At 42.6% G+C, this 66296-nt stretch overlaps 1 protein-coding gene and 1 long non-coding RNA gene across 4 annotated transcripts; one reads left to right on the top strand and one right to left on the bottom strand.

The window, feature by feature from the left end:
- Window positions 1-14047: 14047 nt before the first annotated feature.
- On the bottom strand, window positions 14048-17727 carry LOC121333350. Its single transcript, XR_005952273.1, has 3 exons — window positions 17592-17727; window positions 14320-15000; window positions 14048-14227 (listed from the first exon to the last, which is right to left on the bottom strand). It is a non-coding gene; the product is annotated as an uncharacterized LOC121333350 (long non-coding RNA).
- On the top strand, window positions 17085-65545 carry FAM120A (family with sequence similarity 120A). Of its 3 annotated transcripts, none has more exons than XM_041399614.1 (18): window positions 17085-18066; window positions 23498-23744; window positions 28430-28512; window positions 36084-36212; window positions 36686-36782; window positions 37841-37938; window positions 38225-38508; window positions 39200-39287; window positions 42572-42796; window positions 45093-45267; window positions 50881-51130; window positions 51847-51961; window positions 53483-53692; window positions 54539-54722; window positions 55584-55721; window positions 57146-57287; window positions 61038-61134; window positions 63639-65545. In XM_041399614.1, the coding sequence occupies exons 1-18, from the start codon at window positions 17593-17595 to the stop codon at window positions 63948-63950; spliced, it is 3348 nt and encodes a 1115-aa protein (XP_041255548.1). In that variant the 5' UTR covers window positions 17085-17592; the 3' UTR covers window positions 63951-65545. The 3 variants fall into 3 exon arrangements, with proteins under 3 accessions (XP_041255548.1, XP_041255547.1, XP_041255549.1); XM_041399613.1 differs by having other exon boundaries at window positions 37838-37938; XM_041399615.1 differs by lacking the exon at window positions 55584-55721 and having other exon boundaries at window positions 37838-37938.
- The last annotated feature ends 751 nt before the right edge of the window (window positions 65546-66296 follow it).

Below are 66296 nucleotides of genomic sequence, written 5' to 3'. Positions count from 1 at the left end.
GCAGGCTTTGGGTTTTTTTCCCCTGGCAAGAGAGATCTTTTCTAATAAATAACTGCTCTTTCTTATGAGCTAGCTGTTGTCAGTGTCTAGAGGGCATAAAATAGATCCTATCTGCCCAAAACAGCTCACAGAAATCAACTATCATTTTGTTTTCTTTACTGGGTAAAAGAAGGAAGATAGCTTTTAAATTAGAAATTTAAGCCCTTCCAGAATTGCAATATAAGATACCAAACCAATCATTCTTCACACAGTTACCTCCTACTCCATGAGCTCCTACTACCGCAAAAATTGCTTGTTGCCAACTGAGCTGAGTGAATAATTTGCAGTTTCCTATTTGTTAGAGGATTTTTTCCTTCTTCTCTTTTCATTATTTGTCCACAAGCAGATTGATTTGCTTGAATATCTTTTTTCCAAACACATGTTCAGTAACCATTCTGGAAGTAACTCTTGCTGTAGATCATTTGTGAGCAACTTGTTGCAATAGGTATTCAAACATTTGTCCCAAGTCTATTCATTGTATATATACACTTGTATCACATGTCTATTTCTGTGAACAAAACATCAAAAGAGCTGGTCTTGAGTATTCTCCCTGAGAACAACTGAAATTATGCACAATTTCGCCATCTAAAAATTACTTAATTCCTAGAAATAATGGCAGGATTCTCCTGGTTGTTGTAATGCTTGAATGAAAAACAAGGCTGCTTTGGAATCCTGAGGAGTCTGATCAGGACCATGCTGGGCTCAGTGCAAAGTTCTTCTTTCTCCATTTTTTAGATGGAGGAAAGTGCTCTTCTCAGACAATAAAACACTGTCTTTTAAGAGAAATTTCAAAGGAATGATTGCACTTTTCAGTGGAAGCTGGGTTGGGTATCTTGCATCCTCTCACAAAGTAAAGCATTGGAGTGACTCTGACAATACGGAAAAGGAGGTAAAAGTCAAAGTCTGAGTGCTGTGGTACGCCAGAGCCAAGGAGCTTTAGAATTTCAAATCCAAGTCTCACAGTTGGCCTGAAATGTTTCTTTTAAGGAGCCTGTAAAATACAGGCTTGGCTCTGGTTGGTGTGCCAGGGAAATGCTTTGCTGGTATTCCAGCTAGAGTAAACAGCTGCTGCAGCTGCCACCCCAGCACTCTGCGACGTTAAGTAGGAAAAATGGAAATTAAAAAGTCATGGAATTCATGGATGACGATGTTTGTGATTGTAAATGGGACACGGATGGGCATCTCTTCTGTTGTTCCTTACTGTCCACTATGAAAACAGGAAGATTATGTTTAAAAATAAAATATTTTTATTTAACATATATTTTTAAATTTAAAACCAGTAAAAAAGTCCACATAGAAAAACTGCTAGTGAGAAACCAATTACCATTTTTTCAAATATGAATTTTGGAAAAGAAGTTTTATTTTATTTTTGCTCTCTAACTTCTTCTGAAATTATTTTTAAATCTGTCAGTGCAGAAAAGATTTAGTGCACTGTGTTCATGTCCTTAAGCAGCACCATCTGAGATGGACTGAAATGTTAACTCTCGCTGCTCATTAACAACTCCTCAGATAATGTGGCTTGTGACAGAAATAAGTTATTGATGTTAAGCATCAAAGTTCCCTGAACCCAAGGTTCAAATAGTCAGTTTTAGGTTTGCACCAAGCTGGGTGCCAGATGCAGCCCAGCCAGGTGGGGATGGGGGAGCCCCTCCTGCCTTGCCAAGGTCAGCGGAACCCAAAAAAACCATGAGAGCCCTGGCTGTGGCACAGAGTGAAATCACAGTCAGACATTCAAATGAACTAATTATATTGTGGTAATTTGTATCTCATTTTGGTGATGTAGCTGAACACTGCCAACACAGTGCTGGAAATCAATACAGCACACTCGTGCCCTGTCAGGTCACACTGCTGGCCCTTCAGAGTGAGAATCTGTTAACTCTGTACTCAGAAATCAAGTCCCTTAAGACAGGAAAATTATTATGAAGCTGAACAACAATAATTTACACTTAGAAAAGCTACCTACTTTTCCTTCCACCTGGAGCAGAACGGGGAACTCTTAGATGGTTTTATTGTCTGCTGAAGTGAAATTTTACTCTTTGGCAACAGCAAATAAACCCATGTTCCTTCTGCTGAGTTGCTTAACTAGTGTGGTGCTGTATCCATGCTCTAGAAAGGCCTGTGCATTCTCCTCAGAGAAGGCAATACTGCATTCAGGAGTGGAAAGTCTGCTTTGGAGCAGTGGCACAGCAATTTCTGCACTAAGTGATGTGTACAGTATTCCCCTTCCTGTTAGATGCAGACCTCAAACATAACAGAAACTTTAAATTTTATAAGTTTTACTTATAGTTTATGCTGAATCACATAGAACGCGATCAACTCAAGAGGCACAGCATTATTTCTTTGCACTTTTCACCACTTGCTTGTATTTTTTTCCCAGCACCTAAGTGCTGCAACTTCACCTTTGGTATTGTGACACCAATGGAGTTTCAGGACAAAGCAGTGAGGATGTGCTAGCATCAAATAAACTTAAAAAAATTTAAACTTTGTAAGAAGGTAGATTCTTTCCACGCATTTCCCGTAATTAGTACAGAAACCTACTATAGTATACATCAGAGGGGAAAGTCACTGTACTGAAACCCCTGAACTCTGCCGGCCTGACTCTGAATGTGCGTGTTCGAGCCGACCACCTGGCAGCAGTCCCCCCTGGCAGCAGTCCCCCCGAGGTGCCCCCCGAGCGCTCCCCGCCACCCGCTGCAGGACGGAACTGCGGGGTCTGCTTTGCCGCGTGAGACGGCACAAAGTGAGGCACACGGTGTACTGCTGCTCCAGAGAGCAGGTATGATCCCCGTAATCACACCACAACTGCACAGCAAATACCCGGTAAAGACAAAGCAACTGCATGTTCCTGCAGCTTACTTGTTAATTATGCACCGCTGCTAAGGAGTTCAAAGATAAATTATGGTTGCAGGATTTAGGTGCCTGCTAAGGTGGGTCATGATGGAATTCATGCTGTTGAAGGCTTGCTTTTGTTGATTTTCCAGTGGAATGGGGAAGGGAAACAACTCACCTCATATGCCTGAAGGCTTAAGTGTTTATCGTGTCCTGGTACAGCTGAGGCACACTACCATACAAAATAACATGGCACAGTTAGGAAAACTGGGTGAATAAACACATAAAAATGATTTCCAATAATAAATCACTTTTCAAATTCCGTTCAGTAATTGTCCTAAGCAAATGTGTTTAAAATCACTGGTATTACATGCAGTAGAATTGCTATGGGTTTCCTAGCTCAGAATTTAAACTTGTATGGGCTAAAATCAAAATGAGGAAAACATCAATTCACCAACATCACTAGCAAAACTATCATTGCAGCAAGGATAGGGCTCCACCTATACAGCTTGCCTGGGCTCTTGAAATAGTGTATTTCTTATGGTATCAGACATAGATCACCATGTGAAGCCACTTCATAGTCTGTGCTAGCTCTCCTCTGAGCTGCACTGCAGTATTTTGGACTACAACTTGTCACTTTTAATAGCTATTTTAATAGTATTCAAAAAGAAAAAAATTAGCTTTTCTATAAACATTGTTCTTCTCCAAAGTGAAGCTTCCCTTTAAATTATAACTCCATGATGGTTGTTTGGTCAGCATTTATTATGACTTTTACAACCTTTGTTGGATCACTTTGCATTTTATTTGTAATTTTTTATTTAATTTCTTTAATCTCATATTGATTTTCTTCCTGAAAGGTGTTGTTGATGTTTCTAAGCCTTTTTTCTATTGAAGTTCTTGATCTATTTCTTCCCAAAAATGTCCAGTGTCTACTGCAAAGGAAGATGTTGGTCTTTAGGGATTGTAAAATCAGGGCGAGCAGAGACAAAATAGCCAACTGTTATTTTCTGGTGCTTATAGAAACCTGAGGTACAGAATAAGACCTCACTGAAAGTGGCTGCGCATAACTGCAGATGAAAACAGCAAATAGCTTCAGACACAGAATGACTGTTGGTTTGAATGGGTTTATGTTTATGTAATGTACATTGACTTCAAATAAAAGGGAACTTTTTGTCTCCAGCACTGTGAACAGGGCAATCTAATGGAGGCTCCGTAGCACAGCTGCTGCAGCTGATGGAATCCTCTGAAGATGGAAACCTGCACCATAAGGAGGATGAAAAAAGAGAAGGCAACATACCTTGTTTTCTTTCAGTCATTTTACTCCCTCCTCAGTCTACCCTGGAGCATCAAGAACAGTTTGTAGGTTCTCCTAGAGCACAGCCATCTACCAAAGTGAATGCAAATGATGTCTCTGCACTGCCGGGGTCTGCTCCTGCTCTCCCTGAAATCTTCAGCGAGATGCTTGCTGTCTTCAGTAGCAGCAGGCACAGGTTCACCAGGCCTTGAAAGTCCCCTCATGAAAAAGAGCTAAGAGTATTGCATGGGAGAGATATTAATAACTATTTAGGAGAACATGGTTTCCTTGAAAGGCTAATTATCTTGAGAGCTACCCATTCAAAAAAAAAAAAAAAAAGGCTGATCAATGGGAGAGCAAATTAAAAATGGAGAATCTCTCATAAAACCAGACAGTGGAATACTGCATCCAAGAGGACAGTCACAAATTGAAATAAATGTCAAGATATCAAGTGGCAGGAACTTCAAAAGGCAATTTTTTCCCTCATTTCCATAGGCATTCTTCATGAGCAACATCAAGAAGTGTAACATGCTAATAGCTAATAACAGGATAAGATTCACTAATTTACTAACTGAATAATTTAATGTGTATCAAAGGAATAGTTTTCCCATTTCATTTTTTTTGTTAGATACAACACTAAGCTGAGTATTATCAAGTAGATAAAACTGCATAGATTACAAGTCATCACTAAAATAGCCATTTTAGAATTAAGATTGCTTTTTTATGTTGGATGTCTCCTTTAGGTTTAAGGAATTGCATATCTTTTATCCTCATTATAACACAGATTTCAAACAAGAAATCAGGAAGGTATCTTTGTGGACATGTGATGTTTTGCTAAAAACAGTGTTTTGCAGAGACAGACCTGTCATGATCTTAAAATCTAAAAATTTTGAGGACTACCGAGGGAGGAAGTTTCCCAGTGGGAGATACCAAACATTTGGCCAGGCAAAATCACACAGACCTAATCCAGTGTTGGTTCAGTCCTGCTTTGAGCAGAAGGCAGGAGCTGATCTAAAGGCCCATCCAACCAGTATTTCTATGATATAACTCAGATTTAAGCCTGTGGTGTTATCAAAACCTTAATACAGATGATGTCAAACAACTAACTTAATATTCACACAGCAGAACAGAGGAAGGAGCACACACCTGCCCAGCTGGCTTGTTTTCTCAGAGCCAGCTCCTCGCCACCAGGGCACACCACTGCAGGGTGTCACACGTTGGTGTCACCTTCCTCTCCTCACACCTCTGCCACAAACAGGATGTGTTGTGATGCCCCTTTAATGGGGAAGGTCAGGTTGCTGGAACTAATGGTTTTGTGGCAGATGGAGCAACATTTGCAATTGGGAAAAAAACAATCTCACACTGCCAAAACATTAATAATTCCACTTTTTGGAAATATTCTGTCACTGTCACTGCTACATGTAAATTTGTCATGTAAATATGACTTCTTCCAAGGAAAAAGGCAGGCTTTCTGAGGACAAGGACCTCACTGCACCTGGTTTTTTCTCTCCTTCAAAACCATTTGCTTCCAGTCACAATTTTCAGAGCTGCAGCACATGGGGGTGATACTCGTGGTGATTTCAGGGAGAGACAGGCGCGAGCAGGGCTACTTTGGGCAGGCTGACCCATGGTTCCCACTCAGCTGAACCAGGCAGTCAGGACACAGTGAAGTCCAGCAGAGAATGGCTTTTTTTGGTTTGTTTGAATATTTGTGCACACTGTATCTCCTTTATGTGAATGCCTGTGTTCCTTACACTGTAAGAAAAACAAGAATTTCCTGATCTTCCTTTATACCACACAGTATTTTTCATAGCCTTACAATGTATTTTATTAATTTACTTTTAAAAATAGACACTCATAATCCTTCCAAATTCTGCATCTATACAGTATCAAAGCATTTCAATTAATTTTTCAGTCTGTTTGTATACCAGCTGCCTGGTGCTGGAGTCAGACGTGCGGTGGTAGTACTGCAGGCAGTAAAGATGTCCAATCTCTCCTTGCTGTAATTATTCATCTCTGGGGAAACTGAGCCTCAAACACCAAAAAAACTTTATGTGATGCTCGACTGTTTAGCAGAAGGCAATGGGACCAGTGAGCTTTTAGTTTAAAAAGACAGCCATTGACCCTCCACTGAGGAGGAGCTGAGATTTATTTTTAACTTCACACTTTTCTATACATCATGACAAAAAGCTTAATAATTCTTTTTTTATTTAGGAGGAAATTATAAGACAAATTACAAGACAAAGAAATAGTCTGATAGATTTTAGATTAGAGCTGCTTCCCTGAGAACAGGGGCTGTTGCAGTCTGGTTCCATGTCAGAGATAATCTTCTTTTCCCCAATACTGTCAGCTGGGCCAATATATTTTCAAGAATTGCTGCACTAAACTGAGAGTTCTCCAACATGATGCTTCTGCAAATTTAGATTATTCTCTTTCTGTCAGTGCTGAGATTAAGAAGTCATTAAGGTAATCTGCATCATAGTGATATTATAATGATTACTCTGAAATGGAAAAATATCACACTTCTGTTTGTATTCTGCAACTTGAGACATTCCTTTAGGAACTCAGTTTCTGATGACATGTTTGGGCAAATGATGCTTTATCTGCATGCTTTTTCCATGCATCATCCTGATCTGGGAACCTGAATGCCATAAGCAGAAAGCTATGTTAATTGTACAGTTTTGGAAGTCAGTGTAGTCCAAAATATATTCCTCAAGACCATCAGCCTCACAAAGTCTGCTCGAGAAGCTGGAGATGTTCTATATCTGTTGGAGGAATCACAGAAAGCCTTTGTGACAAGAATCTCCAACAAAGAGCATCTTGGCCTTATGGACATGACATATTTCTGTTTCCTAAAACTAAAACCCACTACGTGAATGAACTGCTACCTTAAACACAAGTGCAAGTAAAAGACTTCTACTGTTGCTGGATTCCTCCTCCTCCTCCTCAGTTCAGGCAGCCAGCAAAGTTACTTTCTCAGTATTGAGTTACAGTTAAGAATTGTTAATGGTGGTGTCACTGAGAGCAAAGACAAAGTGAAGTCAACAGGGTTTCCTTCAGCTTGTGATACTTCGAATAAAGCCTCTAAATTTGTTTAGATCATAACATTGAAAGTATGAAGTATAGAGAAAATCATCATAAAAGTATAGAGAAAATATGTGTTACAAAAATAGAAGTTTCTTACTAAAGCAGTTTTTATGGAAATGCTCACAGTTAAATTAGTGTTATTTGCTTCCAATTTGGGCTTTATTCTCCATACTGTATGTTAACAAACTTAAGCCCACTTAATGCCAAGTGCCTTACACATTTTTCTTTAATTAAATTTCTCCAAAGACTCACATTACACAAGCATTTGCCAATACAAAAGCACACTGAGGGAATCTGGGTAAAATCCAGGCACCCCTACAGTCACCAGTAAAATTCCCCTTGAAGACATTATTCTACTGTACAGACCTTTACTATATATGGGTAATAAAAATTATCTTGTCACTTAGGAATTAAGTTCTTCAGTACACTTCTAAGAACCTCAGCTCTGAATGAGCTCCACACTAGCACTTACCACCTCCCTTACTAGATGAAAACAATGTTACGTCAGAGTCCAATCATGTCCATTTTCAGGTATGTTCATAATTGCTAGAATATGCAGCAGATGCCAGTTTAGACAAGCTTCCTGCCTGTGGACAGAGGTAGGTACTCAGTCTAATAATCTGCAGTTTTACTACAGAGTTTGAGCACAAGATTATCTGCACCGAGCTCTGGGAGAAAACTGAACCATTAGAATTAAGGGATTCTCTTAACTGTTCACTAATAAGTTATAGGTGATTAGTACATGAAAATAGTGCAAAAATTAATTAGATTTAGGATGATCTTTATGATCATTAACAGAAGACTAAATGTAACAATTTACCTGTATTTCACTTAGACCTATTTTTTATCTGTGTGAGGTACTGAAGTGGGTAGTTCTGTGATTCTTCCTCTGACACAGGTTTTTAGCATCATTTTTTCTTCTATAGCTCAGCCATACCTTGCTGTGGGATTTGATGTTTGGGGGTAAAAAAAAATCAATCAAGTCTGCTCTAGGCCAGCACTGGTCAGCAAGAGCATGAGCAGGAGGGTCTGAGCTGGTGCCTCCTCCTTCCATGGTTCTTGGGGCATCACCATCCTGCAGCTGCAAGAAGGACAAAGGGCTGAGGGCTGCTTGTCTGCTTCAGTGCAAAGTTACTTTCCTAACTGATATATTTTTGCAGCTCTAAGATGTTACCTAGTTACCAGTGAATCACAGCCTGGTAACCACTCAGAGAATTCTGGGGTTTATTTACAACAAGGTAAGTGACCCTGAACAAGTTAGGCTGGGGACACTTAGGCTGTCCAATTGTACAACGGGATGAGACTCACACAAAATTTATTTGAAGTGTTAAGATTAAACCTGCAGTATGAAATTCATTCCACAACACTAACTCTATTTAAAATCTATTGAACTGGTTTAAAATTAAACTTCAGGTTCCCTTCACCTGCAACCCAGCCCTGAAGCTGTCAAACTCTGCATTGTCCATGCCATGCCAGATTTTCCCATTTGGTTGGAAGATTGCTATTAATAGACCATAAGTGGATATAAAAAAAAAAAGGAAAAAGTGAGATTACCCAATTACCCAATTCTGCAAACAGCCATGTTTGCTTGCTTCGGTTTGAGAAAGATTGTCCGAAATTTAGATTCCTGAAGGAGCTTAATCCTCCCCTTTTGTGGCTCTGGACCATCCATCCCTCCTGCCTCCCCCAGTGCAGGCTAAGCGGGGTTGCTAAGCGACATGTTCTTCTCTTCTGTACGTTAGCAGAGAGGAGCAGATCAAAGACACCCACAGCCCTGAATTATTTTATAAATGAATTTAAAGAGACACTCTCCTGTGCTGTATTATGTGGGGGGAGATCAAAAGTTGCTGGGTATAGTGGGAGTAACTGGAGAATTAAACTGATGTCTTCTGGAAGAAAAGAATGCTCTCATAAATGAAAGCTGTGTAATATTTGCTTTTTTTCTTCGTTTTTTTCTTTTCTTTTTCAGAACTAGATTACAAGTTTTTTATGCTCATTAATGTTTCTATTTTCATGGCAATCAAGACATTGAGCGCAGGCCAAGCTGCCTGTATGTACAACTTCCAGAAGTCAGGGTTTCTGTCATCGAGTGACAAGCTTGCAGGGTTTAACTCTTTTCATCTCTTGCAAAAGAGATTATCTATTATACAAAAATATTTAATTCTTTATTTTTTAAACATTTTCCTGACTGATCTTAGGCAAGAAAGCTACAGGACAAAGTTCAAGTGATGTATCTTTAAAAGAATAAATGAAGATATGGAAGTAACCTGTGTAGATCAGACAGAAAACCTATGACACCAACATCTCAGATCTTGTTGAAAAGAATGAAAACTGAATGACTAACCTGTAATTACAAAAGCTGGGAATACACAAGTTTGAACATTGTCTTACAAGACCTTCACTTTCCTGGCATCAGCTCAGCTCGGCTGCTCTGTGCAAGCTGTGGGGTTTGTAGGAGCAGGCTGGCAGCTGAGGCAGGTGCTTGCTGAAACAGAAAAGAGAGGAATTATTTGCCCTTGTTCCTACTAGTTTCTACTCAGTTTCTACCATCAACAATGTAAAAGGAAAAATAAAACAGCACTTGGTAACAAAATGCAAGAACTTTTAATGACTTTTCATTTCCAAAGCTGCCATGGCTTCACAGCCCTCAGAAAACAGAGAGACACACAAAACACACAGTTAAAACCTTCCTCAGACAAGCAAGACAGACAATTTATATAGAAAGTAAAACTCTTAGGTAAGTTTGGTGCAAAAAATCACATGTACAGTTTTTCCCACGTGCCATTCTGGTTGTTCTGTACCAGCCACCCGAGCTGCACAAGCAAATGTCTCCTTTAAGGCTGTTTCAGGGGCTTGCTCAGGCAGAGGTGCCCCTGCAGCTGCAGGCACAGCATCGCTGGCGAAGGAGTGCACAGAGGATCCCACTCTCTTCACTGTGCACCTGCTCAGAGAGCGGAGCAAGCTCCTCACTCTTGTCCTAGGCCAGCGGTCTCACATCAAACTGAGGGTAGATTAGTGAAACTAATACAGTCTAGGATTATAAAGTGATTAATCTCACATAAATCTTCACCAAAAAAAAAAAAAAAAAAGCGCCAAACAGCGTTAGGAATTGTTTACACGCATTTCATTTTCCAATGAGAAAACAAGCCTCCCTTTTGTTCCTGCATCATTAAAAGTCTCTTCCAAATTCTGACTGCTTAGGTTTGGCATGTAAAATCCACTGTACTACAGTTAACCTACATTCTCGTAAAAGCACGTATTTTAGAACAGGGCTCAGCCAGCTTCCCCATTTGTAGATATCAGTTACACAGGCAAGATATGTGCTTTCCTCTCACTGACAGAGTGTTTTATGTATAAACATCTTGACCAGCACTACACTGCCCATGGATAGCACATTTGGTGTGTTTTGGCTGAATTTCTGAAGGGGAAAACTATGACTTGCACTCTAAATATTTTTTCTGGAGAATAGATTCCTCCACACACTATGAGCGTCTTGTACAGAATACAAGTAAACATTTGGGAAGGAATTTCATGCTTATGGCAGGTATTGATTTGCCAGCCTTGGAAACTCTAATCCCTTGGACTCACTGGACAGCACAGCTCTGGCTGCGTGAGCTCTGCAGGCCAGCCGCATTCCCACCACATCACTGCTCCTGCTGCAATGGCAAGGAGACAGTAAGAGAACCTGGGAGTTGAATGGCTTGGAAGGGACCTTAAAGATCATCCAGTGCCACCTCTGTCATGAGCAGGGACACCTTCCCCTATCCCAGGATGTTCCAAGCCCTGTCCAAACTGGCCTTGGACACTTCAAGGGATGGGGCTGCCACAGCTTCTCTGGGTAGCCTGTGCCAGGGTCTCATGACCCTCACAGACAAGAATTTCTTTCTAATATCTAACCTAAACCTGTCCTCTGTCAGTCTGAAGCCATTCTACCTTGTTCTATCACTCTGGGTCCTTGTAAATAGCCTCTTTCCATTTCTCTTGCAAGCTCCCTTCAGGTACTGGAAGGCTGCAGCTGGGTCACCCTGAAGCTTCTCTTCTCCAGGCTGGACAACCTCCATGCTCTCAGCCCTTCCTTGTAGCAGAGGTGCTCCGTCCTTCTGACCATCTTGGCGGCCTCCTCTGGACTTGCTCCAACAGATTGATGTTCTTCCTGGCTGTGCAGGTGGCTTGTTAGCATTTGCATTTCTGACGAGTTTATTCAAATATTCTGACCACATTGTGTTCAGGGATGCAGTTCAGTTGAGCTAGTATTTGTGATAAATAGGTGTGATTCGTGCTGATAAAATTGAAACAGTAATCAATATGGATATAGTAATTAATATTTGGAGATAACAAAATGGTTAAAAAGGTAAAAAGCTAGGAAAGCGGAGGGGAAGGGTTTACCCCTTTTATTATTTTTTGCAGATGTTCAAAGCAGGAAAAGGAGACCGCGGTAATTTTGCTTATACGTCATTACCCGAACCAGACTATATTTTATTATAACCAAATTATACTGCCAATTTATTGAATGTATTCAATTTTATATATTTTAAACTATTTTATTTAAATTTCATTAAAATTATTGTTACATTTAATTTTGTTTGACTTTTTATTTGTGGTTAGATAATTGGGCAAACATGACATATTTTACCTTAAAAGTAAAATTATCTGAAGTGGCGTTGTTGTAAGAATTTACGCTATTTTTTATTAATATTGGTAGAATTTAGTTTAATCAATGTAAGTAATTTTGATTCGCTGCTTCTCTTTCCTTATTTCCAAAATGCTGCAAGAACCTGTGGTGCAGCTGGGCTGCTGGATCCCAGATGCCAGCAGCCAGGGCTGGGCTTGGGCCTGGGAACAGGAGATGATGCTTTTGACATGTGGGAGGGCAGTGAAGGCCTTTGAGAACATTAATAACATTACTTGATGCTTTTACAGTGCTGTGCCTGCGCCTGCTTAAAGCTCAACATAGACTATGAGTAATTAGTGATCTGGATGTCTCTGAAATTATCAGCAGCAGCATTTAAATCATCATTAAAATACAATTAGCAGCCCTTTGAACAGAATGCTGTCGTTCAGAGCAGTCTAATTGGTGGCTCGTGGGCCAGTTCTGGACAACAGGAGGATTGTCTGCTTCTCCAACTGCACCAGCTCAAGCAGCACCCTGTCCCAGGAGTGGTGGCTATGCCTCTGGGATGGACATGGGAGAGCCATTATGCGACAGGAAAGGCAACAGCACAAAGTATCCCTTGTGTCCAGGCCACTACTTTGAAAACTCTGGATTTATGGACCTCATTTCACCCTGTGTGCTGATTCAAGCAGGCACAGCACCAGAACTTTATACTTTGCAATTCAAATACATTTAGGGGTTTTTTCATACTTTCATTTTAGAGTCTGCATCAAGAAGTGTAGGGATGAAATACGGGCAGACCACGGTAAGACAAATAACTGAGTGATCCACATCTACGGCTAGCGTGCTGGCAGACCGTGCTGCCGTGCGTTTAGGCAAGATGAAGAATTCAGCTGCTGTAGCAGACTGAAAGTGAAGGTCTGGCAAGGATGGTATTCCCAAACCTGGCAGCTCTACCCCACATTTAGGTAGCTAAATCTGTTACTTCCATGCCTGAGATACTTGTGTTAATTTCATAAATGCCAACAAAAATGACACATTTTTAAAGTGTTAGGAGTGTAAATACCTGATCTTCTGAAATGGCCACAGCAGATGTATTTTAGCTCGGATGTGCTCTTGCGATACCACTGGCAAGTGCATCTTATCTGTTATAATATCAACCTGTAGCATTCTACTAGTATCTTTTTGTAATATTATTGATGGCAAAAATTGCAGTAGAATAGGCTTTAAATACTGGCTTTTTGTATGTCTCACACAACTGCACACTACTGTTCACACAGGAACAGCACACTACTGTTCCAGGTTTTTGAAGCAGTGCTACTGCTCCCCACCAGCTCCCACTGCGTGCTCCATAATGCCCTTATTATTATGCTTTTTCTCTTGAAAATTCAAGTTTAGAACTTAAAATTTTCATACTTTTGTTTCTTAAAACTAATCAAAGGCAGCGCATGGCCCTGATGTAATCTGTGTAGTGTGTGCTGTGGCTGAACATCCACTGCTGTGAAAGCACTGCTTGTTCTCTGAAAGGAGGAATTCTTTCAGCCAGAGTCATTGCCCCCTCCTCCTCCAGCCTGCTTCTCCCAGGCGCTCAGAGGACTCACTGCCAGTCATTTTCTTGCCCTAAAAGTTTGCTGGAGCAACACCATCATTTACCCCACATATGCCCAGGGCCAAACTCCTCAAGGGTTGGCCTCTACGGACAATCAGAAATTTTGAGTTTGAGCATAGAAGTGGCTCTAGTAAAGTATGCTACCTACCTTTTAAATCATCTTTTCTTTGGATTGCTGGTCCCTAGAGAGCTGATGCAGATACCAGTAAGTGTTTTAAATCACTCAGTGATGTGCCTTCTACATGCACATCTTTGTCCTAAGAGAAAAATGTTCTATCTGAAGTATGATAGATATTTGAAAAAAATTACTGTATGCTTAAGCAAGATGGTGTTTGTTGATATTTTGTGGAGATATATGAACATGAAAAACCTCCTTCTAGAAATGTTGTGTGATGGTGTGTAGTTCAATTGCAGCAATGTAAGAGACAAGAAAGGGATGTCGCACTTGGTAGCAAATATGATGATACAAAATCAGAGCAAGATTGCAACAAGTGACAAATTTTATCCCCAATTCTCTTTTAAACCCGAACATTTTTTCTTCAATTTCTTTTATTTTTGTAACTTTTTTCAACTAAGTGACATGCATGCCTAGAACTGTGAGTGCTGAAGTAGCAATACAGAAAAGCACCTGCCCACAAGGTGGGCAGAGCCCACAGCCACTTGTAGACCTGGCAGTGAGGTGAAGGCTGGGAGCTCTTCTACAGCAGCAAGAATAGGTGAGTTCTGGAGCAGCAGGTCCACAGCAAGATGCACCAGGCTGAGAAAAGAGAAGAAATATTAAGGGAAATTACACTGAACAAGCGTTTCTCATGGATAACATAAGTATCTATTCCTCCCAGGCAGACGTACCTTTCAGGTCCTAGTGGCTAGTCTGTTCCACAGTCTGTGTCCATGTTCATCTTGCTGTGGGACTGACTTTCCTTAACAGAGGAACCAAGACTAAACTGATAACATTCATCTCTGTTCTTGCTCTGACACGGTTATTCGTTAGTTCTTCCTCATGACTGTTCAGTTCCTTCCTTTGAGGGAGCCACTCCTAATTTGCCTCTGTTCAGGTTGGATAATGAGTCATTGACTTTAATACCAACTGCTATTAACCCTTCCTTTACACAACCAACATCTGGGAACTGTGGAACACATTGTATCTCAGTACTGAAGTAGAAGATGGATTAATCTTGCAGGCTTTCTGCTGTTGGTTGATGAAAAAAACACATTGTTTGCCTCATGTCTTTGACTAATTGCTCTTTAAGTCTAGCTTAATCTACCTGCTTTCCAGAGTAATATTGTTTTCCATAAATTTAACTTATTTTCCATTGTCTTCTTGTCTGGCCAAACTTTTAGTTTATATTAGATAAGTTCTGGAAGCACCTTGTTTCCCCTTATGCTTTTCCTCTTTCTTCTCATTGGGAGGGAGGGTTGTGTTTGTGGCTGGGCATGAGCTGGCAGTGCTCAGTTCTGCTGCGCCTCCCTGACTCCAAGGATGCCAACAACCAGGCTCCTGGTGGCACATGCTCTGGACTAGTTTCCTTCCTAAACAACAAAACAGAAAAAAACACAAGCAATTTTATAATATTTTATTTATAGATCATTTGCCATTCCTAAGACTATTGAACTTAAAGACCCTGTAAGACAATTAACGACAAGAAGTTAATTCTTCTTGACTCAGTTATTGCTCACAAGGCTACTCAGAGAATGTCTTGTTTGTGATCAAGCTTTGCACTGTTGGAGCACTGGATACATGCAGGGCTGCTTGAAAGTCTGATTTTTAGGCATCTCATGCATGGCAGTAGTTATTTTGACCAAATTTTGGTGAATTTTAGGATATTTGAAATTCTGAGGTTCTTTCTCCTTGATCCCCTTTCCTTCTATTAGCACTATTGGCCTGCTACCATATTTTGTGTGTTCCTCAAAGCTCCTTCCAAACTGTTTTATTAGCCCAATGTTACTATAACATATATATTCTTATAGGGTAATCTAAGGATTCTAAGGGGAAAGTAGTTCAGAAAGAGATCAGAATATTTACTTGGGAAACCACACTCTCAGATTACTGCAAAAACAGATTTCCGAGAAGTAACATGCACCTGTCATTGATTACTTCCATAGCTTTTCCAGGATTCTTTATCATCCTGATGCCGCACCAGTTGGGCTCAGACACACACCCATGGCACTCACTGCCTGGGAGTGAGCCGGCCCACTCCTGCTGCAACAGCTATTCCCTGCTGGGAATATTTACTGTGGGTGTCAATCCAGCCTGGCTGAAATCTCATTACCAATACGCTTTTCCTCATTAATAAAATATTAATGTGAATATACAGCATCAGCAGCTTGATACTTCCTGTAGTTTTCCAACACCTAAACAGCAGAGAACTGCTCAGGTGCTGTGGTATTATTGCAATGATAAACTTGTAGGCAACCTCTGGAGCTTGGGCACCTTGGCCTTTTAAAAAATAATTTCTTCTGGTAAAACCGAAGACAGTTAATTCCTCAGTGTCTGTGCAGTGAAGAGCAGGTTTCTTGCAGTAGTTGATACTAATGCTCATTTATGGGGTTCTTCCTGGTAGTTGATACTTATGCTCATTTACCAGTTATGGCAACAGTTTGGCAGCCCTGTGGATGGCAGATCTCAAGACGCAAGCAGTTGCCACTTCAACCATGTCTAAGATGAAAAGGCTGCCAAAATCCTTGAGGGAGGGGATTGTGTATCCCTGTGCTTCACTGGTGCGGCCTCACCTCAAGTCTTGTGTGCCGTTTCAGGTGCCATGATACAAGAAAGATCTTAAGCAATTAGAGAATGTCCAAAGGAAGTCTATAAAGATGATGAAGGGAGGGGCCCTACGAAGAGTGGCTGAGGGCACTTGGTTTGCTCAGCTGGAGAAGGGAAGATTGAAGTCAGACCTCACCAGGGGCTGCAGCTCCAATCTCTGCTGCCCGGGACAGGGACAGCACCCAGGGAACGGCTGGAGCTGGGCCAGGGGAGGCTTAGGGTGGATATCAGGGAAAGGTTCTTCCCCCAGAGGGTGCTGGGGCACTGAACAGACTCCCCAGGGTTTGGTCATGTCCCCAAGGCTGCCAGAGCTCCAGGAGCATTTGGAGAACACTCTCAGGGATACCCGGGGTGGATTGTTGGGGTGTCCTGTGCAGGGCTGGGAGTTGGACTCGATGATCCTTGCAGGTCCCTTCCAGCTCGGGGTATTCTACGCTCTGGAAGCTTTACCAGGAGTAGCAAACGCTCAGCCAGGAGAGGCCAGGCCAGCCGGGCACCTTTACCGGAGGCGCTCTGGCCAGGTCGGGCGCGGCACCAGGCCGGGAGTCCCGCGGCTCCCCGGCCGGAACCGAACCGCTGTGGGACCACTTCTGCTGCCCTGTCACGGCCGAACACCCCCGAGCAACAGGTGCCCGGGGCGCCGCTCTGCCGAGCGGGGCCCGCCACAGCGGCCGCAGGGCTGATGGAGCGTCGCTGGACGGCAGAGCGGGACCAGGCCCGGAGCAGGCCGAGCCGGGACACCCCTGCCCTGGTTCCCGCCGCCGCTCCCCGCCCCCGGCCCCCTCCCCTTCCCCGCCACTCGCTTCCGCCGCGCTCCCGCGCATGCCCGGGTTATGCAACGGCCGCGGCGGGCGGGCCGGGCCGGGCCAGAGCCGCAGGGAAGGGCAGGGCAGGGGGCCGTGAGGGGCTCCGGGCTCCGAGCACGGGCGGCGCCGAGGGCGCTCCGCTCTCCCCGCGCTCCCGCCGCGGCCCCGCGCGGTGTGTGAGTGGCAGCGGCGCCGCCGCCAAGTCCCGCCCGTTCCGCTCTCGCTGCCGCAGGCGGCGGCGGCGGCGGGTTGGCTTCCTGCGCGCCCGGCCGCTCCCCCGCCCCCCGGCAGTCGGAGCCGCAGCCGCCCGGATCCCCGAGCCATGGCTCTGTGAGCGCAGCACATGGCGGCCGCGGCAGCCATGAGCCCCCCACTAATCCATACAACTCCCCCCTGATCAGCCACCGACGGCAGCCAGCGCTCCCACCCGGCTCCACCGCTCCCACCGCCCGCCCGCCGCCGCCGCGCCGCCCGGCCCGAGCCCAGACCCCGCTGCTGCCGCCGCCGCCGGGCCCCCGCTCGCCCGCTCGCCGCCGCCGCCCGGTCCTCACCATGGGAGTGCAGGGATTCCAGGACTACATCGAGAAGCACTGCCCCAGCGCCGTGGTGCCCGTCGAGCTGCAGAAGCTGGCGCGGGGCAGCCTCGTGGGTGGGGGCCGCCAGCGGCCCCCCCAGACCCCGCTGCGCCTCCTCATTGACGCCGACAACTGCCTGCACCGGCTCTACGGCGGCTTCTACACGGACTGGGTGAGCGGCGGGCAGTGGAACCACATGCTGGGCTACCTGGCGGCCCTGGCCAAGGCCTGCTTCAACGGGAACATCGAGCTCTTCGTCTTCTTCAACGGCGCCCTGGAGAAGGCCCGGCTGCACGAGTGGGTGAAGCGCCAGGGCAACGAGCGCCAGACGGCGCAGCAGATCGTCAGCCACGTCCAGAACAAGGGCACCCCGCCGCCCAAGGTCTGGTTCCTGCCGCCCGTCTGCATGGCGCACTGCATCCGCCTGGCCCTCATCCGCTTCCACATCAAGGTGAGGAGGAGCCCGGGGTCCCTCCCGCCCGGGGGTCCCGGCGCCCCCTCCCCGCCGCTCCCTCCCGGCTCCAAGATGGCAGCGGGGGCTGCCCGCGGGGGGAGGGAGGGCACCCTCAGCCGCTCCCCTCAGCGCCTCAAAATGTCGCCCAGACCCGCGGGGGCGGCACAACTTTCGGCGGCCTCAATCCCCGGGGGATTTTGGCTTATTTACGTGGCGTTGCTCGCCGCCCCGCCAAGGCCGGAGGCCGGGAGGCCTTGGCGGGGCGACTGGCAGCGCTCATGGCCCGGCCCGGCGGCAGGGCGGCTTCTGCCTCCATGTTCTTTCGCTCCGTTGACTCAAAATGTCCCTTCTTGCCTTGTGGGCTGTGGTACCGCAGGGGAGAGCGGGTGGGCGAAAAGCATCTCTGTAATTAATTACTGAGGGGAGAAAAAAAAAATTAATCAGTTTAGTTCTCGCGCAGGATGGATCTGCAACAAGTTCCCGGCTGAGGCGAGGTGTTTTAAACTTGGGCTGAAGGGGAAATGGTTCGCTGCAAAAAACACAGGGGTGCCACTTTTGGCTTTATGGAGGTTTTCGCGTTTGCTCAGTGTTTTCTCAGTATCAACAAGCTTTTAAAACCAGTTGTAGACTAACTGGCTCCTTACTCCATAACAGCAACACTTCTAGTTTGTGCAATCAGCAGTGCCAAGCTGACAATCCTTCTTTTAAACTCCTTATTTTAAGGGGCAACCTCAGTTTTCCAGCCCCACAAACAGCCCTTCATGCCGGAGCTGGGCTCCATGGCCATCTTGCCCTCGAAGGCTACGATTTCAAAGGTTGCAGGATATGACCACGTCGCATCTCTCCACATGGCGTTCCTGATTTACGATGGTTTCTGTTCAGCTGAGCGATTGTGTATATTGAAACACAAGACTCTGGAAAAGCAAGCCCAGGGATGAAGCTGCAGTTTTAGGAGTTGCCTGCTCACCTTCCTGCTGGGGAGGGAAGAGCAGCAGGAGGGAAACACATACTCATGCTTTGTTTTCTTAAATTACTTTTGTGTGTAGAAAAATATTGTGTAACTTTCGGAGTTGCTCGATCACTAGCAGCACCTTAACGTTAATGTTATTTGGCCTTTCAGCGGATTAGAAACATTCTGGCTCGGCTGCAGCCCTGGAGTACAGAGGTCTCTATCCAAGGAGCTCACCCCACAGGTGGCTTTGGGTGAAGTTTCTCCTAGTTCTGCCAACAGGGCAGGAATCACGTTGCTCCCTTGTAGTGCCCCGCTCACTGGGCCAGGCCCATCCGTGGAGGAGCACCGAGCTGGAGCACAGCCATCCTGAGTTCACTCCACTCAGCAGTGGAGGTCCCACCCTGTGGTGGCCCCGGCCGTGGTGGGGATTGGGTCACCAGGCTGGGGCCACTGGTCCAGGCAAAGCGTGTGTGGAACAAACTGGGAGTGGAGGCAAACCTTGTTCTTGCAGGGTACGTGCAGCTCTGCCGAACGTGATGCCTTGGGCTTGGCCTTGGTTAAAGTGAGGAGGTTGTGGCCGCATGTGCTGCAGTCACTTTTCCTGGTCATCGTAGAAGCCAAATAGTGTTATGTTTTTTGGATGGTGGAAATTTGCGCGATAAGTAAAACATCCTATCATTTGAACTTTGGGGGACCTTTTGTAGCTAGAAAATACTTCTGTTCTTTCAGCGAAAAGTTTTAGGGCCCATGCAGTACCTTGCCTTGTTTGTGGGTGCATTATAAATCTTCCTCATTTGTTATTGAGACATAGAGATCATTAGTAAAAACAATGAATGGGGTAAAATAAGGATTTTTTTTTTCTTTTAATGTGTTAAAGCAGAGACTTGGTTTAATGCAACATAGAAATCCATAGTATTCAACAGGAAGCCAGCTGTTTTGATATCAGTGGGAATTTAGTGCTTGCAGTAGTTTTGTGGTATGTTGAAGTGGCTGTTAGTTTGTTAGGTATTTTCTGTTCCAGACCTGACTCAGGTACATTACATCTGAACAGAGTCGCTGCATTTAACAATGGTATTACCCTGTAGCATTTTGTTTACTTTCCAGTCCAGCTGCTTTTCTCTCCTTTATGGTTTCTTGGTGACAGGCCTTATTCCTAATCTCTGTAAGCAGTTACAGGGGTGTGATCACACTCATACAGAGTCCCTTTTCTGCCATTAAAAAAATATCCCAAACTTGCAAAATATCAGTAAATACAATGTCCCCCCAGTTTGATGGAGAAGGTTTATGTGGTGTATATTTATTTGTCTGTGTTGGGTTAGCCCTGGGAGTTGGCAGCTTATTACCAGATACTGAGGGGTGAGAGGGGAGAGGTTGTTGCTGTCCTCACCACTCAGCCACCACCATGCATGTCCTAACTGCACTGGTTCTCTGCATTGCTCAGCTGTCCTGGGGATGGGAAGGATATCAGCAGTTTCTGTCTGATGCCTCAATTTTTTCAGTTGTCAAGAAACTGCTGATAAATCTAGTTGTAATGGATTAATTTTCAGGTTAGGAAGGATGTTTCATGGTTATAGTGGTCACATGCATAATACACATCAAAGATATTGCTGAGCTTAAAGCACTTTCCTTCTCTGCTGTTCTTCTCTTACATGATTCATTATATTTCTAAATCTGCTTTGTTACATGTATCTGTTTTTCTCTAAATCTTCCTTCAGTTTTATTCTCACTCTCACTCTGGTGTAGCCCTCTTGATGGGCACAGAACAAATGCATCTTGAAAGTGTGCTTTTTATTTACATGTATAGGTGATTTTAAAAATCTAAATATGCATAAAACAATTGTTAAATTCTAGTGTTTTCTCACTTTGTTTTGAGAAGTTGGGTTTGAGAATACTGATTGACTTTAAATATGAATGCTCCTTCATATTTTTAGGAGCATTTGAGTCTGGAGTAAGTTTCTATGTGAAGCTAGGAACTGGCCATGAATTTAATCCATTTTGGTAATTAGAGAGGAGAAAAAGTAAAGTCTTCTATCCAGAACAGTTATAAATCACTCACAGATGTTTTCAGCAGGATGTAAAAATAACAGGTTCCTCCAGGTTATAACAAATCTCCTGCGGGTTCTTAGTTTCATTGTGACCTGGTGTTTTTCAGTTTGGCCAGAATAATTATTAAAAGAAACTTTTATGCTAAGTAGGTTTGCTAAAATTTAAATATTTAGGCAGTGGCGTTCTTAGCAGCTCTCGTACTTGGGGGACTGTTTTGTTCTCAGTACCTAATGGTGCTCATGTGTATTTACTCAGGCAGGGTTCTCTCTGAGCCAGCACCATTAATGTTTACACAAGATTCAGTCTTGAAAATGATTCCAAATTCCTGGCTGTGATTTCCACTACATCCCTCTCCTGGGGTTGCTTTTGAAGCCTGCATGTTCCTGGGTACCTCTGCATTTGTGAGAGCCATGACATATCTCTTACTCCCATCTTGTTAGAGCTTTGTGGGTTAACTGTACTTTGGTAAATGCAACTCTTTTCCTTGTGATGGTTCAGTTATTTGAACATGGATTCTGGTATTCCCTGAACACACAGCAGGTTTGTCTGGGTTAAAGAGCTCTATAAAGTGGGAAGGTTGTGGAGGTAGAGGAAATAGCTCATAGAAAATCGGAGGAGCTGTACACAGAGCTTCCTCTTGCGTTATCTGCGCACCCATGTCACACCTAGTGTTGCAGAAGGAGTTCTCACTTGGTTTTTTATAGATCAGAGCTGCTTGTGCATGCAGAGAGGTTGGGTTTAGAGATATGGACATAATTTAAATCTATCTACCCTTAATTAAAAAACATCGGAGGGATTTTTCTAATTTAAAACTTGTGAAGACTGGTGGGTGGGGGTGGGGTAAAGCCTAAGTTGCCTTCCTTTAGTTAGGAACTATGCAAATCTGATCTCTTTAAATTTTTCCAAAAACGTTTATCATTTCTCCCACACCTTATGCTAGAGGGCAGCATCATTGCGAGAAAAATGAGTGTGTGTGTTCTTCTCACAAACAAAGTAAATTTCAAAAACAGTCCATCAAGGAAGAAGTAACATTTTCTGAAGACCACGGGATGGTAGGATTAGTAGTAGGGAGAGCTTAGTGAACTAACTGGTCTTTGTTTGCAGGAGCAGGTGAGGTGCTGACTGTTTTGCTGCTCAGGATCTGGCTTGAAAGGGAGCATCTTATGAAAGTGCATGGAGAAGTAAAATTTGACATACCTCTCTGGAATACGAGGTCTGGAATAGTTCAGCATCAGGTTCACAAGTGCAAGACATGAGTAGAAGAGGGAGGGTCGCTGTAAACTTGCTGTGGGTGACTGCAGGGGCTGTGGAGTTTGGGACCTTGTCTCCTGTTCTGCAGAGGAAATAAATAGCCTTGCTTGCACTAAGGCTGTGGTTATTCATGTGTGCTGTGGAGACTGAAGCTAATAGTTTTGTACTAGTCTATTTTGGGATAACTTGCTATCTATATTGTTGTTAAAATGGAGTACATAGTGAGGGTGGGTTATACCAGCAGCCAGCTTCCAAGAGCATTTCTGTACACTGAATGTGTATTATGTCTGTGGATGGCAGAAGCATGAGGGATCCAAAGCCCTCAGCTGGCTGTAGTTGAGTGTGCTTGTATGCATACTGTAATTGTAGCAGTTCTGAAGGTGTGTTGGAATGCAGGACTGTAGGTCCTGACCTGTCCTCATGGGACTTTAAGTTTCAGTATAAGCTTCTTGATTAGAAAGGATTCCTTTTATATATCTGACATTAGGCATTGGCCCATGTCTCCCTGCACACGTCTATTCAAGTAATCTGATTTCTGTAGCCTAAAATATGTGCTTTGCTAGGCAACAGGAGTGGAGAGGTGAAGTTTGGGCTAAAAACTCAAAGAAGTTTGCACCATCAGATACAGTTGTGCGTGAAGGGATTCGGCTGAAGGTGGAAATGGGGAAAAAGTTCGCTTAATACAGCAAGGTATGCATTTGAAAGGTCAGCAAAGCTATCTCTGTCCATCTGGGGTTGTGTTTGGCCCGTTTAAAAGAGGCTCAAAAAACTTTAAAAGGTATCATGGGTTTGTTTGATCATGCAGGGCATCTTGGTGTGCTGAACTGCTGGAGTACCCACAGCCTGAAGGCTTTTCCCATGAGCTGGTACAGACACTGGAACAGTAATCTCTTCAGAGTTCAAGTGTTTCTGGTAATAAGCAGGTTTTTTAGATAAGTTCACTAGTACCTAATGCCAGTGCAGGGTGCAGGCTTCCAGAAGTCTGTGCTGTGCTTCCAAGTGCTCCTTACATCCTGTCTGTATGTGCTCCATCACTGGATTTTTTAAATTACTTTAAAAATATCTCGAGTATTTTAAATTCACATGTATAGTTTCAGATAGACCCACTATATCATAATAGTTGTGATCAATCAGTGCTTCCATTTACACTGAAGCTAATTGCTCTGTCTTCCACTATAGGTTGCGCAGAGCATTGAGGATCATCATCAAGAAGTAATTGCTTTCTGCAGAGAAAAAGGTTTCCATGGTTTGGTTGCATATGACTCCGATTATGCATTGTGCAACATCCCTTACTATTTCAGTGCCCATGCCCTAAAACTGAGCCGGAATGGGAAAAGCCTCACAACAAGCCAATACCTAATGCATGAAGTTGCCAAGCAACTGGACCTGAATCCAAATCGCTTTCCTATTTTTGCTGCTCTTTTAGGTAAGTGAAGATGCTGCTAGTCAGCCTTATGATTTCAGTTGCTATTAATGGTTTTAAAATAATGTGTGTGTAATTTGACAAAGTACCTGGGGAAAGGCATCCCTTTGTTCCAGACATTCCTGCTGTGTGAGGTGGACTGGATGTGTGTTTGAGGTCAGACATGCCCGGTTTATAGAAACCTTCCAGCAATGCAAATTGTGGCTGTCTAGAACGAAGAGTTGAAAGCAAGGGCTCAGCAGAGCTCTGCCTAGCTAGAATATTCTCTGTGGGTGGGGGAAATCAGGACAGTTGTGGTTCTAGTTTGGGTCCTGTATAGAGTATGAGGTACGCTTTCCTGATGAGAAGTATGCTTTTGTCCTGAATTCTACCTAAAAATAACACCTATGGAGCGAAGGTGCTTGGTTTGCTGGGGCATTTTTTTCCCCTCAGAAATGAGTATTGGACAAATATGGCAGCATGTCAGGTGCAACAGAAATATACCGAGCTACAATTGAGGGGAACTCCGCAGTTCTGAAAGCGCAAGTGACCGACATTGGACCATTCCATTGGTTTTGGCTGTATACTTGCTTCGCACTCCTGCTTCTCATGCCCCTGAGCTTCTCGTACTCAGCAGCATAGGTGGGAATATCTCCAGTGTCACATTTCTGCTTAAATGGGACCGTTTTAACACACTCTATTTCCATAGCAGTGATAGAGAATAGCTGTCATACTCTCTCAGACAGAAGAGTGAATTAAGTACTGACAAAGTTGACTCCAGTGAATAAGATTTATTTATAATAGCATTCTAAATGCTTTTTGGGAACAGCCGTGTTCTTGATCTTGTCATGCTGTGCAAATAAATTAAGATAACTGGATTTTCTTTTTAATTTCTCACTCGCTTTGTTTCAGTATGGTTACAGGATAGAGGAATAAAACTTCTTGGAAAGCTCTTAATGAGAGAGGCTTTGTGTCACTGTTTTAAATGCTCATATTTTAGCAGTCTGTAACATTGCTCCCAGTGCAGGAAGGCACTTTCCATGTTAAGAAGGAAAGATCCAATGGATCTTGCAATAGACAGCCACAAGTATTTGACTAATTGGACTTGCTTTTTGTCAGTTTGTTTTTCCTGCCTGCACAGGTGTAGGGAGGGAAGGCAATACTAGGGACGGCTGTATTCCTGCTGTTGCAGGAATTGCATGGCAGACTACTATTGCTTGGCTTTGTTTTGGAGTCTATAAATAAGTTGGGGCATGCCAGTTTAGTGAGTAATAATTACTGCTGGAAAAGCAGTTTCCCAGTTGCAGATATGCTTTATGGACTTCATGGGAAGTGTGGCTTTAAGTCGCCACACAATTCCAGCCGCATGGCCAGCTGGAATCCGTTTGCTTATATCAAACAGTAGGTGAGATAAGTTCTGATAAAGTTTCTGAAGGCTTTGCAGTTTTATGCAAGAAACTCTTGGTTGTTTTTTCTCTCTTGTCTTTCATGATCACAGAGTTTTCAGCATATTCTTAGGAGAAGGAAATTGGAGGTAATTTCATGTGATTACACTAGAGATTTGGTTGCTTTCCCCCCTCTCTGTCAAGTTGGTACGAAGGTTAAAAACCCCCCGGTCAGCTACAAGTTTAGTTCTGAGTATTCCTTTGCATTTCTTGTGTGTATGTATCCAGTATGAGTAAGCAGAATAAAATTCATGGAAATCAGGGTTAGACAAAATATGCTCTGAAGATCTTCCTGTGCTTGGAGCTTTTTTGATTTTTTTTATATGAGTGAATTTTAGGAACCTTAAGTATTTGGATAGAAAGTGATTATATAAGCTGACAACAGATACAGTTTGGCTTGAAGTGTGAGCAACATGTTTTAACTTTTGCAACCTTGGTAATACAGTAACTTTTTTCTTTTTTCTTTTTTTTTTTTTTAATAGGATACTACGTGGCTATATACATATAGGTGTGTGTAGCATGGAATGTGTTTAAATTAGGGTGGCTCATTTTCTAATCAAAATTTTTATATTTTTGTTGAATATCTGAGGACTTCTCTGGCTTCACAGGTTATTCTGCCCTTATTCCTGTGGCCTCTTTGGGTCTTTTTTGATTGTATTAAATAGAATAAAGAAAAGCACAATGGGAAGGAATGAGTGAGCATTTGATGACATGGGAAGGCACGTGAATTTTTTTTCTGGGTACAGCAGTATAACTCCCCATGCTAGTACTTTGTGTAGGAATAAAATAATGTGTTCTGAAATAATTACAGTTAAGTTGCTGGTTTAATGTTTGCAATTCCAGCAGGCCCAAACTATCACTGTAGCTGTGATATCCGTATTCAGCTTTAGGGCTGCAGATGCATTTCCCTGTGTCCAGAAAACTAAAGTTTTCTTTGTGTTCCGAATTGTTCTTGTCATTAACTCCAAGAATTAATTTGAGGAATACTGAAAAAGGAAAATCATCCTCAAAGTTTCAGTCTTACATTGAACAGTTGGAGATGCCTGAGGAATGACACTAAACTGGGCAGTTAAAACATTTTTCTCAATGGCAAGTGATTTGGCATTGAGTTCTGTTCAGGGATAAAGTCTCTATTGAAATATTCCCTCAAAATACTTTTCTGACTGTATCAACAAGGCAAACTTGTAAAGATTGCTTTCAGATGAGGTTCTGTGTACACTGTGGTTGGTTGGCTTGGTTTTTTTCCTTCTTACACCTCCTCATCCGGAAGGGGTTTATAGCTGTAGCATTGTAATATAAAGGATATTCTTGGAATGGGTGGTTAAAATGTGGCCTGGATACTGCATCCTCTGACCATGCTCTTAAAAATTTCTGTTCTAATTGCTGCTTATGTAAACAGGGAGATGATTTGGGTTATTTTGTAACTTTTGATTCAAATACTTCAGAATAATTTAAAAAAATATAAACAACCCAAGATTCAGCAAGTAGGAAAACAAATCCAGTGTGAGATATAGGCTCTAAGTCAGTGAACTCTTTAGGAAGGACAATGGCTTCAATTAGTATCTAATTGCTTTAAAAAAAAAAAAAACCAAACCTAAGGCATACACTAAAATAAGCCATTAAATTGGGAAAAATCAATATATGTTGAGGTTGTTCAGCCAGGTCAAGAAATAGAGGCTGCTTATGTAACACTGATCTCTTTCCCACTGTGACAGCACTTTGTAACATGTTTAGTTATGGAATCCTGTTCTGCTCCTCAGTAAAATTTTAGAACTACATAAGGTGAGTACAGGCATCACTTCTTAATTGAACCACAGAAGACACTGCTGCACTTCAGCGTACGTGGTGAGAATTGATCGAACACGGCCTATGTGTGTTCTGGGGGATGAATTAACTGCAATGACAGATGGAGATGAAACAAAATTGGGGTTTTGGTGGAGAGGAGAGAGGCCCTGAGTGTTTTAGAAGGTAGCAGCTGCAGGAGTGATTCTGTTATCACAGAACTGTCCTGCTCTGGCTATGATAGATTTTTGCAGGCCTGTACTAGAAAGACTGTCTAATCTTACCTTGACCAGATTAGCAAGTGTGGCTGTTATATGCAAGTTTGTTGAATCTTTCTGATGTGAGATTGAAGTTTAGCTCTAATGAAAAGAAATGATAACATCTCCTTGCTGGAGATCTCAGTAGTGGGTGAAGTATTGATTGGATGCAAAGACTTGCCACTCTGAGAAGACATCTGCTTGTCACCAGGCAGCTTTCCTGGCTTTCACAGGTTAAAGAACATTAAGAGCAAGCTAGATGATTTTACAAACTACCAAGAAATAAAAAAAATTATTGTCATATTCAGAGAATCTTTTAATATTCTTTATGAACAGTGTATTCACTATTAAACTGCTGCTCCGTAAAGTCAGGTGTTGAATATATCCTGAAATTTTTTGCCAGAATTGTGTTAATACATTCTGTTTAGAATGTATTAACACAATTGTGGCAGAAAATTAACAGAATTGTGTTAATACAAATGTTTTAAATGTTTCCTAATAATAAGGTTTTTTTTGAGTGTGATGTGCTTTGGGAAAAAAAACCCGAATGTAGGTGATGATTGGGTATGAGCAGTGTGGTAAATACAGTCTCTGTCCATGGAAACAACAGAATAATTTCCCAATTCCTTCCCTGCTGCCACCCAAGGTCCCATCTGACCTGGTCAGATCATCAAAAAAAAATCCAGGAACTGGGGACCTGCTAAGTGTCTCTGGAGCTGCTGGTATTCCTGAGGGTTAGATAAACCTGGCTGGTGCCTTGCTGCTTGACCCAGGCTTGCACAGTGGAGCAGAGTGCAGATTCCAGCAGCCACTCCCATGTGGATCAGTAACAGCGTGTGCTGGGCTGCAGAAAGCCTTACCAGCGTGTGTCAGGGTGCAACAGAAGGGGCTGTTACTCTCTTGCACCTCCATTGTGAAATCTGTTGAGGATTCCCTAATACGACTCCATGGCTTGAGGTGGACTCCGTGTTGTGCCTGGCTCCGTTGCGGGTGCAGGTGAGCTGGTTTCATGGAAGAGTGGTCCTCACACACACCAAGTGGCTCTTGCTGCTGCAGCAGTAGCATACTGATTAGGTTTTTCTGGAGTAACAGAATGCTATCTGCAAGTTTAATCTGTTAATCCTCTTGATCAGAGTTGAGGACTGACTGCAGATTGTTTGCTGTACATAGAAACAGTGTATAATGTTTTACAGTGCACTTAAATGAGTTCTGCATTATGTTCCAGGTAATCATATTCTACCTGATGAAGATTTGGCTTCCTTTCATTGGAGTTTACTTGGTCCAGAACATCCACTAGCTTCACTTAAGGTACAAATTTAATATAACTAAGAAATTAAGCTAAAATCAATGCTACTGGTTAACAAGAGCAGTGTGATAGCTTAATTGAGAGCAGCTCTGCAAGGCCCTTGTGCTCGGTCACCCTCGAGTGTCCCAGTGCTTGGTTGCAGAGGATACCTGGGGTCATTGGCCTTACAAGGCTAAACTTAGCCTGCGTGATCCCCCTCAGTGCCCTTCAGCTGCACAAGTCAGAGCTCCAGTGTGGTTTGGCTTGCAGAATGCAGCTTCTTGCTTTCCTTTTTCTTGAAGAGGAGCGTTTTTTGTTTAGTCATGTTCTTCAGCTATGAAAAATAATGAGCTGTATATCTTCCATCTTGTTTTATTTTCTGTTGCTCTTGAGTTTTTGTGTAATAATCTGGTTTTGGCATTTAAAGTGTAAATATGCTGGAAAACAGATTGCATGAGAAAGCTAAAGTGGCCTTTGGTAGGTTTGGGGGGGAGGGTTGAGACAAGTAATTGCCTGATGCTCTTAGTGCACAGTATGTGTGTTCTGCTGCTTCATCACACTTGCCTCGTGCATCTGCCAAGTAGAGGGCTATAAAAGGGAAACTGGGCACATCAGAGAATGGGATCATAGTGACCTTTCTCTCTGCCACAAGGGATACATCTACTTGCCTTTCTCCTAAGGTGTACTACGTAGCAAATAATCTGCTTTTTGTAAATTCTGTCAGGCTGCTTAGTTATCTCTACAGCAAAAATAGGCGGTTTTTTTCCCCTTCTGTTCTGAAAGTTTATTAAGCCTTGAAAACTTGTTTTGCCAAAGGTAGAATTTAAAACAAGATTGCAGATTTTCAGCAGAATTTTCAAGGCTTGCACATGCATTGCTTAGTGAACAGCTATGACATTTGATGTTACACTCATCCTCTATTTTGCTGCTGCTCTGGTGTTTAGAAAGGTAAGTATCAGCACATTCCAGTGGCAAAACAAAACCTACATGCGTGTTTGCTACTTCCTCTTAAAATTTGGGGTGAAAACATGAATGAGTGTGCCTGTATTTTCATTTTTTATTAAAGAGGTTAAAATGTAGCAGTTCTTGCTGAGTGGTTGATAAACTTTCTGGTGGTTCTTTCCTGTGGTCTAGCCTGAGTAGACGGGTTTGTCAGTCAGGTCAGAATATGACTTCAGACACCTAGACCTTCTGGAAAACCCTCTAAATTTATACTGAATTACTTGAGTGAAAATTAGGTATTTGTCGTCTTTGCATCTAGATGTACCTGTTCAGTGGAAAGGCCAACTGGACTTTGTAGCTGGCATCCCAAGGAAGTGAAACATGAGCATCCTCTGAGCATCCTGGCCTGCCATAGGCAGTCGTCCCTGCTGGATTTTGTCTGTTGGCCAATGTGATCAGATATAAAAGCAGTTCCCATTTGGCTTTTAAGGGTTCCATGGAAACTGCTGCGCTGTTAGCAATGCAAAGCCCCAGATGAGTGCCCTGACTGAGGAAAGACTATTACAACAGGATTTGTTGAATCTCATGGCAGCTTGCTGGCCATTTGTTCAGTGCACAGCCCCAAACTGAGTACAGCACCTCTGTCTCCTGCCTGGCAGGGCTGTCAGGTGGAAGAACACACCTGCAGCAAACCAGTCTTCTTTAGACTATGATAATGGAACAACTGCCTGTTTGTTTCAGGTTTAATTTTACAGTGCTTGTGGTTTGAAATGGTGACTTGTTTCAGGAGCTCATTAATTGAGTTTAATTTCCTTGACATGCCAGTATATCAGTGATGTCACCACAGCTCTCTGTAGGGATATCTTTAGTGTAGCTGTGCACAAAGCAATATTACTTGTAAATTTTATGAATGCTTTAAAAACCCTACAAAACACTTCTATTAACCACAAGGCTGATAGCAAGGAGTAGTTTCAGAACAGTCCCAAAAAGCGCAAGCCTTCGTGAAACCTAGAAATGGAGGGAAGTTGTTGTGTTTCCCCGGGATGTCCTTCCTGGGCTGTGCTTACAAACTTTGCTTTGTTGTGTCTATTTAGAGTCACAACTGAGTGTTCTTCATGCTCAGGAACCAAGGGCTTTAATCCCTCACCTCCTTCAGCTCAGGATTTAGAAAGCTTTTTCACTGTGTAAAGATGTTAATATTTTGTCTTTAGAACAGTATGGTCTTGAGCATCAAAGCTGACGGATTCTATTCCAGTGGCCGGATTTGTTTGCTTTTCAGGGAGAACTGTGACAGTTAATAAAGTACAATTTATTTCCTGCATTCTCTTTCAATCTTTTATTATGCTGTAGTAAAATAGATAAGTTTCCTGCAAGAGAAGCTTTGCCAGTTCACCAGTGGAAAAGGCTAACCTAAAAAAGAAACTACCAGCTTTGCTGGTGGAAATTGCTTTGTCTCCCCTGGAGTCACCATGGGGAGGGAAAAAAAACCAAAGGAACCCCTTCCTCTGTTTTTATTGGACGGGTGTTCATCCAGGAACAGCTGAGTAGAAATGGGAAGGAGGCAGGGCCATCACTGGCAGGGAAATGAAAGCCTGACTGAAGAATCCGTACCTTAACATCTGGAAGGAAATGAACCCGAGAGTCAGGACAGGGTCTCTGTGTGCTGGATGAAAAGCCTTTCAGCAAACACCAACAATTACCATCAGCTCAGCAGAACTGGGAAGATTCCATGACCAAATTTAAATGAACAGAGATGAATTGCTGTTGCTGCAACAGGGAGAAGGAATCAAAAGCTGGCTCTGTGACCTGGTCTGAGTCAGGATCTCATCTGTCCAAATGTCCCTGTAAAAAAAGCTCATAAAAGTGCAGACCTGCACTTGAGTCCTGTCACCCACCTGAGAGCACACTAAAATGACCACCCAAATCAGGGGTTTGAAGCAAGAAGAGTTGATAGATTTCCTGAGGAATCATCTGATTGGTAGACCTTGTTTGTAAATCAGCATTATCCTGCTTTTTATTGGTGTACTTTGGGATTTATCTTTAAGACAATGACAATTTGGTTCTCGTTCTGGAAAAACTGGTGACAGTATGGAGCTTCAAGATCAATGTGTAATACTGCCAGAATGAGTTTGGGAGGGCAGTTTTTTACCTCTGGAAGGCACTGGTGCCTATTTGGGAGCACAGACCACTGAAGAAGTGCTGACTCTTTATTCACAATGTAACCTTAGAAACAAAGCTTAATGCAATCTCCCTTTATAAATAAGAAGAGTATGCAGGGAAACTCCATTTCCTTAGTTGTTTCATCTCAGTGGAGAGGCAAAGATGATTCTAGAAAGCAATTCAGATTATGCAGGTTAGGCTTCTTTTCTGGATCTCTCTCTAGGAAATTTCTGTCTTACTGTTTGTTGACTTCAGAGGGTATTTGCCAGAGGGAGACTAATATGTGAAGTAGGTGCTTAGGTAATTTGCTGCTGCTCGGATGACAAAGGTCACACTATTAAGGTATACTTCAAGTAAGTGCCTTGTTGTTCATGGGGTTTTTTGATGCTAAGAGTCATCATAATGCAGGTCAGAAAGGATCTCAGGAAGTCATCTAATGCAGCCTCCTGTGAAAAGTGTGGTGAGCTTGAGGTCAGAGCAGATTGCTCAGGGCACTGCCTAGACTAGTGTTGAAAATCTGTGAGATTGGAGGCTGCACAGCCTGTCTGAGCAGCCTGCCCTGTGGTTTCACAGCCCCGACGGTGAAGATACTTTGCCTTGTGTGCTGTCTGAGCCCTTCTTGTTTCAGGGTATGTCTGATGTCTTGCACAACGTACTGCTGTGAAGAGCTCGGCTCTCTGTGCTCGGTTACCTTTCTGTGGGTAGTGGAAGGCTGTATTTACAAAGCCTTTTCTTTTGCCACGCTGGATAAGCCCCATTCCCTCAGCCCTTTCCAGAGCAATCGCTCCTCTCTGACAGTGTGGATGGCCTGCAACCAGCTCAACTGTTCTGACACATGGCTGGAGCCCCAGTGAGAGTGCAGTGCTCTGGAGTGGATCTGCTGTGCACTGAGGAGTGGGATCCCTGGCTCTGCCAGCTGTGCTCCTGCTGCACAGCTCCCCTGCAGTCTGCTGTGCCTTGTGGCCACCTGCAGCCTGTGGAGTAGGCAGGGATTATTCCTGCCCAGGTGCAAGGCTTCACTTCTATAGCTATAGAATTTCTGAAGGCTCCTGTTGGCTCACCCCTAGGGCTTGTCAGGGAGCTCTGGATGGCAGCCCAACTCTCAGGTTTGGAGTGTGCTGGGCTGCCCACAGGTCTCTTGAAGTCTGTCTGTGTCACATCTTTTGCTTGTGCTTCTGCTCTCTCCTTTGCTTTCTGACAAAATCTGTGTTCCTCTTCATACATTCAGCCTTTTCCCTCAGCAGCAGGAAAAAGATGTTCCCTGTGTGTTGCCTCACAGCAACCAAATGTTTGAGGTCTCTTTTTTAATGTTTTGAAAATGAAACTGAACCAATTATTTGTTTCCAGCAGGCACAGCAGTAAGTGTGGTCTTGATTAGTCTCTGCAGGCTTTGCTTCCTGAAGACAGTGGGCAGCTGGGGTGTTCCCAGAGCTGGGGAGTTTTTCCCAAGTGTAGCTTAGGTACCTTCTACACTATCCTAATCATCCCATGGAGTTGTGCTTATGTGAATCCAAAAAAGCATTTTTGCACACACAGGACATTTTTATCTTGCTGCTTCTATGTTTGTACTGTTACTCATTTGACAAATACCCCTATAGAATTCATTGCCTTTCCCCCTCAGTCTTTTCAGAGTGCACAAATAAGTGACTTGTGATTTTTGTCAGTGCCTCTGTCACAAACTGAAGGAATCCTTTTACAACTAGCAAAGAAACTGGACCCCTCTCAGGTGTAAGCTCTCCAACCTGATTGCCTGCAAGTATGGGACCCACCACCATGTTTGCCTTCCAAAACTGATTTTCTGTGTTGTTGCTTGTCTGAAATGTTTTTCTAGAGGATGAGGGGAAAAAAGTAACTTCCAATAAGCAATTGGTAAAACATGCTGCTGCTTTTGCTATGAAATGCTTTGTGTGACGCTAAAAGTAGGTTTGTACCACCAACACATGCTCTGTAACTTCTGCTGTGTGTCTGAATTTTTCCTAACCCTAACATGCAGTAAGACTTAGCTTGTATTTTAATGCACACAGGATTAGAAACATTCTTTATGATTCAGTACAAGATCTAGAATTTTGGATTTCTGGAAAGTTCTGAAATTAATAGAAAGATATTTTGTTATTTAATATCAGGAAAGAACTTTTCATTTCACACTTTTAATTTCAGAATTTTGTGTAGCATAGGTCATGATACTCTTAGTTTTGAGGCTGTTCTCACATCTGTACTGGATGTCTTTGAAATAGAAGAAAGTCCAACTACGTGAGATGTCTCTAGGTCTGTAAAACATACTTCCAGAAGGTCTCACTTCAGGATTTAAGAGTATTCTCTAGTGAGATCTTGAGGCTGTTTACAGGCAGCTCAGTGGGAGCAATACGCCAAGTGAGCCCTTGACAGGCCTCACTTGGGCTTCAAACTTCAGGGCCTTAGCTGGCTGTTAGTGCCAAAGTGATGCGATGTCTTCTTGTGATGCCAGCTTTATATGGTTTATTCAATATTGCCATCATGGAGAACACAAATTAATGGGAGATTGCTTACTTCTGTCATCCACTGTATTTCCAAGTAGAGATTGCAGGAACACTCAGGGAGCAGTGCAGGGTTTCTGCAAGGGTTCTGCAGAGAGCACATCCAGCATGACACAGCCATGGAATGATTCAGCTGTTTTAGAGGTGGGTAATTGTTAAACATAGGAGAAAAATGGGAGGTGTTCAGCAACTGACTTGGATTACCAGGGAGAAGAAAATCTATTCCTCCTTCTGGCAAAATGTGCGCAAAATTTCATCACCAATATTTCTGACTCTAAGCTTACATGTGAGTGTGATCTATATTTAGTATTGTTGTCTATATTTACTAGTATAAACTTAGATTTTAGTATCTGAGATAGGAATAATTACGCTGCCGCTGACTATGCTAAACAAAACTGTTCTTAACTGTTCACTTTTCACAAGGGCATGGACTGACAGAACATAGGGGAATGGTCTTAACCTGAAGGGGAGGGCAGGTTTAGGTTTGTTATGAGAAAAAAATTCTTCCTTGAGGGGGTGGGGAGGCCCTGGCACAGGGTGCCCAGAGCAGCTGTGGCTGCCCCTGGATCCCTGGCAGGGTCCAAGGCCAGGCTGGATGGGGCTTGGAGCAGCCTGGGGTAGTGGAAGGTGTCCCTGCCATGGCAGGGGTGGAACTGGTTGGACTTTAGGTCCCTTAACCATTCTGCTTCTTTGTTTAATTTAGGCTTATAAAATATCATTTCTGATAGAGAATGACCAGGTATAGAATGAATATCCCGACATTTGTAATAAGTAGACATTAGGAGAAGGAAATTAATGAAAATGGATATCTGGCAAGAATTGGTCTAAATGGTCTAAATATGAAGAGGGCTGTGTAAGAAATCACATCATAAGTAGATCAGATGAGGACAGGGAAGAAAATAATCACATATGATACACCAAATATAAAATGAAAAGGAGTTGTGGTATGGGTTTTAAATTTGCAAAGACAAAACTAACAAAGTATTTGTCAGAAATTTGCATAAATGTTTCTGATAAGTCTGAATTGCACTATTTTCTAGTAAAGTGTGATCTCTCTGTGTAGAATGTAGTAAGGACTCATAAAGATTTTTCAATTTTTTAATCTTAAAAATAGAACTGTTAACTGATAATAGTCACCTCTCAGGTTCTGAATCACTGAATTTTGCAAACAGACAGATTAAAAAATGTTAAAAGGAAAAACCTAGCTGCCCCTATAGGCCCGAGAAGAGTGCTTCAGAATTGTGCAGAGCTTCCAGCCAGAATCTTTAGAAATTGCTCAGGCTTCCTCTAGAATGTAGGACATGTGTTTGGAGACCTCATTCCTGGCTCTGTGAGCACTTGGGGTGGGAGCAGAAGCTGATGATAGCTAAGGAGTTCTTCAGATCCAGCTGTCAGCACTGCTCCCTGCCTGGAATTCTGCAGAGGTCCAGGATGGTTCCTTGGCCTGAATCTTCTGTTCCCCACATAGGATTTCACAGGGCACAGAGAAGCAGCCATTCCCATAATCGTAGGCCAAGTCATAATTTATTTTCAGGAGTAACCAATTGAATGCTGAGGTGGAAGTCCTGGGTTTCCAATGGGTCTTTTTCATCAATTCTGCTGTCAGTTTACACTCGGAAAATAAACTGTGTCAAAATATTTCCTGGCATATATATGTGAATGTATGGTGAAGATTACAGTGTATGATGAATTGGATGAAGCATTTGGTACTGGAGGAAATGTGCAACTAGAAAGCAGTAAAAAAATCAGCATTGTTGACATTTGTTGTTGGAGCTGATACTTAACCAGCACGTTTGCACAGAGGTGAGTTGTAATTGTGTGAGTCCCTGTTTAAGGTGAAGTCTTAAAAACAAAGTGGAAGGCCCAGAAGTGGTTCCATGTGTACATGTGGGCGCAGAGAATTTGTTGCAGGTGCTGTCAGTAGAGGGGAGTTCAGCTGTGTGCCCCATTCCCTGCTCACCTGCCATGTTTGCTCACAGGTACGTGCTCACCAGTTAGTGTTACCGCCGTGTGACGTAGTGATCAAAGCCGTAGCCGACTACGTCCGCAACATTCAGGACACCACTGATTTGGATGCCATAGCAAAAGATGTTTTTCAGCATTCGCAGGTGAAGTATAAAGCCAAATATTGTCTTGTTTTCTTTTTTTTAATCAATTTTGCTGTACATTTGTGTTGAAGAATTGCACTTGATAAAATAGTGATTTGATCAGTTGATAATAAGACTCTGTTGATATTTGCAGTGGCTCAGCTGTTCTAATTTCATGTTCTCTGCTTTCTGAGGGTGAAAATACTGTGTTTACCCTTAGTGCTTTAAATTCTTGATAACCAGAGGGGTTTTTAACCTAGCTGTATGCACTGCCTTTGAGAATCAGCTGTATGTGAAGGCTGAATGTTTAAACTTTACCCTTACCTGGGCTGATGTAACATTTCTTGTACTGAAGCAGTGCTGCAGCCCTGGAGGGTCCATAGGCATTAATCCTGAGATATGGTGTACATTAACTACTGTACAGCCCTGTGCTGACCTGCAGGTGACAAAGCTGGATGTGCTTCTGACAGGTTTTTTTGTTGTTGTTGTTTTAGTCTAGAACAGATGACAAAGTTACTCGGTTTAAGAGAGCGGTTGCTTATTACTCGGCAACTAATAAACCTATGCCATTTCATCCACCACATTACCTAGGTAAGTAATGACAGCAACCAGGCCTTTTGTTTTAACTGAAACCTGGGGTGACCCTAAATCAGAAATGGTATTGGTGGTAGCATCTTACAGAAATGTTTATATCTTCTGGCAGTTCCCATTGACCTGTGAAGATGAGGTTTCAGAAGGTTTTCATAAGATATGTTGTGTTCTTGTCCCAGAAGAGAACAACCTGGATTACTTTTCTTCTTGGCTATTGCAGCATCCATTCTGGCATTGGGACTCTTGAGAGAATGGTGCTGTGAACAGCTGAAGTCTGGTGTCCACTCCCATTCATAAGTTGCTATTTCTAGTCATTAAAACATATTTACTATTTCTCACTGGCCTTGCTGGCATGTTTTAGAAATTCCTTTATAGTCTTTGATTTTTTTGGTGTAATAACAAACCTGCTCAAATTGCAGCCGCACATTGTTGTGGTGTTGCAGATTATTCTCAAGCCTTAAAAATTAAAATGTGTGATCACAGGATTTCCTGCTCATGCCCCAGTCTTAAGACTAAAATGTCATTTTAGCTGAAATTTTCTAAAGATCTTCAGATACCGTACTAGTACAGTGACACAGATTTTTCCTGCTCCTTCTGGAGGGTGTCTTTATTTACTTCCAAAGACCTGCGTCAAAGGGTTAAGAAGCTACTCTAGGTCAAATATCAAATGACAGAATGCCAGCATTCTGCTTGGTGTTGGCAGTGTGTCCATTATGACACATCTTGGGGTTTTTTTCTTGTAAGCTACCTTTGATTCCCAGACAGAATAGGAATGTCCAGCAATGAGAGATAAAAAGACCTGGAAGAAGGTGAGACACATTAAATACACTTCACAAGCTACAAGTATTTCTATTGAAAGATAAAAATGAATAAAACAGACTTAAAGGCATAGAAGAAAATAGTAATGCTAACAGAACAAGAATAAATAAACCATAGAAGCAAAAGGACAAACAGGGTAACATTTGTGTCGAATACTGAGTGTTTTCATGAATGATTGGTTTGGGGTTTTTTTCTTTTTTTTTCCTTCTCTTTTCCCCTCCTCCCCTGCAATACAGCAGCCAGACCAAATCAGTTTGGTATGCCTGGGATAGTGCCACCATATGTTCCTTCTCAGATGCTTAACATTCCACAGACCTCACTACAAGCAAAACCTGCGGTAAGTACAGCTTCTGCCCTGCTTCTTGGGGGGAGGTCTGCTGTGCTCAGCAAACCGGAATCCAGGTGGGAAAGGTGTAGCCAGCTTTTTCAGTGTGGGGAGTCACTGACTGAATTTTAAATCTGAAACTAAAGTGATGTTACAGCCTCTAGTGGAACAGTTTTTGTGGATGCTCAAGATGGCCGAGTTTGTACATTTGGAAAAGGCCACTTGATTAAAGAATGTATTTTTTTAAAAAAAGCAATGCCTTAGTTGCCTTCACTCAAGAGATATCCCTTTATTTTAGGCCCAGCAGATGTCCAGTCAGGGTGGGGCCCAAGGCCAGGGTCCATACCCATACAGCCTCTCTGAGCCAGCCATCACCTTGGAAACAGGTGGAAAAAGTCTGTCTGAGCAGAACAACTACAGTAACATTCCTCACGAAGGAAAACACACACCATTGTATGAGCGGTCTTCTCCGATAAATCCAGCCCAGAGTGGGAGCCCCAATCATGTGGATTCAACCTATTTTCCTGCCTCTTCTACATCTTCGTCCTCTGACAATGATGAAGGCAATGGGGGTGCAGTGAAGTAAGTTCTCATGAGGATATTCTTGTACTCAACTTCTGTTGAAATGAATTTACTTTCAAAACAGTTTACCTGTATCCTGAAAGTAAGAATCATAGAATCAATCATAGAGTGCCCTGAGTTGAAAGGGACCCACAAGCATCATTGAAGTCCAACTCTTGGCAGAGTTGGACTTCGCAGAAATCTGCAAATTAGTGATATGATAGACCTTAAAAAGATAGTTTTGGGTCACTATGACTGCAGTCATGTGCAGTGTTCAATCTCATCGCCTTGTTCCAGCAGGAATCCAAAACCAAAAAGTTTATATCCAAAAAGTGTTGGGTGTTTTTCCTCTTCTGCCCTTACGTTTTCTTGAGAGGGTGAGATTTTGGTAAATGTCGTAAACCTTTCAGTCCTTTACTTTGTATAAAAAATATTCCTGCTTCACAATAGAATTCATTAAAATTTCAGAAGCTATAACCTACAGAACTTCACTGAACCTGTACTGTTTACACATCCTAAATTTGAGCATAATGTAATGTAAATATCAGAAATTTTTTCAAGACTCCTCAAAATAGACATTTTTAATAGAAAGCATCCCTTAAAATCACAATATTTTGCTCAAAATTCCAGTCACAGACACCAAGGATTTATTTATTTCACTGTCTTTCAAACTGCATTTTAGTATGATGTTTTTCTTTCTGTTGTCCTTCAGCCATGTCAGTGGGAACAAAATAGGCTGGGAAAAGCCAGGAACCCAGTCAGAAGGTCAAACGCGTGGAGAGCTGGGAGACCAAACAAAGGTATTTCCCTAAATTCACATTTTATTACTTTGTGTTAAAACTTTACAGCAAACTTGGAGGAGGATTTTCAATATTGATCTATAGTATTTAGTGCAAACCTGTACACTTTGTTAGTTATGAAACAACAACTTTGGAATACAGGAGGAAGTTTTCCAAGGACATTGTAGCATATGCATAAAAACAAACATGGAATATGATGTTTTAAAAAATACTAGATACAAACCAGGAACAAATCAATAACTTTGTTTGGCCCTTAGCCAACAATCTCACCCTCAGATGTTGCTCTCTGACCTTCCAGTAGTGCATGTTAGATTTTTAGGAAGGAGTGTGATAGTCTGAGTGTCCATGGTGGCAGAGTCCATATATTGTAACCCACAGTGGAGTAAGCACAGCTCTGACACCATCAGTGTTAGCCACAGGCCACTGCAGCTGCACTAGGGCTCAGCTGAGGAGTTAAAAGTCCTTTATAACTGCATGGTAGGAATTTCACATAATACTTGTTGAAGTAGCTCCATGTTAGTGTTGCTGTTTAACTAGGTAAAGGTGAGCTAGATAGCCCTTGATGAAGATTTATCGTTATTAAATTAGAGATTTCAAACCACGTTCAAATCAAGAACATGATGGTCTCTATTCCAAGTTTGATCCGTGTTTGGAAAGAACAGTCAGAGCTTTTGCACTTAATATCTCTGTGCCTTGATCTACACCAACTGTGAACTCTGTGAAAAAACCGTGATCTTGAGTTAGTTACACTATGAGCAAGCAGAACATTTTCCCTGTACTTTTGGCGTAGGAATTCCAGTAAACTTGGGCTTTTGTGCTTAAAATATCAAGTGGATGATTTCATCCATCAGCAGTTATTATTTCTGCAGACCGTGCCTGTAACTATGTCTGCCTGGGATTAGTCACCGTATGCAAATGCTAATTTGACCTATTGCATTCCTTTCTTCTCTGCTGGGCTGGGCCATGTCTGCAGCCCTGTGAGTCCTCCAGCCCTGAGTGTGTCCTTTCACAGACAGCCCCTACACTGAGCCAGAGCTGAAGGACCACTCACTAAACTTTGCAGGAGATGTATCACAGACTGGCTTAAACATATCCAGTTTAATGTAGTAATGCTCCTGAGCTTTACTTGCCTGTTTGTTTTTGATTATCAAATCACTTTGTCAGCCCTCAGTTGCAGGAGAAGGCAGAAGTATCTTTTGAGCACAAAAGGAAGGATTGTGAGTACATTTTGTAAATGGACTAATTTCCTGGAGAGGTAAAACATTAATGATTCAGAAAAGAGGTAGTACTTCCTTCAGAAGTTGCCCAGAGAAGCTGCCCCATCCCTGGAAGTGTCCAAGGCCAGGTTGGACAGGGCCTGGAGCAACCTGAGATAGTGGAAGGTGTTCCTGGCCGTGGCAGATGTGGAACAAGATGGTCTCAGAGGTCCTTTCCAGTCTGTGATTCTATGAAGATTTCAACTGAGTGAGCCGTGTGATTTTCTGAAGTAAAGTGCTGAAAATCCAGCATAGGTCATGCAAGTAGCAGCAGTCTTGACACTCCTTTCACTTGACTTAAATGTCAAAATTCCTTGCAGTTATCTCACTGTGTGAATTCTACGTGCCAAAGATAAGCTCCTCTCATTTGGCTGGATGCTTATTTCTAAAGAAAAGAATCCCCCTTTAACTGTGGTGTTTCCTCAGCTTAGGTGTTGGAATATTGCTGGAGCAGGTGCAGGAAGAGCCTGGGTACTGCAGTCAGGGAAAGCATTGCTGTCGTGTGAGGGTTTTTATCTTCTCCCCTCTGCGCCCCCGGTAATTGGTAGTTCTGTGAACTTCTGTTGTGGTTCAGTATTGCTGACTTCAAGTTGTTGAGGTAGTAGAAGACAAGGAAAAAGTCTTTAACCTGACATAGATGTATTTGATACTATAATACAGATTTATTAAAGCATTTGTTACTAAGCATATTGTTTTGGAAATGTTCTGGTTTACAGGTTTTAACAATTTCATCTATATATTTTCATTTTTATAACTCAAATGAAGTCTATTTTAAAATAAAACTAAAATACAGTCTTTCAGCATCCTCTTTGATTGTATGATTAAAGCATCATCTGAAAAGAAGGTTGCCCTTTGATATTTTGCTAGAGCCTGTTTTTACTACCTACATCTTTCTGTAGAAGACTTTTGGAAGTTTTGTGGGGTTTTTTACTGATTGCATTCAGGTTTCTATTTTTCATGGGTCTGAGGTGACCCACCTGACCTTGTTTGGGCCTATTTTTTATGTTACATCTTTTACGGGATTTCATGCTTTGGCCATTTCCATTTCAGCCTTGCTTTTCAAGTCTTAGGAAGCATGTGAACTTCTTTACTCATATTGTGAAAATACACATACATGATGTATCATCAAGTGATGAAATTTTGCTCTCAAAAGTTTTTACTATTGCTATAATAATTTATAGGCATGACGCTAACATGAAGTCTTAAGCTAAAACCAGCTTTCTGTTTTGAAGGCCAAGATTTTAGGAGTGAACTGTAAATTTTTTTGTTGTATCTGTGAGAAATCAACAGAGAATCCTTATAAAGGCTGGGAGGTTTACAGTATATATATTTTTATGCATCATATTTTTCCCCTAAGTTTATGAACTGCATTTCTAGAACTGGAATAGAAAACTTCAGTTTTCCAGTCAGAAAACTTCAGCATTTTTTCTTGCAGTCTTCTCAGACAAAGAGCTTTTATGTTAAAAAAAGAAAAAAAAACCTAAATGGCCAAAAAAACCAACAGCATTTACCAGGTTTTGAGTTTGGACACTATGTATTTTGCATGTTATTTAATTGAACCATGTAATTTCCCCTGTTTTGAGTAGAATTGCAAGCTGAGAAGGGCTATGTTTATGGAAGTCTAGATAAATTACAGACTATGTGACTGTCAGTTAACACATTGAGTTGGGAGTATCTTGGAAATACTGAGTTAAAAGGCCATTTACAGGTCACTAAAAGGCTATCACTCCACTTCTGCATTATGCAGTTAAAATTTTTTGAAAATAACAATTTTTGCTGCTGTTAAAAAGTTAAGCTTTATCATAATATTTATTTTCTTAGTAATTTGCTTCTACTAGCAAACAGTGGCTGAAGGTTTCCTGAAAACCTTGTAGCCAGCTTTGGATAATGTATTCTACACACTGCAACAGTGTGATGTGAAGATGTACTATTTTCATTAGGGGTGAGGGAGGAAGTTTGCTGTTGGTTGATGTCCTGGTATGTTTCTGGTTACATCCAAAACATTTTATTTTGTATGTTCTGTTACAGGCAGAAGGTTCCTCTAGTGCTTCTTCAGGAAGTCAGGCAGCTGATGTCAAAGGGAATCAAACCAGTAATCCACAAATCCCATGCCTGTTGTCCATGCCCACCAGAAACCACATGGATATTACCACCCCTCCATTACCTCCGGTAGCACCTGAAGTATTACGAGTGGCAGAGCACAGGCACAAGAAGGGGTTAATGTATCCCTACATCTTTCATGTCCTAACTAAGGTATGACATTTTAAAATGAGGTACTGTGAGAGAAGGATTCTTTGAAGATAATTGCCCTGGCATTTCTGGCTAGAGTATCAGATTTTTACGTCCTTTTTAATGCTCTAACTTCTGGTCACTTTTTAGTCTCTTGAACCAGTTTCCCCCGTGTTTCCTAACCACTGATGTGGCACATTGTTCCAGTAAATATGAGATGGCTATAAATAGAAGTGTTTATTTACAAAATTTATTCTTTTTTCCCAGCTATTTGCAGTTGTTTGTGTATATCTCTATGCATAGGTGTATATGTCTGTGTGCATGTGTTCATGCAGAGTCCATTTCCAATTAAAAATTCCTCCATGTGTGCTTTGGTGTCTGTGCCAAGTCTTCTCTATTTTCAGTGTTCAAAAGTACTGAGATTGTTTTCTCTCCCAATCTGATCCCTCCCATTACTAATAGCTGGCCCTGAGAGAAACACAAGAGCTCTAAGAAATCCCTTTTGTACCAGCAGCTAGAAAAATGGCACTGTCCCCATGGTTGTTAACTTTTATTCACCTTAAAAATCCTCTTCAGGACAATAGGGACCGCAGGCAGAAATCCATGAAACGAAAAGTTACTGCATTGGGGTTGAGGTTTGGATTTCCTATTTCCCATTTGTTTGTTTAGTACCACAGCTCATGTTGCTCTTGTGTTCTTACACTTTTTTGTCAAAGACAAGTTAAGAAGAATCAAAAGATATGTGATGACCATTGATGCCAGTTCTATTTCACATTTTGCATAACCAAATATTCTTAGCATGTTTAAATGCTACTTGATGTTTAATCACAGAATCATTTGGGTTAAAGATCTTCAAGATCATTGTGTACAGCTGTTAACCCAGCACTGCCAAGGGCACCACTGAACCATGCCTCCATGTGGCACATCTGTGTGGCTTTTAAATCCCTTCATGGATGGGGACTCCATCATGCTACCTAAAGCCACTTCCTTTGTTCTGTCCTATGTTCCCTGGAAGCAGAGCCTGACCACCTCTGGCTCCACTCTCCTGTCAGGGAGTTGTGCAGAGCGAGAAGGTCCCTCCTGAGCCTCCTTTTCTCCCAGCTGAGCCCCTTTCCCAGCTCCATTCCCTTCTCTAGACACACTCCAGCCCCTCAAGATCTTTCTTGTTGTGAGGGGCTCAAAACTGACCCCAGAATGTCCAACACAGGGAATGGGCACTGCCCTGGTCCTTCTTACCCACCTGGGCTCCTGTTCAGCCACCGCCACCAGCACCCCCAGGGCCTTTCCTGCCGGCCCTTTCCAGCCCCTCTGGCTCAGCCTGGAGCTGGAGGGGGTCTCTGTGACCCTAGTGCAGAACTCTTGAACCCTGTGGTGGAATTATGGAGATTCTTTAGAAATGGGCACATGTTCCAGGTTATGTTGCTGTTATTGAGAGAGACCTTTGAGACATAACCTTACACTAAAGGTAGTGTTGTCCAGGTTAAACCTGACAATATCCTAATGTAACCACTTCAAGGTGCCACCTTCAGAATTCATTACTGGGATAGTTTATATAGGGTTTTTTTTAAGAGAAAGTAGCACAATGGAGTGTTTTCTTGTCAGTGTTAAAAATTAAGGTTGATTTTTGGGGGCAGTGCAGTCAGTCACTTTCCAATAATATCTTAACATGTTTGGACGTGCAGTTATAGAAAACAGTGTTGCTATTTTGAGAGAAAATGTTGGAAGGTTCTTTCATGCTTTTTTTCTTAAAAGGTATAAAATGCTAAATTTTTACATACATGTAAAAACCTAGCCTTATAGTAATAAGTAAACCTAGCCTTATTGTAGTAATTCCCAGTTAGGTGATTTTTGTCCAGGTGTGCTCATGCATTGTTTGTTACAGTGAGTCCCCGATACCGTTTCAAATCCTGCAGCAAAAAGTCAGACTGGTGTTTTTAGACAGCATGAGTATTTTATAAAATAACCGCCTGAAAACTAGATCAGCTTCAAATGTGCTTTGGCTGTCTAAAAGCACTTTGCTCTATTTCCATGTGTACTGTTTTTCCAAGTGCCTGTATTAAAAGATCAATATTTAGTTAATCCTCACATGTCTAGACAAATATGTGTGTGATGGAGAAGGTAAAGAAGAAAGCTACAGAACCTGGAGGAAATGAAGCAGGCCAGGCTAATTCTTCCCTGAGCTGAGGTCCACTTTACTACTGAACCACATTTGTCTTGACTCGCTGACGTGTGTTGGGGTTGGATTGGGTTGCCGTGCGTACGTGAATGCTTCTTGTTCACTGTAACATGTCATATTTCTCTGCTTTCTTTCATGCCAAAGGGTGAAATCAAAATCGCCGTTTCTATAGAAGATGAAGCCAACAAAGACTTGCCTCCTGCTGCTCTTCTGTATAGGCCAGTGCGTCAGTATGTTTACGGAGTCCTGTTTAGTTTGGCAGAAAGCAGAAAGAAAACTGAAAGGCTTGCTTTTAGAAAGAACAGACTTCCACCAGAATGTACGTACTGCAGAACCCGTGCTTTATTCCTCTTCCCTTTGCTGTGGTTTCAGAGCCACTTGTACCATGATGTGAATGGAAATTGTTGCTAAGATCCCATCAGGGTAGCTGAAGCCAGAGGAATTTCAGGCCTATTGAGTGCTGTGGATAAGAGGAAAAGATGGTGTTAACTTGAAATTTTATTTCCTGCCGTAGTTTAAGAGCTATAAATGTTGCTGTTTCTAAGCAAGCTCTGAGACTTGGTTTTGAAAATCTGCTTTAAGCTACTGCCAGACCTGCAGTGGGTGATGTCAGCTTGTGATGTCATTTCTGTGCATGGCAGAACTGGATTTTAGGGAACTTCTGTTTTCTGCACACACATACAAATCTTCCTGCTTTGTTCAAAAATGAGAGGTGCACAGGTTAACTTGCCCTGGCTTCCCAAATGTGTCCCTGAAGGTACCTCAGGGAAATTTGCAGGTATCATGTGTCCTTCAGGTATTGGCATATAAAAACCGAGTTTAAACCCCACAGAAATCAGGGTGTAATGTAACCAAAGGTAGACCTGGGTGAGGGCAGACTAAACTTTTGCAAACAGCCTTGTCAGAAGATCCTTTGACTTGTTTGGAGATACGGATGTTAATCTTCTCATTAATCTGAAAGTTGTCTTTTTAAGTCTTCTGTTTCCAGGAATTACTGTCATTTCAGTCCTCGTTCTAGAGTGTTTTTGTTATAATGAATGCATTCAAGGATTGCTTTGCAGTAGCAGCTTATAACGGTTACAAGAATGCTGAAGCATTCAGTGCATGGCAGCAACACAAGTATTTAAGTGTAGGAGTCTGCTGTCACTATGGTAAATTTAAGAATCAGATATGCAAAATGTATGATATCATCGTTCACAGGCTTCATGTGTAAAAGGATAAAAATAAGTATCAGTTGTAAACTTTGTATTCATTCCCTTTGCTCTTTCCATTTGTGATTCTGAATGTTTTTGTACGTTTGTAGTGAAGATGATAATCTCCCAATGATGTTTGAAAAGCTGTTTAGCTTTGCCAGTTACTTTGTGGAAATCAGTATTGACCCTGCTGGAATAATACCTCAGCACACCTACTCACAAACTTCTTACTTCTTAAAACTCACACAACATTGTGATATTTTGGGTTACAAGGTCATTTCAGGATTTAAAAATTATTTTATTTGCAGTCATCATTTATGCTTATGAGAATTCTGTCCTGAAAAGCGTACTACAGCTGTTTTTTGGTGAAGTGGCTGAGTGCTGGAGGTCTGCTTTGGGTTAATCTCATAAACCTAGAATGTTCTTTGTAGGATACTGGGGAAGCCTGTATAATCTCTATTTTCTCTTCATTTATCCTGCTTTGCAGAGTTTACCTCTGGAGGATAAGCACACTGCTGCTGACTTGGTTTAGTTACGAGAGCTCTGGCAAATCATGCTGCAGGACGCATTCAGCTACTGACCTACTTCTAGCTTAGGACTCACCAAGCTCTTAAAAAAGCAGAAGCCAATTTGAACATGTGCCCAAAAGTTCCTTGCTTCGCTGCAAAGCTGGCAGTGCTGGTAAAGATGGATTTGGGCTGCTGTGCAAGTGTGGGGTATGAAAGGGCTCTGGTGCAGGAAGACCTTTATTTTGGTTGGCTCTCTTACAAGGCTTGGGCAGTCTGTGCAATACATAGGGAGAGAACAGTGTCTGAAGCACTGATTAGCCTTCTCTAACTTTTCTGAGCACCCAGGCTAGAATGAACTGGTGATGCTCATTCTCCTCCAGTGTCTAAATTATTCTGCCGCTCTCAAGAATGGGTATGTTATGAAATGCAGTAATGAAGACAATGAAGAGAAAATCTAGGAATTAAGATATGTTAAGAGAATCAAGAAATTAGTTTCTGAAGAAATGTAAATGATCCTTAAGATTTATGTAGAGAGGTAATGAATATTAATATCTAAAATCCTGTCATCTTTGTTGTACAAACCAAACACCGGCAACTTAATAATAGTGCCTGAATAATTGGCAAGGGTATTGTACGTGAGGGTTATGGGAAGCTGGAAAAAATGCATAATAAACTGACACATCAGCATTACTACTAATTATATAGACGGCAAGATAATGGATCTATCATGAAATGGATGGCTTCTTGTCTTTTAAATCATTGTTTTTTGTATGAAGTTTAAAAGCCAATAAGAAACAACAAAAGCAGGAATCGGTGGGGTTCTTCAGTGATCAGTGTCTGCTAAATGATGCCTTTGCTGTGCATGGCCTCATCTCTGCTCTCAGAGGACAGGAGATGCTGGGTCACAGGGTGCCCAATTGTGTTTGGCTGCCAAGGGCACGGTGCTGGCTGTGCTGCCCTTCCCTCTCAGGGGGTGGAAACCAAGGGGTGTCCCTTGCTCTGCTTGTCAAGCCCTGAACCAGGTTATTTCCGTGTCCTGATAAATACATGTGTGTAGTGAAACCATCTGCTCTTTCTGCTCGGTGGCAAAAGACACACTTGCACAAGCTGTCAGAGCTCCTGGTTGGATCCCAAGGTTTGTTACTTTAAGCCAGCCACCTTGTGACGTGCTGTTCCCAGTGCGGATGTACTCAGCCGGCACTGGCTCTGCCAAGAGGAAAGCCATGTCTCTTGAGCAGTAGCCCTCGTGCAAAATCAAGTGTGCTGAGCTCAAGCTGTGCTGTCAGGAAGAATTGTAAGGTTAAAAATCACAGTTAATGAATAAGACCAGAACCACTGGAGCTGTGCTTGGCAGCCAGAGCTCTGCTGGAGTGCTGTGGCTGGTGCCTTCAGAGTCTGTAATGGCACTCAGGTGTTTATTAAGCAGGTTACTGTTGTGCAGGTTGATGGTGACCCTCTTTGCTTGGATTAACCTTAGCATGTCACGAGGGCCCTTTTGAAAGTAGAGGTCCATAGATTGTATGGTGCCTCAGGCCTCAGTGAGTCTTCAAACATGCTGTTGAGCAGTAGGATGAAGTTTGGTATGGAAACAGTATAATATGCACCATGGTAATGGGGCTGAACATGCTGATCCTAGCTGTAGTCTATGTAGTTTTCAGGGTAGACACTGCTCATTTCTCAGCAGAAGTTGCCATACGTGATTCTGTCAGCTGAGGATGCAGTGAGCTTGGCAGCAGTCTCAGTGGAGATTTTTCAAAGGTTTAAGAAAAGTTATGGATTTTGGATATGGATATATGGATATGGATATTATGTGGATATGGACAAGTTTCATCTGTTTCATCTGGATTAATCTCTTAGGTTAAATGCTAATTTTGGGTGGATAGTGCTAGCGTTGCTTGTTAATGGATTCAGCTGCCATTCCTCATCACCATCTCTCAGAGAGGAAACTCTGTTCCAGCCCACTAGATTGACCTTCGTGTTAAACCTTTCCACAAGAAGCATGGTTACCTGCACCCAGCTGTGGGTCCTCAGCACAGGGCATGGATCTGCAGGAGCAAGTCCAGAGAAGGCTGTGAAGATGTTCTGAGGGCTGGAACACTTCTGCTGTGGAGACACTGGGAGGACTCTTTAGCCTGGAGAAGACAAGGCTCTAGAGAGAATTAGAGCCCTTTCCAGTATCTAAAGGGACTCCAAGAGAGCTGCAGATGGACTTTGGACAAGGGCCTGGAGTGGCAGGACAAGGAATTTCCTAATTCCTGAGGGCAATTATGAAATATTGGGAAGAAATTCTTCCTTGTGAGAGTGGTGAGGCCTCAGCACAGGTGGTCCTGCTGCAGTGGGGGATGGAACAAGGTGGGCTTTAAGGTCTGTTCCCACTCCAGCCATTCTAGGGGTCTTGTATATTATTATTGTTTAGCACAATGTAGAAGGCAGTGTGCATCTGTAGTGTAACCTTTGTAGCATGTGGCTGAAGAACAGGCTGAGGTATTCTTCCTTTGTGTCACAGGGCCGTGGAAGTTCTCATCCACAGATTAAAAACTTTGAATTGTACTTGAATGTTGAAACATAAGGTAGAAAACATAGACATAAAACATTCCCTTCTTATAAGTGTAAGAAGTGTGTTCAGTGTAAGTGAAAGAAGCATTTGGAAAACACTGGTGGTGTGTACAGCTTTGCTTCTGGTATCTAAAGCTTAAATTAATACTTTTATTTGTATTTGCTGTTCCGGGCCTAAGCAAGCAGAGGAACACAGAGAGATGAGCTGATTACTAGGGCAGGATAGCTCTGCTGGCTGTTGGAGCCCATCTTTAGAGTGTGGTGGTGTATAAAACCTGGAAGCAACCAAAATAGAACATGATTTTATAGTGAGGTGACCAACTAAATATATCGGAGTGCTTATTTGCATTGCTGCATGTGGTCTTTGTAAAACTGCCCTGAGCTCTGTGAAGAGTAACTGTAATGCTAGGCTGGGTTTATTCCTGAAAAGCAGGAGAGCTCTTTGGGGTGTTCTGGAGCTTTTCTCTGTAATCCTGACCATCACCTCTGCTGTGGTTTGCATGCCCCTGACTATAGAATCACACATTAGGTTGCTGCCCATTGCTTTGTAGCCATCAAGCCTGTGCTGGCACCAGTGGGATCTATTCCCTAGGTTGTATCCAGTGGATTTCCAGCAGAAAGAGCTGGTCTGGCCTCCCTCAGGAATCTCCCCGGGCTGTAACCTGAACCTGCACTAACGAGTTCCTTGAACCTTTCCACACTGCATAACTGGCTCAGAATTAAAAGGGTGGAGGCACACTGTGAGCTGTGTCAGGCTCAGGGTTGCTCCAAGGCCAAAGGTGTTGTGTCTCAGCCTTGACTTGAACTTGTGTTCTGTTCTGGTTGTCTTCACATAGAAGAATGGAGATGATTTAGCAGCAATGTAGAGTGAACTGTCTTTGTGCTGATGTGGATGAGAGGGAGATTAGGCACAAAACCACTAACCTCTTCATAGAAAGCAGTGCATTAAATGGGAAGGCTTAATATAAAGTAACGTTTTGTAAAATTTTTAGAGAACTCCACACTTGCCTATATTTGAGATCTCATTCCATTGTGGTAGCTGAAAGGCTACAGACAAGTATAATAATACCAGGTTTAAATATGATTCAAATAAAATCACTAGTATCATATTATTCTTGAAAGACCACCTCTGGAATAGGTTTCTGATCATACACAAGTATTATCAAATATGACAGTATGATCACACACAGATATAACACAGATATTTAAGGGGCAAATTGCACTTTTAAGTAAAAATCACAGAATTATTTAGATTGGAAGAGACCTTAAACACCGTCCATTTCCAATCCTCCACCATGGGCAGGAACACCTTCCAGCAGACCAGATTTCTTCAAGCCCTCTCCACCCTGGCATTGAACACTTCCAGGGGAAATCATGTTGTTTGTTTTAGAAAAATACGTGTCTTTCCTCTGTCTTGTATATTCATTTGAAAATAATAGCATTACATTCCTAATATATGCATGTCTGTATGCATGTAATTTGTAAGTGATCACAATTAAAAGATATTTCATGCAGGGTGTGAATTACCTGTTTATCAGTGTAAATCCAATACGCTGTTGCAGTCTCAAAGTGATGCTTCTTGAATCAGAATCTCTTGCATGTGAAATTTGAAATAAATGCTTGAATATAAAATCTAAGTCAGGCTGATTTCTTTCTGCTGTTGCCATTCTGCAGTTTCACCGGTGATAATTAAGGAATGGGCTGCTTACAAAGGCAAATCTCCTCAAACCCCTGAGCTGGTGGAAGCCCTCGCCTTCAGGGAGTGGACCTGCCCAAACCTGAAGAAACTGTGGCTGGGCAAAGCCGTGGAAGACAAGAACCGGCGGATGAGGGCGTTCCTGGCCTGTATGCGATCAGACACACCAGCAATGCTCAACCCAACTAATGTGCCCACTCATCTTATGGTGCTCTGCTGTGTGCTGAGGTTAGTGTCACCTCCAGGGGCATCAGAACCAAGGAAAGGTTTTACTCTGGATTTCTAGATGGTGTTAATTCATATTTGCAGCCTCACTGGGAGAGGGGGTTTGGTTGCAGAAAAGCATGTGTGTAGTTATTTTTCAGTCTCTAAAGGATTGGTGGGAAGACAAAATGATCTTGTGTTGCAAAGATGTTGTATCATTTGAATTAGTTTTACCTTAGTGTACTCAAGACTTCAGCTTAGTGGAAAAAACAGCTTTTGGGGCCTCGGAGGGTTCTGTAGGTGAAATTGCCCAACAAAAGCTTCCAGATTTCCAAAGAAAAAGTCACAGGTTCCAAAATCTTGAACTGGTTAATTTTCACATTGAAAATTGACAGAGGAATTGGGAGATGCTTACATTTGGGGTAGTTGTTTAAGACAACTAGCTTATAATTCTTTCAGAATCCAAGGGTAGCATCTTAAACATGGTAAAATTTAAACCATTTTTGAGAATGATAAATGTAAATTTGTCTTTGGTTCTATTGAACTTCATCTTGCCTTTTGAGCACTAAAACACTGTTTCTCCTTATAGGCTACTTGGTATGAAAAAAAAGTGGTATCTTAAAGCTTCTCTTTTCACTGGCACAGCATGTTTCTCTCCTCTCACACATCCTGTATCTAGCTGGGTGATTTCTGACTTCGCCATTAACAAGGCACTGACTGAGGCCATGCTTCCCTCACAGGTATATGGTACAGTGGCCAGGGGTGCGCATTCTGCGTCGCCAGGAACTTGATGCTTTCCTTGCCCAAGCATTGTCTCCAAAGCTCTATGAACCTGACCAGCTTCAGGAGCTCAAGGTAATTCTTAACTAGGACTGACATAATTTAAGAGATTTGTTTCCAGCTGATCCGGGAATTAACTGTAGTGGCTGATCTATATGTGCCTCACTAAAAGCCTATACTTTCAAAAATACTAGTCATAGTGGCTTAAAGCGTTGCAGAGATGGCTACAATGGTCTGCAGTGTCCATTTTTCAAACACAACACAATACATCAAAATCACAGGCTGGGTTGGGTTGGGAGGGACCTTAAAGCTCATCTCATTCCACTCCCTGACATGGGTAGGGACACCTTCCACTATCCCAAGTTGCTCCAAGCCCCATCCAACCTGGCCTGGAACACTTCCAGGGATGTTGAGCTCACAGCCTAAATGACATCTAGAGGTAGAGATTTCGGCAAAGGTATCTATTATAGAGTCATCAAAGTCTCACTTCTCTCATAAGATCTGATGCAAAAAGGAAGAAACTCCGTTGTGAAAATCACTGTTCTTAGAGACCTAAGAAAGGAATTCCCAGAGAAAATATTCTTTCCATTCCAACACAAAACAAAAGGCCACTGATAGCAGATAATATTTTGGTTTAATAGTAATTTTTTTTTATTTTTCAATCATACATGAAGTAATGTTGCTTAGCTGGAAGATGCAGTAGTTCCCTCAGGGTTGTTACTGTCTTCACAGGAAGCAGCTAGTGAAGTCAGACATAAAGAGCAGCTGAATTTTATTGAACCCAGCCATGTATCTGCGAAATGAGCGAGAGAGTCTTTGGGCTCTTAAAGGTTGCTTATGTATAAGGAAGGTTGTAACGGAGTTTAATTTTAAAATTTAATACCAAGGTCTTGAAAATGTTCCCAAGCAAGGGCTGATATTTTGAGAAGTATTTCAGAGAACACCAGTAGTGATATTTTCTTATGCCAGAGCTAAAAATACACTTGCTGCAAGCAAATCCATTTTGCTTGGACCACTACCTATATTCACTGTTTAATTCTACCTTAGTGTCCCTATCCTACATCCTAAATAAAGCTGTTGTATATATGCACACTACTTTGTTATTAACAGATGTGTTCTAAAAGCAAAATCTTGAATCAAAGTAATAGAAAATCCATTATAAAGGAGTTGAGAAAGAAATGTGTTACATGGGAAGAAAAATGGAATTTTGCGTTGAACTCATTCCTGAGATGTTCCGCCACACATCTCAGAAGCACTTCATTATTTGGAATAAAATTGTTAATGAAGTTTTCTAGTGCTAATTTCCTGTAAGTGTCTTTAGAAATAGTTTCCTGCACTTTGTGTTGAGAAAGTAGGTGTTTTTGTTTATCTCTGGTGTACAGAGCAGGTGGATGGGACAGCAGCTTTTCTGAAGATGGCAGCTCTGCATGCACAAGTGTGAGGTTCTGCTGCATACTTCTGCTCAAACCTCTGAAAGTCTGGATGACGTTTTAAAATCCCTCTGTTTGCAAGAGTTTTGTAAAGAATGTAACTGTTGGAATGACTTTGAATTACATCTCATTGCGATGTTACTGTATTTACTCTGGTTTTACACAGATTGAGAATCTGGATCCCCGTGGAATCCAGCTGTCTGCTCTCTTTATGAGTGGTGTGGACATGGCTCTTTTTGCCAACGACGCCTGCGGACAGCCGATTCCATGGGAGCACTGCTGTCCCTGGATGTATTTTGATGGGAAATTATTCCAGACCAAGCTCATCAAAGCAAGCCGGGAGAAAGTTCCGCTCATCGACCTCTGTGATGGTCAGGTGTGTAGTTGTGCAGGGTGATGGAGTGCCCCGTGTGTCCACAGGGGTTCCATGGCATGGGTTGTCATTCACCACGTGTCACCTCCGCTTTTGAAGGCAAATATGAGGGGAATGGCTAATTGGGTGGGTTTTGCTGTTTAGTTCCTTATTTCTTGATGAGTAGGATGGCATTTGGGTAGATTTGGAAGAAGAGGCATCAAGTTGAATTTGTTTTTCTGTCTCTGAAAACGGAAACACTGATATGAGGAATGGCCAAGTTGGAAACTCTGCTCATTTATTCAAGTCCCGCCTTTTTGGGTCAGACTGTCCAAATGACTAAGCTGCACTGGGTTTGTAGTGAAAGAAAATTGGTGTTTTCTAACTGATTTGACAGACTGTGACGTCATTCTTGGGGTCCTCAGCTCAAAATCTTTTCACGTTTCTTACAGTCATCTTAAAATATGAATCAAGGCCTTTTTTGTGTTAACCAAATCATGCAAAGTTAATATCCATCTGTAAAACCAGGAAACTGATAAAACAGTTTACTGAATAACCCAAACTTTTTTGTTTTTAACTTTTAAAAGATATGAAATTGTATCCCTTCTTTTTTTGTGACTTGAGGGAAGCTGCTCCTAAGGTTGCTCCTGATGGTGGCTGTGGTCCCTTCTCAGGGTTATAACCCTCCAGGCATGTTTCAGCTTGTATGCACAGACTCTGGTTTGGTTTGCAGTCCAGGTTAAGGATGATGATTCTGTCTCTACTTCTCCATTATTTTGGGTTTTCCTTTGAATTTGTTGTGTAAATGTAGCTTTATACAATTGAAATGAGAATTTTAATGTCCCTCTGTAACCTTCTCTTTATTCCTAGGCTGAGCAGGCAGCCAAGGTTGAAAAGATGCGTCAGAGCATCCTAGAAGGATTAAATTTCTCCAGGCAGAACCATCCTCTCCCTTTCCCACCTCCACCTGCCATGCCTTTTTATCCAGCTTCTATGTATCCTCGACACTTTGGGCCAGTCCCACCACCTCAGGGCAGGGGGAGAGGCTTTGCTGGTAAGTGATGGGACAACAGTGCCACACATTACCTTACCTTGCACATTCCCAAAACTACCAACTCTGATCAATTTCATATGGAAAATACAGAAAAGCAAGTGGTCAGCTTGTGTTGGCATGTGCCAGTCACTGTATTTTGGGGATGCTTTTATTAGCTCAGTGGTATGGAATGTACTGTATTGCTGAGTATTTTCATCAGGATTTTAGTAACTGTGCCTGATCAAAATTTTTTTACTGTTATTGTAGAACTAGAAAAAAGAGGAATGGATTGACACCGGGTGGTATGAAAAGCTTTGATTTGCACAGTAAATTGGTTCAAAACATTTATAAATTACCAGACACAGTTTAACTGTCAGGGCTGAAGACAACCTTTCCCCCTCCCCACTCCTCTGTGTTTTGCTGCAGTCACATAACCATTGGCACCCTCAAGTCTAAATAGTGACTAACCATTCCAGGCTGTTCCTAGAATTGCTCCCTTCCTTGAAATCTCTTCGAACCAAGGCCCAGAGGTGTATAGATACCGGCCACAGGCATTTCAGGGGTGCCATGACTGTAGCTACCAATGCTCACTGCCAAAAAATTGTTACAAGCCTTTACAATGCCATAGAAGTTGGGATCCCATTCCAAGCCCCAAGGCCTGCCCTTTGGATCGGAGGCTCCCTGCTGGCTGAGACAGCAGGACACCTTTGGCCAGGGCTCCCTCAGCGGTGCTGCAGCATCGCCTACAGCCCTCAGGAGCACGGCCCTCCTGTCTGGCTCTGGAAGGGTGGAAGGAGGCAGCAACGTCTCTGCTGTGGCCTTCCCGGTTGCTGGGCCCCCTCACAGCTTTTCCCCTGTCTTTCTTTACCCTGGGTCTAACAGGAGTCTATGGCTTCGGAGGCCCTTATGGGGAAACAGTAGCCACAGGCACTTACCGGGCCTTCCGGGTGGCAGCAGCGGCAGGACACTCCGGAGCCTTCTCTGGCAATGACAGCAACAGGACTAGCAAGTTTCAGGGCGGTAATTATACCCAAACCCCTTTTCTTAGAGCTTCTGGCAACGGCTTCTTCCACTGTACGGGTTGGTCTGAGGCTTTCCTACTGACTCCTTGTCTCCTTAACTGTCTCAGCTTCCCTCTCTAGAGCCTGCCCGGCTGCTGTCCGCTCTGCTCCCGTCCCTGCCGCAAGCCCCCAGCGCCAGCCCTCCTTGTGCCAGAAACCTCCTCCAAACACAGGAGAGCCCAAAACCCAGCAGGCAGCCTGTCTCATGTGCTGCCACTGGAAAAGAGGGCATCTGTAACCCACTGGCCTCTCTATTAACAGGGATTTTCCAAAATCTGGGGACAGTTGAGCTTTTTGCAAAGACCCAGCGTAGAAATGACTGACTTTGGTATTACTGCTGAGCCCTTCTTTGCTGGCGTCAGTGCTGGTGTGGACACAGGAGTGGGATTTACTTCCCTACCTGTGTGCAGATTGCTCACTTCCTGTGTGATGTGAGATTATGGAAACCTGTTGAGGGTAAATTTTTCCCACATATTTAGCTGTTCTTTCTGGCCTCTGAGCTTTTATCCTAAGAGCAAACATACCTCTAGAGCTTCATGTGTGGATAACTCTGGCCCTGCAAACCATCTGCATTTGGAGCTGAAGGACTTGCACAGGGAAGTAGGAACCTTCTGGATGTAATCAGTAGCGTAGTTCCCAGCCTGTAACATTTGGAGACTAATTGTGGCTGCGTAAATGCTGTGGTTTGTAACCCTTTTGGTGCTGATGGTCTTACGAGTAACATCTTGCTCAGTTCACATACCTGGATTTCTTGAAATACATGTTATGCCTCAGAGCTGATTTAGTATAAAGACATGAGCAACTTGAGCAGAAGCTGTAGTTGCATCTTAGACAACTGTAACTTTAGCTGCCTTCTATGAAGGGAAATGATAAACACACCTTTTAAACCAGATCTGTTTGATTGCTACATTTTTATAGCAACTTAGTGTTAGTGCAGCTTATCCAGCCTAGTAAGTTCTTTATTGCCAGTATAATCTGTGTGATCTGTGCTGATACTTGCTGTTGGCTAAAAAGTGCTTTGAAACCTGCAAGAATTCCTTCTTCTTCAAGAATGCAGGAAAAAAACAATCTTCAGCCAGCTTGTAAAATTCCCCTGGTTTCTTGAGGCCTATCTCAAGTATATTTTTAATTACTGAAACTGAAGCATTCATGTCAGATAATTTTTCTTTTCAGAACTCATATCTATTTTTAAAAAGGGGTGGGGGGAAACAGGCTCATGGAGTTCTAACACTTGTAGAATACTGCAAAATGAGCAATAATCTCACAGTATCCCTAGAGAAAATGGGTTATGTGGTGAAATCTGGGCAAACCAGCTTTCCATTCATTTGTAACTTTACTGTGATGATTGTGAAGATCAAAGTTTGGTTTTGCTTTTATGTGCAGGAGTCCAACCTATTCCTTCTCAGGGAGGGAAACTTGAAATTGCCGGCACTGTAGTCGGCCATTGGGCTGGAAGCAGACGTGGACGAGGGGGGAGAGGGCCATTTCCTCTGCAGGTGGTGTCCGTGGGAGGACCAGCCAGAGGGTAAGTGCCAGCCTGGGAACGTGCTTCTCACGTGGGATTTAATGACTGGGGAAGCAAGGAAAACAGAAGTTGGAAGCAATAGAGATTGCATATGACACACTTTAGGACACATAGGGTCAATTATACCCACTGAATATTCAAGAATAACATTGGCATTCCTTTTAAGATGCTTTTCGCAGTTATTTGTGTAGGTATAAGCATTTTTATGTGCAAATAAAATTCATACTCAAATATACTGAAATATACATAGATACATATACACACACAGATGTTGCTTTTGCATGGGGAGGTGACTTCGGGACTTGTCCATAAAATTGGTAGATACATTACATTAAATGCCTTTCTGTTTTGTGGAAGGACATTTATTAAGAAGCATGACAACAGTTTTAGTAACTACATTATGTAATCCTGTGAAGCAGAAAACACCTGAAGGACATTTCTGAGTTTAATAGCTCTTGTTACAGTCATCATGGAAGTGTGCTTAAAAGCACACTTTTTAAATTTCTTCAGCTCTTCCCCTTCATTTCACTACAGCTGAAGTTAGAGGTGCACAACATGTCTGAAAACCAAGTACTTTATTACAAAAATACCTAGTTTATTACTTTTAAGATGGTATTTTTTTCCGTAGGCTTGCTGGTTCTGTGCCTTACAGAACTCTCTTTATCTTTCATTAAGGTTGTGTTTATGACAGGAGACAATCCTGAAGTACTATGTATTGTGTCTGTCTGTGTTAGGAGTGGAGTAAAGCTGATGGATTTATTGCCACCTTGAGCTAAGGAGCAGCAATGTAAAAGACTGCACTGCATGAATTTCATCTATCTGTTAATTTACTCCAGTGTGCACTATGAAGCTTCATGCTAGAGTCAGCTAGAGCTGTTGGAATGCCTGTTGTGTTGGGCTGAGTGAAGGTTAATCTGAAGCCCTGGGAGAATGGGATCTACTGTGGGGCCAGGGAGAGGCAAGAGCAGTGGGTACAAATGTGAACAGGTTCAGTGGCTGCAGAGCTGACCCTTTGAGGGGACCCCATTTAGCTAGGACTGCCCAGTTCTCAATAATGAGATCCAGCTGCCAAAACAGAAGCATTGAGTGTTGTTTTAGGTTTTTCAGACAACTGTCAGGCACCTCTGGGTGTGGGGTGGGTGTTTGGAACCCTGTGCCGATCCGGAGCAGCATCTGGAGAGAGTGTGAGTGAGCAAAGGTGGGGAGGCATGAGGTTTGCTTGGATACCAGGGGACAAAATAGCCTTTTTTCACTATTGAAATGAGGTTCTTGGATGATCATCAGTTCTGTTTTTCCTGAGGATACATGAACAGAAGCTGGTTGCTCCTCCCAGTGATCTGCACTCTGTGGGGTGGTGCTGCTGGTGATGGCTGGTGTCCTCCCAAAGCCAGGGTCTGTGGGCAGCCTGGGGCTCAGAGCTCAGTTACATCCATACAGGACAGCAGTTCCTCCATCTCCTGAAGAGGGAAATACCTGAATTCACACAGAACATCGGTAGCCGGGAACTGAGAACCCTCCTTATTTGGGAAGTGATCACTGAAAGGGTGTTGCTGCTCCTGCCAGAACCTTTATGACAGAGAAATATGATTTTTCAGTAGTAGGTTTCAATTTGAGATAAAATGCCTGAAGTTTCTTTTTGTTGGAGGTACTGTCTTAAGGCAGTAAGGTTTGGTGCAGGTTGTCACCCCAAAGAGACAGGAAAACTGTCAGTGCCAGATCTTCCTGTCTCCATCAGATCAGCACTGATAGGGCATTGGTCACATGTAGAGTTACTGGAATAGGCCAGAGGGAAAATGTCTGCAGGCAGCTTACCTGTTTGTTGGGTCAGTTGATACTAAAGTAGAACCAATGGGAAAACATGCTCATGTTAAGGGTTCTGCCTAAAGACAGAATCACAGAACTATGGAATATTATGAGTTAGAAAGGAGCCAAAAAGATCATGGAGTCCAACCCTTGGTCCTGCACAGACACCCCAACAATCCCACCCTGGGCATCCCTGGCAGCGCTGTCCAAAGGCTCCTGGAGCTCTGGCAGCCTCGGGGCTGTGCCCATTCCTTGGGCAGCCTGGGCAGTGCCAGCACCCTCTGGGGGAAGAACCTTTCCCTGATCTCAAGGAAAGTGTTTTAACAACAGATTCATGTTGGCAGAGGTTATTTCCTACCAAAGGTCAGAACTAGGAAACAGCACAGCAGGTTGTCTTAGTTCATGGCCCAGTTTCACACACTTGTATTCCATTTTTTGTCTCTTTCAGCAGAGGGGATTGGGTCAGGCTTGTTCACCCCATTGCCTCATGTCTCTGCAATGCTGAGCTCAGATGTTGTTCTTGTTGTGTAAAATTACAACACCAGCTGCTTTGTATTAGCCTCAATCCATCAGTGTATTTAGTGTGATTTTCTGAGGGGGAAAAGTTTTTCTGCACTCCTTGAAGGACACGCTTTGACGTTGTAAAAAGACAGCCAGTGGGGTTGGCAAGGAGGGAACACAGTGAGAGGGACTCACATGCAAACCACAGCTTCCTTCTCTGTTGTTGCTTCTTCTCTTCCCAGAATATTTCTTACTGCCCAGTGTGGGAATTCACAGCATATGAGAGGAGACTGGGGGCACAGTGCTGTTCCCCTGGGCAGTTCATTCAGCTCAGGGACCTGAGCAGCACCCAGCCAGCCCCAGGTGTCACACTAGCACCTCCCAGTATCGGGCAGCACATCCAGAGCAAATATAGGGCATTCCCAGGCTTCTAGAGCAATCCAGTATCTCTAGTTGAGAAAACAAGGTATTTTTAGGAGAACAGTGTTCTTGACATAATGATTGGGAAATTCAGTTTCTGCAGCTGATGGAGTTAAAGCAGTTGTACCTGAATCCTGGAATTGCTGTGGTTGGAAAAGACCTCTAAAATCAAGTCCAGCTGTCAACCCAGTACCCACCACCATGCTCACCCCTAAACCGTATCCCCAAGTGCCACATCCTTGTGTTTTGTGAACAGTTCCAAAATGATGTCTCCAGCACTGCCCTGGGCAGCCTGTACCAGGGCTTGACAACCCTTTCTGTGAACAAATTTTTCCAAATATATCTAATCTAAACCACCTACCCTGGCACAACTTGAGACCAAGGTGAGAAAGTTTGGTTTCATCTAGTGTAATCTGTACTGAATCACACCAAAAACCACTGCCTAATATGTCTAAGTTGGGAGTCTCCATTGGAAAGCATCCCAGCTTATCAAATGCCACATGCCGGATAAACGTGAAACTCCTTTATTCCCTCACTTTCTTAGACAATTTTGTACCTACACAACTTTTTAATTCTGCCTCACTTTCTTTTATCAGCCTCGTGTCTCATGTGTTCACACTGGGAACTGTTATTTAATGGGGGAAATGGCTTTCTATGTGGTTCAAATTGCTGTTTTTGTAAGGTGAAAGTATTTTGAGCTCTGGTTTTAAAGTGCCATGAGGATAATTTGACACTTGGAAAATGTTTGTGCAAACTTGAAAATATCATTTATTGTTCCTTTTGAAGGGAAATCTAGAAAGAGACATTTTATTGCTCTGTACCTGAAAGGTTGGTTGGGTTTGATACAATTGCGAGCACCAGAACCCTGCAATTCAGAATTAGGTATCTTTCTTCTTTCAAGATGTGTTGATGATAGGCAATTGACAGTAAAGCTAGGGAAATAATAGTCTGGCAAAACTAAATGTAAAGCAGTTGTAAACAAAACTGATCAGTGTTTTATTTTCTCCCCTTGCTCCACCTTTGCAGGCGACCTAGAGGAGTTATCTCCACTCCGGTGATAAGAACTTTTGGAAGAGGTGGAAGGTACTATGGGCGAGGTTATAAAAGCCAGGGAGCAATTCAGGTAATGAAGCCATGTGCCTGACTGCAGCACGCTCTGTGATGGGCTGGGCTGGGCTGGACTCCAGACCAGCACCACTTTAACAGCTACAAGTGTTTCTGGCGACCCGTGGAAACTGTGAGCCGCACAGCGGTGACAGGACAGGCTGGTGTCACAGCTCACTTAAAGCAAACTTTGCTTCTAAAGACAGATGTGGAAGAATGTATTTTGACATGAATCCAGTGCCTACGCAGCTCTAACCAGCCATGGGAGTAGAAGAAAATTTAGAAAATGGGAGAAATACAAAGCTGAAACAAATTAGCTGTTCTGTTCCTGCCCCCACTCTTCCCCAATTTCTTTTTTGGGACCACGGTCCAGCCTCATGAAGGAAAGTTTGTAGCAGTGAAGGATCTTTGCTGCTGCCATGCTTCAGATCTAACAGGTCACTCTAAACTTCTTGGGAATAGCAGAGCAGCCTTTCCCCCTGAGCATGCAGGTTCCTTTCTGGTGACACCCTGCAAAGCATCCATGGATCATGACTTCTGTCTGTTCCATGGATCCTTCAAATATAGCTGAGGCACACTGCTGATCTGTATGAGATGTCAGTTGCTTTCAGAGTTCTGTTTTGCTCCCTTTTCTATGGTTCTGGCTGCTATGCAATTTGGATGAATGAGTAGTAAATAGTTGGAAAAACTTCCACAATAAATACGTCATATGGACATGCCGTTTGTCAGAGAGACCTGAGAGTAGGGGGGTGTTTTCAGGTGTCAGACAGAAAAGAATGTTCTCCAGTAGATAACGAAGGAACTATTAACTTCCAGTAAAAACTTACTGTTTTACAGGTATAAAAATTCAAATATTTCTCTTCTTTGTTAAATTGCTGTGTACGCAGACTATATGTCTACAAATGTACCTGTGGATCTGAAACTTTACATTTTAAGTAGAAGAGAAACCACTGTGTTAATAATAGAGCATCTAATTTCTGAGTACCTTAAGCTTTGAAATAAAGGAAATCCTGAAAACGAGCTCCCAAATACTCCAGGCTTACTACAGGTGTACATATGGGAGTATAGATCAGGTAATAGCTGCAGGAGTCTTGACAAGTGCCATCAAGGTTGGGTATTTGCATTTTTATTAATGATGTGTAATTTGAATGGTAATACTTGTGATCACAAGGACCTGTGTGTAAAATTGTGCCTGGAGAAGATAAGTGGCATTTTCTATGGACCTGAGCTCCTTGCATTTTGTGGTCATCAAGGCCATATAGGATGTTTCTTGTACAGGAAGATAAAAAAGATGATTGAAAATGCACATGGCAGGGAGAACTTGGGTGTGCAAAGTTCCCACACAGTGAGTGGACTGTGAGGGCCAGGTGAGGCTGGGAGGTGCCAGTGGCCCCTCTGCCTCATTGAGGCACTGCCTGTGCAGGGCCAGGCTCAACCCAAGGCACTTCCTCCCCTCAGCTTGGGAATCTGACCAAAACAAGCTCTTGGATTTATCCAGCACACCAGACTGTTCTGTTTTGTCAAAAGATGAAAATTTTCACTCTTGTTCTGGAAAGAAACTAAAGCATGTCTTGAAAGCTGAATGTCTGTTAAGGATGTCTGTAAAGAGGCACAATGACAATGATGAGTGTACCTTGTGCAGTCCCATACCTGTGCAATGGGACTGAGAATTGTGATTATCTGGATAATGAGAATGCTAGAGAGCAGCAGTTCTGACTCACCTGCAAAGTCCTTCTGTAAAATCCTTTAGCAGCTTACTGCAGGTGTTCTAGTAGGTAACAGTGGAGGTTTTTGTACTGCAGAGCTGCTTGCTGCTGTTTGAGGTGTCCCTTTCTTAAGCCATTTCTTAGCACTTGACTTTGTGAACAGTGTGACAGACCAGTGTGCTGCTTCTTAGCAGTCTAACCTGCTTATTTTGGTTTGTTTAAAGCCTATTATGTTTCTGGAACACTAAGATCAATTATAAATACTTAAAAACTAATTGTATGCTGCATCAGTCTGGTTTTTATGGCTATACTCAGTCTTGTACAGTTTTACTATATGCTTTTTTATGAAAGCCTTTCCTAACCTTGGAAGCATATAGCTTGGTGCAGGGAATAGTGCATGGTGCTTCTGCACTCCTCCAGGCACTGGCTGGAAACAGTCGCGTTTGTATTTGAGTAACACAGAATCCTGCCACTGAATCACAGCACGCGTGAACCAAGGAGCAAAGTGCAGCTGTACACTGATTCTCAGTTTTGCTGTTTCGGACATTTATGTAGCTCTGATGTCGTGAAAGGAGGGCAACAGCAAAGTTAAAACTAAAGCATTGCCCCAGGGGCATCAGAAGGCTCTGGGGAACACCGAAAATCCTCTCAGTGTATTTTGTGAGCCACTTCTTTCAGCAATGCCGAATATTTGGTGTTCACTCATGACCCTGTGCCCTGCATGCTGCCTGTTGTAGTGTCCTTATATCAGACTGTACATTTATATACATTTTTAGCACTGGTTCTTCAGTAATTCTCTTCTTTTTTTAACAACTAGGGCAAACCTCCTTACGCTGCTTCAGCAGAAGAAGTAGCCAAAGAACTTAAGTCAAAATCCGAGGAATCTAAATCCTCACTTGTGTCTTCAGATGGATCCCTGGCTGAAAATGGAGTTGTGACTGAGGAAAAACCAGCTTCCCAGATGAATGGGAATACAGGAGACATCAGGGCTTCCAATCAGTCTGAAAGTGCCTTGAGTAATGACTCTAAAATGTGCAATACGAATCCTCACTTAAATGCACTAAATGCAGACAGTGTTTGCCATAAAGATGATGCTCTTGAGGCCACTGTCTTAAAAAAAGAAGAGTAAACTTATTTTTTATAGAGGGTGAAGGATGTTGGGAAGGGTCAGGATTAGGAATATCTGGAAAGAAAGAGAGCCTACAGTTACGTACATTTTTTCCTTTCCGTAAGAGAAAAATGAGGACTTTGGAAATTCGGATCCCTCTTTGATGTCAGAGATTTAAACAACACATTTTTTTAGTTTTAACCAGTTGTAGTCAAAATGCTACAATAAAACAAAAAAAAAAAAAAAAAGAATGAAGAGCATTTGACTCCCGCACTTAAAATGAAGTATACATAAAGTTTAAACTGGTTATGACAAAAGCTTGTAGTTTTGTTTTTTGAAATATAAAGAAAACAAATTTTGGCAGTCTTTAAGTATATATAGCTTAAAACTATAATTTTTAGTACTTGGCACCATATGTATGCCATTATATTTGATTTTGCATTACTGTGTCACAATAAAGCTTTCTTTAAGGCTTTGATTTCATGATTATGGGGGGAAAAAGGCACAACCACAGTTTTTTCTTTCTGAAATCTCATCACCGTTGCCGTGGTTCTTTTGTGTTAAAAATGTGCAAACTCTCGAAACTACCAATTCTCAGTAACACTGCAGTTCTGCTGAGTTCAATAGACATCATACATACGTTACGAGCGAGTTAAACGGAGATAAACTTGAAATCATAGAAGATGCAAACGACCTTTCAAAACAAACACAATGTGTTAGGAAACTTTTTGTGACTAATACCATGCATCCGTGATCAATGAACTATGTGGTTTTGAATCAGACGTAGACCATTAGTACTACTATTTGAGCTAAACTTCTGCATGGTTCATGATTTTTAAAGTGTGTAGTTAATATTATGCATGTTATTGTCCTCTTTCTTCCATTCTTACAAGTACTGTGCCCATTTGCAAAACAAAAAAAGCTAATAATCAGTAATAGTCCTATAAAAGATGTTAACTATGTTTAGTCATTGACTGATCTTGCTCTAACCTTAAAATTTTGTGATTATTGACCTCTGTTGCATTTATTCTAAAACTTTAAAAAAAAATTATCTAGCCGTTTTGAATATCAACGTTACCCTGGTGTACTCATTGCTGTATGCATTATTGTTCTCTGTTGCTGTTTTATGCCTTCATATTAGCAAATATGAAATTCTGTGAAAAACAAAAAAAAAAACGCTTTGATCTTCAAAAAAAAAAAGTACCCCCCTTCTGTAGCAGGAAACAAATGGCTTGTTCTTGAGAACTTTCCCATCAAGAATTTAGTATAAGCAAATATACCTGTATCATTTTGATGTTTTTGTTAGTGTTTCCAAACTTAATGTACTTCAAAATCAGAATCATTTCTTTATATTCGTTTTCATATAATTCTCCTGATGCTCTTCATCACACATTAGTGATCAGAAATGAGGTGTAATTCCCCATTCCCTGCCCGCCAGAGCTAAGTAGGTATCTTAATGTAAGTTGAAGGGAGTTCTGCCCCAACTCATGGATTGTGCAAGAATGAACTACTGTTGGGTTTGGCTGGTTGTAGATGGATTGTGGTGTGGTGTCTTTGAAGGCTATTGAATGCAACTTACAGTGCTTAATAAAAATCTTTATTCTTTTAGTATAAAATACTGTATGCCTTTTTTGTCAAGTATTTTTTTAATTAACATGTAAATAAAAGTTTTTCCTATGCCCAAGTCAAGTGGTTGAGTTGCCAGGGTCTGTGGTGTCCTCCTAAAAGGCAGAGGAGGGAAGCATGGCCTTTGGTTGTGGCTGCCCTATTTCTGGCAGTGCCCAAGGCCAGGTTGGACAGGGCTTGGAGCAGCCTGGGACAGTGGAAGGTGTCCCTGCCATGGCAGGGGTGGCACTGGATGGGCTTTAAGGGCACTTCTAATCCAAACCAGTCTGTGATTCTGTGATTCACTCACTGCTGGGGGACACCACAGCTGGTTGGAGTCATGCTCCGGCTTTGCTCATGTGTGCAGCTCCTTTAGATGTCACCTTTAAATGTCAGATGGTTGAAGAGATGCAAATAAGCCAGAAATAATGGGGCAGTTGTTTAAAGAAAAAGAACTGCAGGTGCTCACAGAGGCTGATGGGGGTGGGCAGTGAGAGAGTGGTGGGCAATGTCTCTACAGAGCTGGGAACCAATGAGTGTTACACAAGGTCCAACTGACAGAACACGAGGATCTGCAGATTTACACCTTGGTGTAAACTGGGGAGCTTTCTCCCCTGCCATGGCTGCTTGCTGCATTAGCTTCAGCCCGGCCCCCGGGAGCAGTAGGCACTGCTCCCTCTGCCCTGCCCCGAAGCACAGCTGTGTTTTCCACAAGGGACAGCAATCAGTCTCTCCTTTCCGAGTCAGATCCCCCTGCAGCAG

This window comes from Onychostruthus taczanowskii, unplaced genomic scaffold (assembly GCF_017590055.1).
Source record: "Onychostruthus taczanowskii isolate IOZ18803 unplaced genomic scaffold, ASM1759005v1 scaffold166, whole genome shotgun sequence".
NCBI classification, from domain to species: Eukaryota; Metazoa; Chordata; class Aves; order Passeriformes; family Passeridae; genus Onychostruthus; species Onychostruthus taczanowskii.
This window is presented reverse-complemented; position numbering and strand designations above follow the sequence as displayed.

Bases quoted from the DNA above. Each gene is read 5' to 3' on its own strand.
- FAM120A (XM_041399613.1), top strand. From the start codon at position 17,593: ATGGGAGTGCAGGGATTCCAGGACTACATCGAGAAGCACTGCCCCAGC. The intron at 37,939-38,224 runs GTAAGTACAGCT...CCTTTATTTTAG, and splicing joins CACTACAAGCAAAACCTGCG to GCCCAGCAGATGTCCAGTCA. The intron at 54,723-55,583 runs GTAAGTGATGGG...TGGGTCTAACAG, and splicing joins CAGGGGGAGAGGCTTTGCTG to GAGTCTATGGCTTCGGAGGC.